General features: G+C 36.8%; 2 protein-coding genes and 3 pseudogenes across 2 annotated transcripts; 2 read left to right on the forward strand and 3 right to left on the reverse strand.

Moving 5' to 3' along the window:
* Window positions 1–8,690: 8,690 nt before the first annotated feature.
* LOC131683356 (ubiquilin-1) lies at window positions 8,691–11,550 on the reverse strand. Its single transcript, XM_058965269.1, has 5 exons — window positions 11,418–11,550; window positions 10,410–11,079; window positions 10,112–10,350; window positions 9,611–10,052; window positions 8,691–9,555 (listed from the first exon to the last, which is right to left on the reverse strand). The coding sequence occupies exons 1-5, from the start codon at window positions 11,514–11,516 to the stop codon at window positions 9,479–9,481; spliced, it is 1,527 nt and encodes a 508-aa protein (XP_058821252.1). The 5' UTR covers window positions 11,517–11,550; the 3' UTR covers window positions 8,691–9,478.
* Window positions 11,551–13,423: 1,873 nt separating this feature from the next.
* On the forward strand, window positions 13,424–14,831 carry LOC131683358 (peroxisomal multifunctional enzyme type 2-like; annotated as a pseudogene).
* LOC131683357 (FACT complex subunit Ssrp1-like) lies at window positions 14,832–17,010 on the reverse strand (annotated as a pseudogene).
* A 7,580-nt stretch (window positions 17,011–24,590) lies between these two features.
* On the forward strand, window positions 24,591–35,418 carry LOC131683359 (uncharacterized). Its single transcript, XM_058965270.1, has 3 exons — window positions 24,591–24,640; window positions 29,663–29,910; window positions 30,036–35,418. The coding sequence occupies exons 2-3, from the start codon at window positions 29,875–29,877 to the stop codon at window positions 30,405–30,407; spliced, it is 408 nt and encodes a 135-aa protein (XP_058821253.1). The 5' UTR covers window positions 24,591–24,640; window positions 29,663–29,874; the 3' UTR covers window positions 30,408–35,418.
* Window positions 27,143–29,131, reverse strand: LOC131680482 (uncharacterized; annotated as a pseudogene).
* Window positions 35,419–72,089: the final 36,671 nt, after the last annotated feature.

Consider the following 72,089-nt stretch of genomic DNA (forward strand, 5'->3'; position numbering starts at 1 on the left):
CATAAGACGGAGGTAGTTATCGTCAACAATCGCAAGTCGGCACAACATGCAGTTATCCATGTGGGAGAAGTCGCGATCACTTCACAGCGAAGTCTGAAGTCTCTCGGAGTCATTATAGACGACAAGCTGACCTTCGGCAGCCACGTCGACTATACATGCAAGAGAGCGTCGACTGCTGTTGCGGCACTATCGAGAATGATGTCCAACAGCTCAAAGGTGTGCGCCAGTAGACGTAGGTTACTGGCAGGCGTTGCCGTATCTATCCTCAGGTACGGCGGCCCGTCATGGTCAATAGCACTGAGGGTAACCAGTTACCTACAGAAACTGGAGAGCACCTACCGCGTGATGTGCCTCAGAGTGATATCTGCCTACCGCACGGTATCACACGATGCATCCTGCGTGATAGCGAGCATGATGCCAGTCTGGCTGGTCATTCGGGAAGATGAGGAGTGCTTCGAGCTACGTGGAAATAGGGGAGCCCGCGAGCGCACCAGGGTGACCTCGGTCGCCAGATGGCAGCGTGAGTGGGACAACTCCTCGAAAGGTAGGTGGACCCACCGGCTGATACCTAGCATATCGAGCTGGGTGGGAAGACCCCATGGGGAAGTTCACTTCCACCTGACACAATTCCTGTCAGGCCACGGCTGTTTCCGACAGTACCTCCACAGGTTCGGGCACGCGGAGGTCCCAGCCTGCCCGTACTGCCCAGGTGTAGACGAAACTGCCGAACACATACTGTTCGTATGTCATCGGTTCGACGTCGAAAGAAGAGCAATGCTTGACGTCTGTGGCTGGGACACAACCCCTGATACCCTTACTCAGCGGATGTGTCAATCGTTGGAGAAGTGGAACGCAGTCCCGGCTGCTACCATCCAGATTGCCAGTAGGCTACAGGTAATCTGGCGAACCGAGCAACAGACGACGGGCACGCCTAACTAGTGATTGGTTAGCTGGAGCGAAAAAGGCCAAGCGTAAAAAAGGGAGTGAATGGTCTGTTCATGCCGAGGCAGGTTTGGCGTAGCGACTGGCAACCGCGTAAGGGGTAAACCCAGCCACCCCGAAGCAAGACAGAAGAGTGAGTGTATAGGCGTATAAGTGGACTGCCTCATGCCAAGACGGGAGGGTCGTAGCGTAGTATGTTGAGACTTAGCTATCGATACTTCATGGCGTGGCAGAGGAGTGAAAGGGTGAGCATCCAAGTCAGTCTCACACGGCATGTTAAGGGTGAGCACAAAAGTCAGCCTCACATGGTATGGTAGAGGCTAGCGCAAGTCAGCCTAGGAAGGAATGAAAAAGGAGAGCACACAAGTCAGCCTCGCATGGTATGTCAGAAGTGGGGCCTAAGAAAAATGTCCCACACGGGATACCAGGGGGAGTGACAGAGGCACAATAGAGTGGCACGATCGAGAGTGAATCAGGTGATAGGGTGAGCACCCAAGTGAGCCTCACATGGTATGGGTGGGGTGAACACAAAAGTAAGCCTAGCAAGGAATGAGTAAGGTGAGCACACAAGTCAGCCTCGCAAGGAACGAAAAAGGTGAGCACAAAAGTCAGCGTCATGTGGGAGTGTTTGAGAGTGAATCAAAGTGCGATTGGGAGAGCACCCAAGTAAGCCTCATACAGGACGTATGAGCGCGTGAGTGAGAGTGAATGAGTACATCTAGTACAGCCCTCCCCCCAGAAGTAATACCGAGAGGTAGTTCCTGGGAGGAATGATGGCGGAGCCCAATGGAGTTTAGTCGGTATTAATGGCAGCGTCACCATTCGAGCCCGACACGCCCCCAGTGCACCCCGTGTGGTAGATTGGACCCTACCAATAGCACGTGTACTGGGCTAGGACGTAAAGGTCTTCTCCGTTGTAAAAAAAAAGAGGCCGGCATCCGGCCAAGAATTGAGTCACTAGGATCCTGCTTCCATGTCGTAGGAGGTGACTGAATGCATGAACCCCTAAGTCAAGGTGTAATTTCCTGCCGAGGACTTGATGGCTGGAGGGTCTAAAATATGCCAGTCGCCCGGAGCATTTTGGGTTTTGCCATTACTGTGTTATGCGAATCTCTGACATAGTGGACCATAATTTTCTTCACAAATCGTGGGAATCAAATGACGCTACATGCGTTAAAATCCCAACTTGCTCAGTGGCCTCTAGTTCTTGTGCAATATATGTTGAAAATTAAATGTACAGTTTTCTAATCAACAAAGGTTAGAATAGCACGAATCAATCTCCAGCATAAACGTAGAGAAACTATGAATTTATCTCAACTCATGCAGGAAGGTAAAGCTTCCATAGCATTGGATCAAGAACCATACTTCCATAAAGGATACTTCTGTATTGGAAAGTTACTTAACACTGCCTTCATTGCTTACAGGCTTACAGATAGGCATAACTAACCCACAGACAAAAATTTATATATTTTATGAGTCCACGCTGCTCTGAAAATCTAGCGAAAACGACTTAGCGCACCAGCGACTGCTCGATCACTGATCGGCTATTTGCGCGACTTTCGGAGGGATATATATATTGTTCAGCGTATGCTGACCGCATAACGGGTCATCTCCTTCTGATGATTTCAAAAGCGTTGTATCATATTGTACCAGAAATGGCTTCCACTCATTACGCTCATTGAACCGTCTCTATCTGATTATAAATATATGCTGCCTAAGCTCGATCCCCATCAACAGAAGGAATTATCTAATAAAAATAATTGCTATTTCTACTAAATTCCTGTTTTCAATGGGGAAAAGTTAAACACTGCTCCAACGTATAATAAATGGCTAAAATAATAACCCCAAATGTTGATCTAAATTCAAATAGTACTCTGGCATACATATATATCAACAAGAAAAAATGAACATCAGACTTTAGGAAAATAGACAAACTGTTAACGTAGTTGGTATTGCCTGGTACTTGGGTTCAACTCTCATTCCAGATTCATAAGATAGCAATCCGTCTAATCAAAACTAATTGTTTTAAATTAGCAATCGCTCACAATCACAGATCACAACCTAGATTAGAGCGGTTCTTTATTCACAATTGATGAAAAACAGGACATTATTATACGGTTCTAGATAAACTGTTTTCGGTCTCACAAAAAAAATCTAGTCTGTCGTTCACCATAACAGACCAGACGGTGTTTTCCCTTATAGTTTCCTTATAGTACATTTTTGATGTAGATCCGGTCTGATCGGCATTTCTGCCCTAAGCAAAAAATGCGTGCCCCTTCAACCCAAATTTTAAACTAGGACGAATTAGCGCATGGGCGCCATTTATACACCTTTTTCAATATTAAGAATGTCATTTGGTATTATTTGGTATCATTATTATTATCATTGGATGTTGCATTCTTACCTTTCCGTTTCCATAATTTACCTTTTCGCTAATATTTACCGCCTATTTTTATCATCATTCCTTGTTCTTTTGAGAGTATGGATGCTATTTTAGATTTTAGATTTCACCTTCTTTCTCTGTAAGGTACGAGTGGATTAGCACACTTGATATTACCGGTTATGTCGGCGTTCTCTGCCTGTCATGGGTCAGTTGGTACTTTCCCTTTGTCCTTTCTTCTTTCATAGTCCTTTTTCCGTTTTGTTAGTAAGCTCATTGTGTCCACGATTTCATGGGTTATTTTTTCTTATCCTTTGTATTCTATCCTTTTTTGTTTGTTTCAGTGCGTTCAGGAGTCTCCGGCGTTAGTGCACTTGTATATTTCCTTTCCTTTGTTTTGCTTATATTCATATGTGCATATATGTATTAGGGTGGGGCAAAATGATCGTTTTTTCAGCACAGCATATTTTTGCTTCCATTTGGGGTCCCAAACAACTATGCAAAATTTTGGGTCGATTGGATTTGACCCGGCGTAGCGCATTGCGTTTGAAATTTATATGGAAATTAGTATAAGAAAACCTACTTTTTTCATTTTCAATTTTACAGACTACAATTCTTCCTGCAGTATACCAGCAATTAGATAGAAGTGTAGTCCAGGATATGCTGAACAACTTTGCCGAAGAATGCATGGTGCAAGAATGTTTCTGCAACAAGTTATAGGGTGATGAGCCCATTATCGCTATGTTTCTATTATCACGTTACCCATTTGAAGCCGTTGGTAAGAGCAGTGTCTGCCATCTTTGTTTAACTCATTGAGTCAAATGGTAGCGCAACAATAGGAGCACTCGATTCGTGTTTTCACTGTTTTCAGTGCATGTATGTTATTATCTTGGTACTTAACAACGAAGCAAAGCTGTTGATGCTAATTTGTACGCATTCCATTGTTTGTAGGCCGAGTAGCTAATGAAGGTGCCCTCCTTAGTATGGTGAAAATTGGCACTTCACCTAGCTATTCAAAGTTCGATAGATCGAATTAATTGCCAATTTTTTTTTGCCAACGCTGCGGGTGTACCAATGATATTTTATATAGCATAAAAAAATAACATCATATACTTTAGATTTACCACATTGGTATGTTTGGATGAATTATTCAAGAGCCTTAGCTAAATTTCATGGGCATTAGTAGTTTAGCAATAGGGTGTAGTGGGGGGAGAGGGGGGGGAAGACTTTTAAATATGGAAATTTGAACTGAAATAACTGAAATCTTATCGAGTTGGAATGTTCAGATGAATTATTTTACAACATTTACACAACCCACAAGAGCCCCAGTTCAACAGCAATTTTTACTTCAGGTGATCGAACAACATCGAAAAGAGCATCCTATCAAATCAAAGTGCGTATTAAACTGAAATATAATCAATGCATTCCTCTGACGTATCAGTCGATTCAGTCTGCAACTTTACTTCCATTGATATAAAGTCAATACAGAGGGATACTGTATGTTTCGTTTCATCATTACTATTATGCATAGGACATTGTGCAAATGTTTTAAAATAATTCATCTGAACATTTCAATTCGACAAGATTTCAGTTAGAATTTCTATATGTTGAAGCTTCCCCCCTCCCTCTACCCAGACTACGCCCTATTGCGAAACTACCTACGCCCATGAAATTGAGCTAAGGCTTTTGAATAATTCATCCAAACCACAGAGAACAGACATATAAGCTAGAACAAACTCTCCCGAAAAACCTGTGTTAACATTTAAATGAAAATACGTTGAAAATCACCATCGCATACAGATTTGCATGCGTGAGTCACCATTGCATCGAAGTTTGCATACAAGTCCCGTATAGCGATTTCTGGCCGATTGAAGCGCCGACCAGTGGCAAGTTGCTACTTGCTGTTGTCATTTCAAAGCGACAGTTTAATTTCTTACACAAGTTGAAAACTTTACTTGTATGTCAGTTCTCAGTGTCCAAACATACCAATGCGGTAAATCTAAAGTATATGATGTTATTTTGGTATGCTATACGAAATATCATTGGTACACCCGCAGTGTTGGCAAAAAAATGATTTTTGGCAATTAATTCGATCTATCGAACTTTGAACAGCTATAACTTATTTTAGAAACATTCTAGCACCATGCATCCTTGTGATCCTGGACTACACTTCTATCTAATTGTTGGTATACTGCAGGAAGAATTGTAGTCTGTAAAATTGAAAATGCAAAAAAGTAGGTTTTCCCATACTAATTTCCATACAAATTCCAAACGCAATGCGCTACGCCGGGTCAAATCCAATTGACCCCAAATTTTGCACATTTGTTTGGGACCCCAAATGGAACCAAAAAAGTGCTGTGCTCGGTTGATTAGGTTATAATTACGTTTTTCCATATAACAATGCCCACCCTAATATGTATGTGTTTCTTAGTTTTATTCATTGTTTCCGAATCTCCCAGGATAAAAGAGATATCAGCAGATCTTTCTTACTTAGCCTTCCGGTGGGTGCGTTGAATTGTGTGACATTAACAAGCAGTAAATATTAGATATATTGAGAACTTATTTCTCAACATTGTAGAATCGAGAAATCGAATGTTGCTTGAGGTGCCAGTATTATGTGTGCATATGGTTGTAGATTCTCGATCAGCGATATACTGAGAGCTATCATCTTTTTGTTGTCCGCTTCTCCAGAGAAGAAAAAAATAACTAAAACGATACAGAAAGGAAAAAGGTAAGTGTTATGAATAAATAAATTTATGTTGACCACTATTCAACGGACATGAAACAGGGACATGGTTAGTCATATTTTGTGATACATACACTTCGTTTAACTATATTATATTATAGATTAGTGACCCAAAGCGGTTGGCGAATTATAACTATGTAAACTAAACCGATTTTAATGACGTACATGTTTCTATTTCTAAGTCTTCGATTGGTCCCTGACAGTAATTGCAATCGGCTCAGGCTCTTTTGTGCGTCATGCATTCACTGACTCACAATCGCATTGTGCCTCGACCAACCTGACACAACGCGCCCATTCCCCTTACTGAGGCATAACAGACCAGACGGTGTTTTTCCTACGAAATAACAGATCTCAATCAGATTTAGATTTCTCAAGCAGCAAAACATCGCACCCAATTCAATGGCACCCCGTGTTCATTCACTCTACCAAACAGAATTTGGTCTGGGTGAGTTCAAATTATCGTCGAAGATATCATCTGGGGTGTCAGGATAACGACCACATTAGTAACATCAAAGCAAAAAACCTGTTTTAATCCACCTAGCGGTGCAATATTGTGCCTTTCTCAATCATGAACACGAGAATGTTTGCGTCGTTTACACTCATTAAAAGCTTTCAAATGCATATATTACATTTTATTATTATACATGAAATGAGAAATATACAAGAAAAGAAATCATTATTCGAGTTCTAAAATTTTGTAAAAGAAAAAAACAGCCACGGCAATATTGAACTGAAAAAAGGTGCGAAATCGGCAGTCCCAAAAAATCTATTTTTATAAAAAAAATTTTTTTTCGTGGTTACATAAAATCTCGACGTTTCATGCATTTTAAAGATGTTTGGCATCAAAAATACGAATTCGATTTCTGAAATTTCATGGGGTCCCCCCTTTGAAAAAAATTTGAGTTCCGGCTTATATGGGAATTTCATATGTGACCGGACGGTTCAGTCTATATTTCCGGAACCATATAAGCGATCCGTGCGAAATTTTATAGACATCTGTGGGGATAATATAGCTTACATTTGGGACTAAGTTTGTGAAAATCGTCCTAACCATTTCCATGAAACTGATATGAGTTTGCTAGTTTTGAAAGATGGCCGCTTTTCCCGGGCACTTCCTGAACCGTCTATGGTGGTCAATGTAGTCAACGAAAGTTTGTTTGGCCGTCGGTGACCTAGAATTGCAAATTTAAGTTGTTTGACACATTTTAGCGAAATTTTTACCTTTTTTGCTTTCATCGGAGTATCGGTTTGAATCACAATTTGCTATGTGATCGCACGCCACAACCCGTATCTCCGGAACCGGAAGTCGGTTCGGGATAAAATTTAATAGCCATTTACGGGGACGCAACATCTTTCATTTGAGACTAAGTTTGGTTGATTCGGTCTAGCCATCTCCGAGAAACCGTTGTGACTGTTATTCTGAATTTGGATACTTCCGCCGGGGCTTCCGGAACCGATGATGGTGGCCAATGTAACCAAAGAGACTTTGAATGGCTGTTAGTGATCTAATACTACAAATCGAAGCAGTTGTGGTCACATTTTTGAAAATGTCTGCAATGAATGTATCATTATACAATCATTGCAGAATTTATTAAAATCGACATGACGTGACGACGTGATCGTACTCATCACCCTGTAATTCCGGAACCGGAAGTCGGATCCATTAGAAATTCAATAGCAGCCTATGGGAACGTTGCACCTTTCATTTGGGACTAAGTTTGTGAAAATCGGTTCAGCCGTCTCTGAGACCAGTGAGATTGTGTTCGCGTACACACACGCACACACCCACACACACACATACATACATACACACAGACATTTGCCGAACTCGACGAACTGAATCGAATGGTATATGTCGCTCGGCCTTCCGGGACTCCGTTAAAAGTCGGTTTTCAGAGCAATTGCAATACCTTTCTGTTGAGAAAGGCAAAAGGGCTGATTCGGTGTTGAATGATACCTTTTAATGTGTAGTTATTGCATATCAACCTAGTGTACATGGAGCTGCGAATGAAATAAGATTTAAATATACGTAAGAATGCATAAAAATCTATTTTCGAGTTTCTGTGTCCAATGAAACAGTACCTACGAATCCTGTCATCCGAAAAATAACTTCATGGTAGAGTAGATTAGTCATAACATTATTATTAAGCTTATTCTGCATTACAACGGATCACTTTTCGAACGAATGTGATTTGCATTCTCAGTATAACGACACGAGTCGGCATCGATCGAACCGCATTCGTTTGAAAAATCAAACCGTCGTAATACACAATAAGCTTGTTTAACTTTATACTTTTTAAAAACTCATGCCGCCTTTTGATAAGTTGTTGAGCTTCGAAAAGCGTTGTCAGTTAATAAAGCTTGACACTCTCAGCAACCGGAGGAACTACTCTCGAGCACTATTCGTCTCGGAACGTTGTTTTACTCTAAGTTATTCAAGCGTGTATATTCTTAAAAGTAACCAGATTCATTCGAAAAAGCGATCCGTGATAATGCAGTCTAAGGCTGTCTGACTCACACATTTTAAACGGACTGGCCGCATTCGACGTTAAGTTTTTTCGTACTCGCACATCCCGTCCCAGATTCAAGATAACCAATGTTCTATTCGATTGTAAAGAAACATTTCTCTTAACACCAGCTTTTACCGGATTTTATTACATACTTTTGTTTGAATGAATAAATCTGTTAGCACAAAATGGCGAAACAGTAATTTTTTTCTCATTTTTATTCGACCTCATGAATAAATTTGCCTTTCGCTATACCACCGTCTAATCTACAAGATATCAAGGAGTGTCTTTGTATGTTGTTATTGAATGACTAAAATAGTACATTTTATTGGATTTTGCCTTTGATTTCTACACTGCTGTTTCTACAATTTTAGTTGAACGGCAATTTGATTGGTTTATTCTGATACACACACATATAGAATTGGAAATGTCGGATTATTGGATACAGATAGAATCCCATCCAGTGCATCTACTTATTTACGAGACCTTATAGTATGTTTGAGGACCTCTTCATATGATTTACATTTCCTCGAAAATGGCCTAGCAATTTTTTTTTAATGCATTTGCTAAATATAGCATAATACAAAACAAAGTTAAACCTCTCAAATCAATTGTCTTCCGCTTAATTCCACCATGACACTATTATAGTGAAATTAAACGGAAAACATACGTCTTAAGAGGGTTAACATTTCACTAAGCCACTTAAAAATCTCGTTTTTAAATTTGTAAACCTAAGTTGCCTTTTTCTTCCTTCCGGCAACTAGCGAACGAATGGAATCAAGATACAATTTATAGCTGACTTTTGTTATTAGATGCAACTAATCGTCCTATAGCATGTTCGAGTGTGTTTGCTGTCTATCGTCAAATTATTACGGGGATATTCTTATTCAACCATCAAACACGTTAACTCAGGGATAGCTGGCCCAGGGCCAAAAGCCTTTCAACTGCCCCGTTTATATCTCCAAACGAAGCAATAAGAGCTGTAATAAAAATATAGTGTCAAAGATGTCAATATGCAGAAAATACTGAAAGCACCTTGAAGATTGGCTTCGCGATTTACAAACCCCATCGAAGCAAGTTGCTCAAGTTGCGAGCGGTAGCGTTCTTCAGGAGGGACATTCGGGTTAGAGCTGGTACCCATGCCGTTGATCATACGCGACATGAAATCTGAAAACAGCGCTTGATTCGGCTGAGTGGTCGTATTGCTGCTAGTTGTAGTGCTTCCAGTGCCAGAAGTTGTGTTCGATCCACCCGGAGGAGGAGGAGGAATACCCATTGTGTTAACTAACCCGGGTGCAACCGAACGTAATTGCTCCATTCCTTGCTGAATCTGTAATATAGCATCAAGGGCTTGCGGATTTGACATCATCTGCTGCACTTCTGGGTTTTGGAGCTGCTGTAAAAACTGTGGCATCATCGTGCGCATTTGCTCTTGAAGTGCTGGATTATTAGCCAATATTGGATTTTGACTCATCAACTAAAATTAGAAACACAGAAAGCTAAGAGAAGTACACTAAAAATGTGGTGTTGTGTTACATTCGCAGCCATATTGGGATCAGCTGATAATGCTTCGAGCATGTTCCGAGTGTAAGGCGCGTTCATCATGTTTGACATTAATGACGGATTTTCTCCCATTTGCTGCAACAAACTCTGCATAGTCGGTGTGTTCAGTATGTTTGGTGGTGGATTATCTGCCGATTGATTGTTTCCACTTTGGGCTCCGCCCCAGGGATTTGGTAGTGGGTTTCGGTTTTCCGTTCCTTGTTGCGGATTTTCTACAATAAACGCAAAAAAAACATACAGCATGTTACGTCAAACATCTATGTTTACTTACCGGAACTACCAGAGTCCGCAGTTCCCGAGAAGGGGTTCCGTGATGTTGCGTTCAACATCGGTTCTTGAATGTCTCGATAAATTCGCTGCAAAGCGCTATACCCTCCTGGTACACTTTCTAAATTAGACATGGCACGATCATGAGACCTCATCAATTCTTGCAACATAGAAGGATTGCGAGCTAACTCCATGGTCTGACGTAACAGTTCTGGATTATTTAGCATGTGTGAAATTTCAGGATTACGCTGCATCAAATCCTGCATCTGCGGATTAGATGTAATGAGCTGGCGCATTGTGTCCGGATTATTCATCATTTGCTGAACTAACGGATTGTCCAAAACGGTTCGCATCAACTCTGGGTTACCCAGCAACTCGTGTTGCATTCTTGATTGCAAATCCATAAAATTTGTCTGATTGCCACCGAGAGCTCCAAGTGCACTTAATCCACCAAGCTGGTTCAGCCCAAACGGTGTCTGGCTAACATCAGCAGGTGGACGACGGGGTCCTTCAGGCTCGCTTCTAGGTGCAGCCTTAATTACCAGATGTACGGTAAGGCCGTCTTTAATGTTGTGAGTCTTCATTGTATCCGTGTCTTTCATGATCTTCCCGGCAAAAATCAGACATACTAGATCCGGGTCGGATTCAAATTTCTCAGCAACAGTAGCACGAAGCTTAACGAAAAAACAGAAAGTTTATTTTTAATTACGTTAAATGATTATGGCATATTCCCCCAAAAAAAGCAAAAAAAATAAACGAATTTGCCTTGAATTTCTAGTAAAATTTTCCAGAGCCACCGTCAGCAGCTTCATTCATGCAAGCGGTAACGTATTACGTGTATTTTACTAGGACCACACACACCTACCCAAGGTGCGATGGTATGAGTCATTTTCAATTTGATGTTCCATGTTTTTATTCGATTTCCGAAAGTCATGTTTGTTGCCGACGTTCGATTAAAAAATTTCGTTACAAATCGCTATTCCGGTAAACGATAAACATTTGTCCTGCTTACCTCTTTGATCTCAGCATTTTCTCCTATTTCAATGGTCTTTTTATCCTTAGGAGTTTTCACGGTAATCGTGATTTTTTTACTGCCACTGTCCTCCGCCATTTCGCACACAGCTTTTCACGTTCGTTAATGCGACCAGAGATGCCAGGTACTTTTTTCAAATGTCTGCAATAATAATTTTAAAAGTCTGGGAAGAACAAAAAATGTCAGGAAAGCTAGTGTAACCAAAAGCCTTTATATTCAAAAATCTGCAAATATCTGCAACAAAACTAAAAAATCTGCAAATATCTGCAACCAAACTAGAAAATCTGCAAATATCTGCGTCATCGAAAATATCTGCAGCTTAAATTAAAAGTCTGCGAATTTGCAGACTTGTCTGCAAATCTGGCATCCCTGAATGCGACAGCAAAAGCACACAGCTCACTGTACAACCACAGTTGATACCAAAATTACATTACACTGAAAAGAAATACATGGTAGTGATAACCATATGGTCATGGTAGAAAAAAACTATTTTCAATAAATCTCGACAAACATATGATTACGGCCTAAAAGCCAACTATTACAATCCACTTTGAATGAAAATTCCGGACAAACCGTTACACGCCAATCACATATGTTGGTAGTAAACGAAAGAGAAAAGTTTTCTCTTTCATAAACTGTTGTGAAATGTGTTCGACCAGTAACGGTTTGTCTGGAATTTCCATTCAAAGTGGATTTTGACAGTTGGCTTTTAAGCCGTAATCATATGTTTGTCGAGAAATGGTAGAATTTACCAGACATAATCATCAAACTACCAGAAAATGCTTAAAACTACGATTTGGTTTTAAGAAATACTCATGGTAGTTTTTACTGCTTTGCATATTTGATATAATCACGATTCCTATAACTACTAAAACTGTAGATTTTGCTATGCATTTGGTCTCGATTTTTCTGTAGTTATTTAAACTTTTATTTATTACTATGAACATGGTAATAATGGTAAGTTTTACACTGTTTTAACTGAACACGATGTATTTTATAAATTACAATAAACATGGTTATTAATTGGGGACTGCTAGTGCTTGTACATTATAGCTGTCAACCAAACTGTTAAAAATCATTTTCCTCATACATGCATTTGCATGCTTTTAGGCTTTTTTGTTGTGTTTCCCAAAGTGCAAATTATTCGAATGCAAGCAAATCATGTGAAATCAGTGATGATCCGCTATGCATCATCGGCAAGTACTAATATACTGATGATTCGCATTAAAAAAGAATTAAAACAAATTTCTCATTGATTTATTTTACAGCCCGACGAAAATATATTGAGATATAGAGAGTACAGGAAAGAAGATTTATATAATCATAAAAACTATCAGGTGAATTGTTAAAGCCTACTTTAATAAACATCGCAAGAAAAAACTTGTAGCTATTATTTCAACTAAAAGAAATGAAATACTCTCAGTATGAACTATATTACTATTACTAGTACTATACCCTGGTAAACAACAAAAGTAATTTCAACCAGATATCGATTTTCAAAATAACCATGCATATGGTAATTCAAACAATTGGATGTAATTAGAGGCTTAGTAAAAATTACCATTATACTACCATAAAAGAGTAAGAAATACCATGCCTCTATGTCGAAATGTACATACAACAAATGACGGGAATTATATTCAAGTCAACCATGATACATTGTCTACCAAAATTCACTGGTAAAACCTTTTTAATTTAAACCTCTAATATAGTAGTTTATAATAAAGAGACTAGAATAACAAAGAGACGCCATGTTTCGTTTGGAATTTCAATTTAACTGTCAATGTCATTCCAAACGAACAAGAGAGTTGTCAATCGTAAAAGTTTTGCATTATGTGGCATTGTTTTTAAGGAAGTATTGTTATAAAATAAAAAAAATTAGATAAAAGTTATGTTTAGAAACGCTAAAGAGAAAATGGTATGGTTTGATGGGAGGACCAAATTCAGCATGAGGGTGACGAATACCAAATCAACGACACGACTAGACACTTGCATTCCGAAACTGTATCTCAAATCTGACTACCCCTCAGTGACTCAGGTAACTGGAAATGTCAAATTTGATGTTTGCTTAAAATATTCATGAAACTAGCAGCTCTGACGAATCTGTTGTTATATTTTTTTTCTAATAACAGTAACCCATGGTTACAATATTGTGACTATAAATAAACTGGTTGGAATCTTCAATTCTTTAAAATTAATTTTATGATTATTGGTGAACAAATAAGCTTCCCGGCGCCGAATTTGCTCATTCCAGAAGTCAATCAGCTTGGGTGCGGAGAGAAAATGGTATCAGCTAACGAGAATCAACTGCGCTACGATGGCCGAGTGGTGGTCGTTACCGGTGCCGGTGCTGGTCTAGGTCGCGAATATGCCTTGCTGTTCGGTTCCCGCGGTGCAAAGGTTGTGGTGAATGATTTGGGTGGCAATTTTCACGGTCAGGGCAAATCGAATGCAGCCGATAATGTGGTACAGGAAATCCGAGCGGCTGGCGGAACCGCGGTTCCAGATTACAACTCCGTAGTGGATGGGGATAAAATTATTCAGACTGCAGTGGAAGCATTTGGCCGTGTTGATGTTTTGATTAACAATGCTGGAATTTTGCGAGACAAGAGTCTTGCTCGCATTTCCGATGAGGACTGGAATCTTATTCATGATGTGCACTTGAAAGGTAGTTTCCTAACGACGCGAGCTGCCTGGGCGATCATGAAAAAACAACTATGGTCGAATAATTATGACATCCAGCAACTCCGGTGTCTATGGAAATTTCGACCAAGCCAATTATAGTGCCGCCAAACTAGGATTGGTCGGGTTAGCCAACACAGTCGCAATCGAGGGAGCTAAAAATAACATTCAATGCAATGTAATCGTTCCAACGGCTGCGTCAAGGATGACCGAGGGAATACTTCCAGAGGTTTTGTTCAATGAGCTTAGTGAGTTTCATTGAATTTAAAACTGGCGAAGTAAATTCATTTTTTCTTTGATTTTCAGAACCTAAATTAATTGCTCCGGTCGTTGCTTATCTGTGTCATCAATCCTGTCAGAATACGGGGGCAATAATTGAAAGTGCAGCTGGTTGGGCCACATAGGTCCATTTTGTTAGGGGAAAAGGATCAATTCTCCGTACATCAATCGATGATGATGTTACACCAGAGTATGTTAAGAGTGTTTGGAATAAAGTCACTGACATGTCGGATGCGAAACATCTTAATGTCATCAGTGAAGCCAGCATATCTTTAGTAGACGTACTGGAAAAGTTACGCGAGGGAAAGCATGCCGAAAATTCCGTTACAGAAACATTTAAGTTTAACTTTAAAGTTGTTATAGCGCATTGCGCACATAATAAGTGCGACTAAAAGTGCGGAAACGTAAATAAAACTGCGCTTTTACATTGAATTGTCTTGGTGTCTATTACGCACTTATGTATTATCCAACTGTGCAAACGTGAGAATATTTAGGTCAAAGAGAATCCATTTTTCGCTCCCGATAGTTTACTTTAGTCGCTGCTTGCTTCATCCGCTTCCTCCTCTTCCTCGGCGGATTCACTTGCCGACGCTTCTGATTCAGGTTCCGAGTCGGATTTTTCAGATTTCTGTTGAATAAAAATAATCAAATAAAACATTTCGAGCACAGTTACACTACACTGATGAAAAAAGGCTTAAGAATTTCTTAAGTCAGGACTTATGAACCTGCACAATATTGATTCCATTAGACGATTATGTATTTCATAAGTATGGCTAATGGAATTTGTTTGCGGGTTTTATGTTTATCTTATTGTCATCGTCACCGCTGCTACTGGAGTCATCGCCGGAGATGTACTCCTTACTCTTGAAGCCGCTTCCCTTCATTGCCGTAGCCGAAGCAGGTTTCTTGGGGGAACTTGCTTCCTTCTTGCGCTTCTTGGTCGCTTTTCCACCATCATCTTCGCTTGCTCCGCTGCCACCATCGCCTCCTGCTTCCTTGTAGGCTTTCAATGCTTCTGCATACTCCTCCTTTGCCTAGGCTGCTTTCTGTTCCCATTCATGCTTGTCCTTCAAATCCTTCCACATCTCACAACCCTTTTTGGCAATTTCGGTGACGGAGATTCCCGGATTGTCCTTCTTTATCTTCTCCCGACTTGCGTTCAACCACATCATAAAGGCCGTAGCCGGTCGCTACCAGCATCATCCGAGTCGTCATCGGAGGTAGATTCCACATTTGAATCAAACTCGTCCGCCACATCCGATTCTGCCTGGTTCGGGTTGAAGTCCTCATCGGTCGATTCTTCCGAATCATCATCGTCATCGTCATCATCTCGCTCCTTTGCTTCGGCCTTTACCCTCGCCAGATAGGCATCCGGTTCAGCCTCATTATCCGAATCGGCAAAGTCCTCCTTGTAGTTGCTTTTCCCATCTTTTCCAGTGTTCTTCACGTGCAATTTCTTGGACGAGATGAAATCGAACAGTTTCCCGTACTCTTCCTTCTCGATACTGCTGAACGTGTAGATGTTGCCTGCTTTTAGCTCGATTTCAAAATCAAAACTTCGAGTGGAGCCACCACTGCGAGCAAAGTTCACCGATGTGATTTCCTCGAAACGAATGTGAACCGGTGGCTTGTGGACGTAGATGAATCCTCGTTCCAGTGGGTAGAGATAACCTGCAGCTGCCTTGAAAGAACATCCAATTGCAGGAGTTCCCGAATGACTGAAAACGAGGCAAAATATATTTAAATTAAATTAGCCCGACTTAAGCCGTTAGGGATTGGGATTCAAATAAAGCCAAGCTCACCCGATAAAAGTTCCCGGTCCGGTCAACTTTCGGTTTATGATGACTTTCATAATCTTTCCGAGTACTTCGTACACCGGTCCAGCGAGCTCTTTAGTAAGTTTATCCTCATACTTTTCCTTCAATTCCTCCTCGGTGAAGGGTAATTCGATGTTTGTTTCCTCGTCCATCTGGAATAGCGTCACCAGAAAGTGGTAACGAGTTTGACCCTGCTTTGTCGGTGGATCCAACGAAATGACGAAAAACATTTGCCGGTTGTCCTTATGCGGCAGCAGGAACAACCGCAGCACCGACGACGTCGGAATCTTAAAATCATACGTCTTACCGTGCAGCTGGAAAAAGCTCTGGAATACTTTAATGTCGTAGCGACCGCGCGGTGTCAGGCAATGTATCTCTCGGAATATAGCAATTGCGTCACCGGCGTCACCAGACGCAGAAATTACGGAAGCCTGTCTCATCACCTGCTCCTGGAATGCTTCGACAGGGTCAATTTCAGCCGATTCCGCTGTTGGAATGTGGAACCGCATTTCCATCAAATTCACCGGAGCTTCATCGTTCCGGTGAAATTCGACTGTAACTTCGTTCTTTCCGGCATTACACTGGGAAACGATTCAGCGGGATTTCAAAGCTTGTCTTTCCTTCCACATCGAACGAAAGAACGCTACCTGTAAACATAAAATGGTTGCTATACAGCAACAGAAAATAAAATAAACAAAAAGTGTTGCTGAAAAAAATATTTTTTGGTCGTATCGAGGGGCGACTCAATGAACTGGTAACTGGCGGTAAATTACTCGCACACTTTCTCTTCAAAAGATTTCATGAAGTTTCAAGTCGTGTCGTTGACCAAATTATGCAAACATGTTTTGGATCCGCTTGCAATCGCAATTGTTCTTGGTCTAATGTGGGATTGCTGCTGCAAATTACCACTCCTGCGGATACAACTATACTATAGTTTATACTAAAGAGACTAGAATAACAAAGAGACGCCATCTTCATTCAGTGAAAACAATTCAACTAGCAACCATGCTTCGGGTCACAAGCAACACTGCAAATGTGCAAGGCTCACAAAACTTGTTTGGTATTATTCCGTTTGTTTCTTCTAGCCAAAATAAAAATCTGTTGCGACTTCTGGTCTGCTAAGTTTCTCGACTAGCTGAAACATAGTTATATTGTAAAATTCTATCCGGGTGCTGCCTAAGGAGCTGGTCAGTTCGAAGAAGGACGTGCAGGACATTATGAATACGATGGACCTCAATAAGCAGCACTACCAGTTCGGGAAGACCAAGATCTACTGGTTCCAGTCATCCTGCAGTGGAAAAAATACTGCCAGTGCCGCAGTGCGGCCTGAACGATTCAGTCGTACTGACGTGTAAGCCGGTAAAGTTTCCTGACGCAGCTGCGAACGGAAGCGGCCACCATCAAACAAAACGCTTTACGGGACAAACCGGTGGGAAGATGGTACAATAAAGCGAAAAGTGGTGTACAGGTGCGTATACGGGGTAATCAAGCACGGGAACGGTTTAATTTGAGCAAGGTAAGTTTGGGTTTCTGATCTAGAAAAACACCCAGCAGTATCTAATATGGTGCTTAACTTGTATACGTTTTGCAATTGCATTTGATAGTTCATTCTTCAACAATTAAAATTCTCCCTTCTCAGTAACTGCAACGTACCAAACTACGGTCGACGCACAGTCCGAACCGGTGATTATCCAGTTCAGGGTGGTCAGTGTCAGTAAAAGCAATCAGTGTCCACGGTCGGAATGGGCTTCGAGTCGGCCGTTGACATAATAAATAAGAATCAGGATCTGTTCAGCGATCATAGTCTAAGCAGGGCGGATTTCATCGAGGACGACGACGATAATGACGACATGGGTTTGGTAGATAAGCCAAGTTACGGAGCTTCGTCGGCGTTAAGATGTGAGTTGGTCGAAAAGAATATCAGCGGCGGTAGTGTGAATGTGAAAAATTCCACTACATCGGCAGGATGATTTCAAAGTGCCAGCACATGCCCCAATAGTTGAAGGAGTCGAAATTAAAACCCCAATAATAATAGATTTAGTTCCAGGAATGTTGAAATCTTGTAATACCGTTTTATATAGTCTCTCTTCTTCAGTGGCCACTTCCGGAATTACCAATAGTGGCATCGGAAGCAGTGGAAGTAAACATGGCCCTACTATTGCTTCCGATCAAACACAGAAACATCTCCAACGGAATCTCAACACGATAAGCCAAATGCAATAACAATCCAGTACACACTCAGTCGCAGGGAACCCCCTGTAGGTATCAAAATATATCGAGAAAAAAATCAAAATATATCGAGAAAAAAATTTAGATTTCCATCACTATAGGTGACGTTGTAAATGTCCAGGTACCGTCGAAAAACAGAAGATGATTTTGATAGATCTTAAAGAAATGTTTGCATCTCTAACCAATCTTACCGAAAGTGACAAAGAGCATAACATACTATATGTGGTTATGGGAGTTCGAACTCAAGTGAGCTGCGTACAGTGTAATGGACTTACCAGTTGCGCTATTCCCACCCCATATGATATAATCTGATCTTCATAGTTGTAAGACGTTGTTTGGGGCTGAAGAGTGCCTCCGTCAATAATGAGGAATGATTTAGTAAGGAGAGTTAAACGTCAACTCTACAATTTCGACGATGCATACAATAATTGTCCTGACATTATGAAAACCTAAGAAAAATATTTAGCAATATGCCAATAAAATTCAACTTGTTGATTTACAAAAGTTACATTGATTCGTACAAAGTTGTTCTCATTTTCTTACTGTTCCTGATACGATGCAGTTGGAAAAAGTCAATTCCCAACTTTAAAAAAAGCCAAACTTTTTTCAATCATAATTCAACGGCACTTACAGATGATAATATTGAATATTACAGCCATTGAAATCAATCGATATTATGTCGAATCTAACTGCGTGATTCGAGGTTCATTCTTTTTAGATATTCGTATTTTTCGCTACAGGATTCTTTGTAATAGTGCCTCTTCATACACAAATTACCGGTAGATTTTTGTAATATATTTTAACAGAAGTTTTGTGCGTTCTTTTATAGTGAACGGTTCGGAGAGGCGAAGATAGCAAACAAATACTTATTTTCAAATTCAACGAAATAGTATCTCAAAGACGGCGCCGGTAGTTAAGTGGCAAGTCTAGGGTTTTGATGGTATAGTCTGCTGTCGGTGATAAGCACTCAATGCAGAAGGAGACAGAAAGAAAAAAATAACAATAATTAGCCTTTTCAACTTTCGAAATTACTCGAACCTATTAATATGAACAACACAATTCATTTCAACAATTCACTACCACAACTATTAGCAGTTCATTCATAATCAGCCACAAACAGAAATGCAATCATCTACCATCGAAGCTCATCAAATACGCAAAGCAAATGCTATATCACTTTTACTGCAAAATTATACAAAATGTAAACCCAAACATAAATGAATAAAAATTTAAGTTACAAAAAAATTCATTTCAACACCAGTAATGTAAAACATTCGAAATAGGAAACACATCGAATGCACGTGGCCGTGAGGCACAAATTCTCGACTACTGATTCCTGATTCTGACGGCCTAAAATATTTTTGATAAGGCGAAGTGTCGTACAAAAATAACATAATTGATTCTGTACCAGACTACGACGGCATAGTGGAAAATGCCTAATCTGGCCGCGAAAGTATCGTGAAATCTCAAGAAGTCCAGCAGGAGAATTAAACTGGATTCCTAGTTTTAAGATAGCTGCAAAAAAATCAAACAGACTATTGTAACCCACCGTTATATATAGCATTGAATTTCTAGTTTTAAGATAGCTATAAAAATTATCCTCTTCTATAAAAAAAATATTTTAACATTGTAACCTCCTAGTTTTAAGATATCCACGAGTTTGGCATCGCCAAGCTAACACATTTGCGCCTATCAAATAAACGAATTGAATAAAAAAAAGTCCAGGAGTCATTTTTAGAGGTTTTCATGAAGATTTGTCCATTCACAATCCCTGATGTGATGAAGAAATTAAAATTTTCCACATGCGCGGATTGCTTGCCAAATAAGGACTGTGTACCGAATTTCGACATCTTCTTCTTCCACTTTCTGTACAGCTTCCTTGTGAAAATTTTGCCACCTTGTTGCCGCTCCTGGTGCCTTTCGAACTTTATATACGTATTGTAGAAAACATTTCATTGAAGCGAGTAAAGGCGTTATAATCTAGGATCATTAGCCAGGGCAGGACTAAATACCTCTGTCCCATCCCATCGATTTACCAAATCCCATGAAATTAAAACGGTCGCTACGGTTGCCCACGTTTCTTCCTTATTCAAGGTTCAAAATGATTCGTTGATTGAATTCTTCATTAAATGAATAATTTGATTGCCGTATAATTTTGAATCATCTTCATTCTGTACGCTGTGCAGTTGGCCTGGCCGTTTTAATGATTGTGTCACATACCATATGTACCACAAACATTAATACTGACAAGAAAAATTGTACGTGAAAGTTTGCAATTTTCCAGGATTCCTACATGTATTGGCTGTGTATGTGTAGACTAGATTAAACTAGCATTGTAGGAAATAATTCATTGTTTTTACTCAAAATGATTTGAAACTTGAATCAAAATGTTGGATTGACGTTCGAATTGGTCCAATACCATCTTGATCATGTAGTGCCTCGTTCCCTATCGCTACCATCACTCCGGTTGATTGTCTGATACTCTCTAAAAATCACATGGGATAAGGTGCAATGTGTGAATCCGAGCAACTGATCCATTGTTACCCCGCACGTTAAAAAGTTATAAACAATTAAGTGCTAGTATTTTTTGGAACTATGATTCTATATTCATCCTAAGTTGGGCCCCTGGCCCAGTGTGCCTATGCGTAAAGACGGTACTGGCAGCAGCAGCAACCATACATCTACAATATCGACAACAACACAATGAAACACTTCCAGTTCCATCAGTATCAGCGGTAGTACAAACAGTCTGTAAAATTACGTTACCCAGCAGCAGCTACAACAATCGCAACAATAGCCATATATCCCACCTAGTGACGTTGCAGGATCGCAGAGCAATCAATAGCTCTCGCAGCGGGCATTAAGCAACTATCCCGATGATTTTGTTCAAAACTACTACAACACTAAGGCGTCGAAGGGTGAGTTCTATTTTTATTAGCTTATCTGTCTAAGAACTTTTTTGTTGTTGCATATAATTTTACCAAAATTCTCATTTTCTTCGCTAGGTAAAGCGGCAACCCTGCTCGGCACATAGGAAGATTCCAAATACGCAAGCAAGGATATCGACCTGATGCTATCGAGTGCAGCGATGACCTCCTCCGGGCCGATCACACCCAGTAAATCTGTCAGGTCAGACGCCACTGTATCAGTCCAGTACATATATCAACATTGGCGGGAACCAGGTCTGCAAGGTGCAGCCAATAAGGCGGAAAGGTGTACCAGCTGTCAGAAGAGCGATTCTATAACATCCCCACTGCAGTTTTAAAACGTTTGTAAAATCATCAAGGACACAAAAAATATATTGCATGAATTTTATAATTTTTTGCTTTTTTATTAATACTAGCTTTTTGACTTTCAATCAGCTAGAGATTACTGAGTAAGGAACGTTAAGAAAATTTAGTTCCATAGTACTCAAGGAAGAACAAGGATGTGAAATGTACAGATCGGAAAACTAGAAGTGGCAGGGTCATTAGAAACAGGCTTAAAATCTTACGAGCTAATCTATTGTCTTCTGCTGGAGTGGTACACGCAGAAAAAAGATTTGTAGGTTCAAAAAAAATATGGATTAAATTCAATAAAGAAAATTATTGGTCGGGAGACAATAAATTTATTTATTGAATTCAATAAAATTTATTTATTGTTTCAATAGAAAAAAGTTATTGTTCCATAACCCATAAGTATTATTAAAAATTTTATTGAAATTAAAACAAAATTACTGAAATTAAACACAGTTTTTATTGAAAGCAAAAATTTATTGTTGTTGCAATAAAAAAATATTGTCAGACCAATACGTTTGTTGTTTGAAGTAATAAACAATAAATGATAGTGTTCAATAACACATATTTTTGATATAAATATGCTTAATTTTTCTGCGTGTAGGAGACATGTTGGTAGAATTGGGTGATTCATAGTTATACTGCCTTAGCTCGACTCCTTCCAGCAGAAGACAAAAGATTAGCCCGTAAGATTAAAGCCTGTTTCCAATAACCCTGCCATTTCTAGTTTTCTGATCTGTATATTTCACATCCTTGTTCTCACTTGAGTACTATGGCACTAAATGTTTATAACTTTCCCTACTCTAGCTAGTTGAATGTCGTTAAAAAGTAATAAATGAAATTTATAAAAAAAATCATATAACTGACCAATCGAAATTCATACACACAGAAAAAAAATATTGGTAAAAGTAAGAGTGTTCCGCTCTTAGCAAAAAACAACTAACGCCTACTATCAGGTTGAAAGTAAAACTTTTAAATTAATCAAGAATAATAATCAAAATAAAAGTTTTCCTTTTAAGCTAATGAAGAATAGCATTCAAAATAAAAGTTTTATTTTCAAACTAAGAGTATGCGTTGGTTCTTTTTTGCTAAGAGTGAAAAACTCTTATTTTTACCACCATTTTTTTTCTGTGTGTAAAGATCACTGAAAATTTTCATAAGACAACCCAACAAACCAGTAAGCACTAAAGTAAGCAGCATGTTGACTATATAAGAGCTGTCCGATGTTTATAAGCTTTATATGGGCTTTACAAATGTTTATAAGCTGCATAGCAGCTTTACAAATGTTTATAAGTTTTATACAAGCTTTTCGAATGTTTATAAGCATTACAAGCATTAAGCATTAAAATAGACCGTATATGGGTATATGAAGCTATACAAACCCTGTAGTTGTAAGCCGTAAGCGGTAGTCAGCGATGCCTTTATAATGCCGTTTATGCTTGACATTTCTATTAAACTAAAGAAAAAGCTTGTCGGCTTCGAAAATTTGGCACAAACAAATTAAAGTTAACTAAATCATAAAATGATACGAAACTGCGATGAATTACTTTTAAGTTTAGTGTACACGCAGAATTTTATTTATGCATCGATAGCATACTTTTCTATCTGCCTCTCGTTTCTTCTGCTGTAAATTTTATGCATTGGACATATTCGGTCTATCCACTCATTGAATGCTTACTAGAAGTATATGCATGAAAATGCATAAAAATCACCGCAGAAGAAAAGAGACGGGAATAAAAAGTATGCTAACTATGCATATTTTTATTTCTCAGTGTAGGAAGGGAAGTAATTTCAAAAATAAAATATTCCCAAAACCATGCTTCTGTTCGTCGGTGAGTGAAATCAACTTCCAATCGAACCAAAAACCGTTCGATTTAAGAACGGCAAATATCATTTATATGACCAAATGCTCAAATGGATCAAACAGCAAGCGCACTGGAACAACTTATCCCCCACCCATATTCTTCATATGTATCAGTATACACTGCAAAAAAAGCATGGTAATTTTTATTATATCAAGGGTTAAATGAAAATTAATGCACCATATGAATGTGGTAGAACATACATATATATTAAAATGAAAATTATTTATGGTATGTTCTACATTTTCAAGGTTCTGGTACATTCAACAAAAATTTTCAAGTAGAATAGTCAAATGTACTATGTGCGTTTCTGCAAAAATATAGCATTTCTAACTATAAATAGTAAATAATGTAAACAAAAATTTACTACAGTATGGTTGTAATCACTATAGCTAGAACGTAATGAGATCTGGTACTTTTCACAATAAAAATATTTATTTTAAGAGGCATTTGTGGTTTGGTGTAACCCCTTGATTGTTCTATAGTTTATGGAATTTCTCAATTTATTTAAAAGAAATTTAGAATCTTCATATTACAGCTGATTTTTATTACGAAATTTAAAAATCCAATTCAAATACAGAAACCACCTAATTAAACCCATCCGAAATTTGATTCCGAATTCTGTCTGGTTTTTGCTACAATTCCGGCTCAAATGCAAAAACTGATTCTTATCGATTCGAATAAAATTTCGTTTGGTTTTACTGAACAAACGTGTCATACTCAAATCAAATAAACTACCGCTTGAGCATCTGAATTGGTTTTTGCATTTGTGCTAGAGTATCCTCAGAATCCCGAACCGGTTTGACCGGCTTGATTTATACTACAAACTTGAGTGTATATACATCAGCAACTTATTGAATTGCGCGTAGCGGGTAGCTTCTGCCAGAGCTCCCGCCCCGGTGCAAAGTTGATAATGCAAAAAGTGCATTTTTGTTTACGAACGACTATAATTTTTCTATGCATTAGGTATATTATGCAACTTCATTCCTCGTTCTTACAGGTGATTAACCTCTATTAGTTCGACGTATTTATTGTAGTGGAAACCTGAGATGGAAACAGTATGTTATGTTTGTTGTTTTTAGTTGTGACTCAGAACATAATGTATTTACAGGAAAGCGTATGTGTAATGTGTTTTACAAAAAGTATTTCTTTAATCTAATGTATTTTTGATCTTCTATTTTGTACAAGTGTATTGGTGGTCCATCACACTCATCAATTATTATTAATGAATAACTAGAAGTGGGTCCGACAACTTTAAAAGCCGCGAAATGCGAGCAATATTCAGATACTTGCCATACCTGGCATGCGGCGTATAATACATGGTGTTGTATAAGTATATCTTTAATCTCAAATAATTGCACGTCGCTTATATTGATATTTGATTTTGTTAGGAAATATCCACTTCTGTATTCGGTACCTTTATACGATACAATATTGGATGCATGGAAACTTGCAGTCAATAAAGTGCTATTCATTGCTATTAACGAGAAATATGGCATATTAACGAGTTGCACTTTGGCTGCAGTTTTGTACTTAAAATCTTGTTGAAAAAAGACAGAGTTATTTAGTTCCTGGGAAAAAATCAGGTTAGCTTTAATACAGAGCGTCAGGCATATATTACGCCTGGATGTAATGTTTCTGCAGTATTTTTTAAATGTTTGATGGAAAGCTTCAAAGCGAAAACTTGAAGTATAACGCGGTGGTCCTACTTTTTTTATGGTACTTGCATAATGCAGTAGTATATGATATTTCGGTTTCAGTTTTTCGTTGAATAGCTCTTTGTATAGTGTGTGATGATATGTTATTTGTTTTTCTAAAGTCTGTAATAGCTCATCATCATATCTTGGAAGTGATATCAAATCAGCTAGTTCGACCAGGGATAACACAAAATTCCAAATTTTATCCTTTTCAGGAATTATGTTCCCAAAAATTAAAGGAAAAAAATGTAAAAAATGCATCATTTCTCTTGCAGTCATTTTAAATGATGATGTTTTGATATGATCTCTAGTAATTGTCCTGAACAAATTCCTTCTTTCTGTGTCGCCGTATGGAAACATTTGTATTCGATAGTTAATAGTATGTAAAGATATTTTCATCGTTTCGATCATGTATTTTAAGACGAGTGCTAAATCGTAATGACAAATACCATGCGAATAGAGATCATGCATAGGATCGACTATTGTAGATTCGCCTACATGGAAATATTGAAGTCGATTAAATCCCGAATATTCCTTTATGCCCGATTCTGTAAAATGTTTTACTACATCTACATTGTAATTATGCTTGGATCTATTCAAACTTGGATCAAGTTCAACCTGAACTTGAGCGTCATATTTTCTTAGCCTGCAAAATCTGCAATAAAACATAGAACTGAATGACGATGCATAACCCATGATAGTGTTAATGCCTAAGTTATCTCCGAGCAACCCCAACAGTATAAAGTGTACATTTATCTTGTCTCCTTTAATTTCAAGTTGTATCCCGTTTTGTTCCAAATCAACTAAAATATCAATTAATTACCTCAATGCATTCGATGGACCGAGTTCGCCGATATCTTTGGCCTTAACAAAGCCAGCAACAAAAATATTGCATAATTTGGATAAGAATTGAGTAGGAATAATAGGAAAAGTATAATATAACCCACAGACTTTGTGAGTTCCAGAGTGGGCACCAATCGCATCGTTCAATTCTGCTTCATCCGAAAAAAGAAAATAAGGAATAACAATCTTATCTTTACACTCTTGTTTGATCGATTTCCACAGACTTCCGTTCACAACATTTTTAATACTATTATCACGTTCCAGTATGTGCATGTTGTGAATTGTTTCATGGTAGATGTTACCATTTTCGAAAAACTTCTTGATTTGATATTTAATTGGCGTGAGGCAGCCTTTTGAAACGACATTTTTGTTGCTATCCTCAAAGATTATTACTTGTGGTTCTTTACTCATGCCAAGGTGTTTTAATTTACTTTTGAACCTTTGCTCTGTTCCCACAAATTGAAACGGGTTGTATATATCCTGCAACAATTCTTCGTAAACATTGTCCTGCGGTACGTAACTTACTTTCTTCAGTGCATCACAAATGGGTCTTACAATTTGTTTAGATATACTTTCCTGCAGTTCGATCACATCTTTTCTAGCCAAATTCTTTTTACTATATAAAGTAAGTGTAAAATCGAAGAATGATTCTTTGAGTTTATTTCTTAAATTCATTATATCACTTTCGTTATGGCCATCAATTTTTTCTATGGCGTTTAGTTCCACCCTTGTGTCCTGTTGATCGTAGTGCTGGTAGTGTTCCTGTACTGGTATATGAGCATTTTTAGCGCATGAATCATTGGCGAGTTCGATCGTATCATCAGTTGCATCATTTGTGTTAAATAAATTGGAATGGGTTCCAATAATATGGCGTTTAAAACGGTGCTTATTTTGGAAAGTCATTTTTGGCGTGCAGCTCATGCATTCGTATTTGAAATTTGTAGGTGAGTCCATGGAATACAGTTAAATGATGCATATACACTGAAAAAAAGCTTATGGTTTCCTTACATAAAAAGCAGTTCATTTTTGGCGCGCTTTTAAAAGTGCCAACAGTTGCAGCAATTGACTATTTTTCGACTTTCGGGAATAGTCAATGTCGTAAAAATATCTGCATATGAAACACCAGAACAGTTCGCAACTCTCAGGAAACTCAAAGTTGAGTACAAATTTCAACTTGATAATGACGTCTATGCACCGTAGAAAAGTTGCTAACTTATACTCTAGTATTTGAGTTACCACGTAGAACGAATCCAGCTTCTGTGGATTTCCAATAGCATAAATGCGAGGAGTGAATTGGATATTAGCATTTTCGTGTTCTGTTCGAAGTGCAATCAAAGCCTCGCGATACTCTGTATACGTATCAACAACACAGCAAACATCAATTTGTGCTTGCAATATTGTAGGCAATTTTCTTGTAGCTGTTCTCGACGGTTTAATGATTGCGTGGAAAACTGTGCACAATACGTAATCACGAGTATCTGCAATTATGATTTTTAAAGTATTAGCTTAACAGGACAGTTAGGACAGTGAATAACAAATTTTACCTTGGGAGATGGAGTTATTCGATGGATCGGTTAACATATCCAATAGTTCGATGGAATACGCATCTCGTATATTGTTTGTTCGAGCATAATCGGTGAAGTCAGAAGTGAATTTTTCCCAATCGTCGAAGAATGTGTCTGTTTTGTCCTTTCTATACAGGTGATTGAAGTCCATGTCAATCTGAAATCATTATTCAGTATAATAATAGTCTGAATTACATGGTATATGCTTAATTCGAAAAGGTTACCAACAAATATCCGTTCTCATCTGTTATTCTTGGCCAATCATCCAAAACAGTGCGCTTATCTCTGTTTTCATCCTGTAGAATGTTGTTAAGACGTAGCGAAAATGATTCTAACCAGTGTTGGCGAACACTCTTCTGGTGCAGTGTTATTGCGTAACCAATTCTTAAAAGTTGTCAGTTTTTCAATCTCTGAAAAGAAATATATATTTAATACATTAGGAATTTGGTACTGATGTGTATAGCCAAAACTAGTATATTTGTTACCTGATTCGGGTAGCTCCAGTGATGCAGCCTTTGTAAGCTTAACAAAATTAGCTTTTTCTGGGGTGCGTTTCAGAAGCGACTTTTTGTTTCTGTTGTGAAACCGATCATACAGTAATCCTGACGGGTGTTTTTTGTTTGCAGTGATGTCTCTCGGATTATAATAAGCTTCCTTAAATAGAAAATGGGCTTTATAAATCTGAATTATAAGTATTGTTAGGTAATTGTGATATATATTACAGAAATTTCTGGGGGAAACATCGAAGAAATAAGGTTCGCAAATTTTGCCATATCCGGGAGCGTGAAATGTAACTGATTGGCTATGTAATAGTCAACCACAGTGTGAGCTAATGCCTTCCTGTTCTCATTATTCAAACACCGGTGTGCGTGATAGTATTTGCAAACAATTTTTCCTTTCTCGTTTCTTGAAAGAATGTCCTCCAGTAAGCTTCTTGTCACGGTAGTAGATAACATTATTTTTTGGATCGCAGATGAAGCCACGTAGCTACTCGGCCCAGCCTCATCGTCCCGGATTGAGGATCCGGCGAATAAAACACTGTTTTTCCATATTATTAGCTTTTGGCGAAGAGCGTGCTTATGTCCTGTCCATTTCGCCACGGAGAAAATGTCACTTAGAGCCTTTTCATCCAGTATTTGGAGGTATTCAAGTGTGATACCATGACCTGAAAATTTTTATTTTTGACATTGGTATGTTCCTTAATAAATAGACCAAAGCACAATGACCAAGAACTCACCGATTAGGATAGCGTATATTGCCGGATCCAGTTTCCACGACTCAATAAGATCGCGGAGTTCAGGAATTTCGTCGGAACCTTTAAAATTTTACCCCTTCGTTTTTATGGCATTTCGGAAATTGTTTTTCGTAATACATTCTTACCTTGGATTAGGCCGTCATCGGCAAGAATATCGTCCACGATTAATTCGACTTTTTCACCGTCCATGGCAAGAGGAAAAATCCGCGGAAAAAACGATTATTCGCAAAAAAATCTTATGCTTTTAATAACAACGAACTACCGAGCTTGAACGTGAACGCGCGTCTAATTTTTTTTCACAAAATGGCGGCACTTAATATCTTTAAATTTATACTACACGGAAATTAAAGCTCTAGTAATTCCTACCGCCACGTTACATTTACAAATACTATATTTGTGATTATTTTGAAAAGCTTGTCTAATTAGTTGAAAATTATAGCCATGGTGATTTTATTTTTACCATATTTGTGTTTGAAATTAGAATTATTGTGATAAGGCATAGTAATGTTTACAAGAAGGGTAGTATTATTTTAACTATAAGTTTTTCTTAGCTTGATCATAAGCTATAGTTAAACGTACCATGTACATCTGAAGATATTCATAGTATTTTTAAATATTTTCTTGCTTTGTTGACAATTTTCTGTAACACATATACTATGTTAGCAAATAGTGATTTTAAGAGCAGGCATGTTAACAGACCTACTGCAACATTATTTTCAGTGTACTGACGGAACGGTGACGTACCGTTGACGGAAGCTGATGTATCGTCTGAATCGGGCTTAACTAGTTCAAACTGCCACAGGTCTGTCTAAACAAAACAACATACATTGAATTTTATGCGCTGATGTGTGATTCAAGAAAACACTGCAATCTTTTATGTTATGTCCATAAATTGATAATCTCTTAGGTTAGTGATTGAATAACTAAAAACAATGATTTCCGACGCGTTAGGTGATTTGGAGAAATGTGTAAGTACTTTTTATATCTTTTCCTCTTGACCTGATGTATAGTTTCAAACTGGCAGGCTATAGTCTGATACAACCAAGATTTTTTTTTGTTTTTGGGGGAAACTACTATTCTGCTGCATTTCCAGGTTGACACGGCCGGGACACAATTAGATTCACTGGCTCACAAAATTACCGATGTCGAGAAAAATCTGGACGAGAATGATATGGAAGGTCTAGAAAGCGGTATGATGGAATTGCTGGAATCAGTGACGGAGGTAAAAAATGAATATCAAAATCTTTGCAAGGATCTCCAAGAAGTACAACAATTGCAAAAAGAAATGACCTGTTCATTAAGGTATCAACTACGCACAATGACACAAACATTTCACATTTTGAAAAAGAAAATCGAAGCAAATAATCTGCCTATAACATCACTTCCACCTCCATCTTCCACCAAACAAAATACTCCGGAAGGTGGTAACAGTGCAATGAAAACGTTAAGACGCGACAAAAATTAAAATCAGCGCATTCATGTATATTGTTTGCAAAATCATGCAAGCATTATGGCTTTTCTCCAAATATTTTGTGCTGTAATTTTTCTCTCGGAGTAAATTTGCTGGTCATTAGTTTTAATTATGCCTGGCATTGGATGGTTTTCTATTCATTTTCATTAAACTACCAACTATGTATATCTCCACATAAAGCTGCCACAAGCGACATGGTCAGGCCAAACATTATGCTTCAATTATCACCATGTTGGCCATTTCATCTCATACGCGCTCTGCGTGTACTCATAAAAAGTTATTTTTACTTGTAGCAATAGAATGGTACTGCCAAGAACCGGTAAAATGTGACTAAAAAGGAATGCAAATTTATGACAAAACAAAGGTTCCGATCGGTTTATGATAGCTTTTTCCTGATTTTTTTTAACCTGAATTAGATTGCTCGTATGTTAGTTTTTTCCGCATAGCAAGTTAATCTGTGTTTTAAGTTGCATAAAGGGTTTTGAACTGCAGAACGCATTGCATGTTTTATTACGAAGGATTATGATGGAAAGATATTATCATTTCTACCAAGCACTCTATCCTATAGCGTATTGAAACCAATTTACAAAGGTAGCAGAATTGTCAGAATTAACAAATCGTGTAATTTAAATATGTACCAGTTGTAATATCTTTCTCTCCGTTATGAACTTCAAACTTAATCATTATTTGGCGTATTAGCTAATGCGTTCTAGGACTCGATGTTTTCGTGAATGTTACAATCGTAAATCGTCGCTGTTGTGCTATCTTATGACAAACGCCATTTTTGGGTAATCTGAATAAGATATGCCGCATTACTTGTTTGAAAAACCTCTACAAAGTGGCGTTTTCAGAATTTTTAAATTCTACTTAGTTACTTAGATATAGCGAGAAGCATGATGAGAAATTGTGTTTTTTGCTTCAAATCACTGTATCTAGGGATTTGCTTAAGTTATATTGAAGTTTTAGATGTTTTTATGTGTGAAAATGTCTGAGGAACACAATGGCATAAACATTTTCAAAAGAAAATTACACGAGTTGTGAGAAAAACACAGTTTTAGTTTTAAACTGGAAATAAAGAATATTTGGCAACACTGTAATCAAAAATAACAATTTTTCTAGATTCCCTGACTCATTTTCTTCAAAATGCATTTTACAGATTGTTTATAGACCATATGAACGCAATGATATGAATAAAAGTTAAAAATCGATGATTCTTTCTATGAACAATTTTTTATGAGCGATTATGACGCGTCATACTAATTTTAGTATCAATACACGCCTATGACACGCGTGAGTGCGACTTTTGTTTACATTCATAGTAAAAACTCGCAACATAGTCAACCGATCTTCGTAATATTTGAGAGAATAATGTAGAATAGATAGAAGCATCAATTGTCTTCTTTTTATTGTTTATACCATTTATAAGTTTCAAGATATTCAATCTCAAACTTTAAAAATCGTTTTTCTCGAAATGTGCTAAATGGCGCTTGTCATAAGATAGCACAACAGCGACGAAGTAAGTAAATTTTCTATGGCGCTCATAGTGTGACCTAATTTAGACTGTCATCCCAACATTATAAAAAACGACATTGTCATTTCGAGTCTGTTTTAAGGTGGCGATTCCTGAAAAATCAGGGAATTCTATTTGTCCTGCAAACCCTGGAGTTTTCAGGGAATTTGGGAATATTCGCGTACGATGGCTACCTCTGCTCCTTGTCTGCAGATGAAGTCGACTGTCTGCTCCGGTCACTGGCTAAGCATAAAACTGGCACAATTATTAAGGAACCAAATAAAGTTTTGGATCTCGATTATTTCTTTGAGGCAATTCCAAAAGTTTTGACATCCATATTGCTAGGTTTCTCTGAAATTTACAAATAGTATTCCACTGCTGGGACACACCTCCGGGAATCCGGGTTTTCCGATAAGAATACGATAGCATACGATTCCTTATGGCAGGATTAAAAAAAAAGATGACTTCCTAATTCCAAAACATCCATAAATATTTGAATCAGTTTAAAATTACCGTAGTAATAAGCATTACCCTATCAGTCTGTTATGCGTTTTGGCGATGATTTTGGCGGATTGCACACTGGTCACTAACTCTTCATCATGTTTGACTGCTGATTATCTAATAAGAGGAAATGGCCAGTAGAAACCATACCAATCCGACCGATATTTTAACCTCAACGGCATGATAGCCATCATTACTGGTCGCCCCATCTCCATTGTTCACGGGGTACGATAAATGATAAGGTAGACGGGAAGTGTTGATACTCCACCTGTTTAGCGGAAGGACGACGATTTATCAAACTCTTCCATAGTTGTCGCGGAGTTGAAGGTTTAGAAGGGTATAAGGATTCGCTCCAAGCAAGCGATGCGACCTGTAAAGCATAGTTTATTAGTTAGTTGTTTAGTTAGTCTTCGGGTACGCGAAAAGAAAAGATCTTGTTTAGTTTTTGGTTCTTTTTAAACTCTGGGTAGCCGAGAGTATCCTATGTTTTGTAAACAAAAGCAATTAGCAATTTCAACTCCATACAGCCGACCGTGGGAGTATTGCCTAGATAAGCTCATCTTATCTGCGTAATGGGACGGATCACTATTTATTTGTACTTGTATGTTTATTTGTGACGATAGCCTCTTTATTGCAACAGTATTTAGACAGATTTCGTTATTTCTTCTCTACGATATATTTTAGTGTGTTCTCAACTAGATCTGTTCGCACCCTCTCATTCTGTTACTATCGCAGAAAGCTGATAGCACCCAGTCGTCGACGGTCTAAGGACCAAATGTCATCAGTAGACTTAGACTCGCGTGGAGGTATGAGATAGGAGGCTTGTGAGAACTATGTTATCTCACCGTTTGACGACCCATTATCCTGCCAGTCTGTTATGGGGTAAAAACAACGAAGACGTTCCCCCTAGGGCCAATTACTACATCTTCAATTTTATACCACTAAAATTTATGCTTAATGATTTACTATGATGTCACCCAGTTACACGTTCTATTTATGGAAAACACATTGTAATTTTGATTGAAATCTGCAGAGTTACTCGTGTACAATTTTGTTCCCTAACGTTTAAGCACTCAACTCCGCTTAAAAAATCAACCTTATCAATATTGGATTTCTTATATAATGGAACTGTATGATGACTTCCGAAAGCTCCAGTTTCAGTATCACCTTCCGCTAGCAAAAGGGCGGATACGACAATATTTAAAATCAACAGTTAGCGTATTTAACCAAAGTTTGCTTTCCTTTTGCTTTGTTTCACTTATCTCCACAAATAAACAAACGATCATCGAAAAAATAAAATCAATAGTGTATTATCACTCACGTTAGATCGTGGCGACTGTTATTTGTCGATTGCTTAACTTTCTTATAACACTAGCTTGAGCAGAGGTAAAATGTTTACTGGTGCGTATTTTTATTTGCTGCTATTGCCAGACTGCATTCAAAATCGATTTATTGGTATTTATTTATTTGTTTGTATTTATTATATTCCAACTTACCTTTTTAGAGGGTAGGTACTTAATCTCTGGAATGACGAATTGATGGGGAAAAATTATTACCACGCAAATGGGAGGCTAAAATACTGTTTGTCTCAAATCATGAAAAAACTTACCAAAAACCGGTTTATATAATTTGTTAGCAGACTTCAATAATTTTGCCGTGATTATTCGACAATATTTTGAATTATGACCTTATTCTACAGTTTTGAAGAAAGTGCTGCATTATTTTGTATTAGCAACACAATCATTATTAAAAATTATGTAAAGTGGGCAACACGTTCCAAGAAAAAACCTTTGTATGACTTTTTCCACCAAAATGGGAATATTTATTTTATTTTTGGCTAAATGAAACTCGTCCAAACGAGAATCAGGAATGTGTAATGTAGGAATGTGTTCCACAATTTTTCTCATTTTTCTTGCTTTATAACCTGCAGTTGGTATTTCGACTGCTCGCTCATCACGTGAGCCAAATTCTACAATAAAGGACATAGCTCGGACAGTTCGGCGAATTTGAGTCTTTCGTTGCAATATAGACATTATTTGCTTCATAACAAGCAAAACATCTCTGACGTGGTGAAAGGAAACTAAATCTAGCCAGAACAGAAAAAGTGCATTATTACTGCACAGAAGTAGCTTAAAACATTTCTCTAAGCAATTTTCCTATTAAATATTCTGGGATACCTTCCTGTTTGTACGAAGTTATCACTGCTTCATCCACTGTTGCAGAAGACCTGCTTGATGGATTATTTCTTACAATCAAAAAATGTAAACGTTATGCCTATTGATTTTTTTGTTTTTGCTGGCACATAAACCTAATGTGGTTATTTACTAGAAATATTAATCTTACATTTCCATTTCATAACTATAAGGTCCATAAAACCCGATTCTATAACAATATGCAAATATAACTTATGTGTGTGCATACATAGTTTATACAGTTGACACATAGAAGGTATGTGTGCGCGTGATAATATTCTGGTTGCAGTTGAAAATCGAAATAGTGAACTTGCGCTTTACGATTTTTCTCCTATTTTCAGCGTGCGGAACTAAAGCGCAACTGGTGTAGATGATGCGCAAGTTGATTCTCCAACATGTACACAAGATGCGCTTTAGTTGCTCACTCTGCAAATAGGGAAAAAAACGAAAGGCGCAAGTCAATTCTTCGATTTTCAACTGCAACTAGAATATTAGCATTTCTTCTTCATATGGATTTTAAGGGGATTGAAGCAAATAGAACTAACGTTTGGATTTTTATCAGTGTACAAAACTTAGACTTCGTTCAGAATTTCGTTGCATACACGCAAAAGAATCAGGCCTTTTTGAAACAACAAAACGTTTAGTTGAATTTCAAACTTGACGAATGACTGTTTCAAACTGAAATGGGCGTTTCTCGAAACCAAATATTTGGTTTAGTTCAACAAATACTTCTGTTTGCATTTTAAATAGAAACATTGTTGAAACAAAATAAAATTTATTAGATCTAACTGTTCTCTTTGTTAAAAACCAACAGAATCTTTGTTTGATTTCAACTAAATTTGAGTTGTTCTCTCCTTCGGTTAATACTAAAGATCTAAAGGTTTCTTTGAACCTGTTTGTTAGAATAAACTTATCATGATTTTGTTGTTTCAAACGATATATTTGTTGAAACTATTGAAAGGCCAACAAATGAACTTGTTGGTAATTTCAAGCAATAGCATTGATTGAACCAAACCTGAAACATGTTGTTACTATATCAACCGGGAAAATTATTTAAAACCAAAATTTGTTTATTTTTACTGATTTTGTTCTGCGTATAGCAGTCTTCTTTTGTAGATACTGTAAATTCTGGAAAATTTGGTAGATTATCCACGGTACAATTTTCGAAGTAGTGTTTAGCTTTCATGTGCCCATCACTATGATTTGGAACAGTCAATACGTTCAATAACATCATTCCTTCATAATGCTTTGCACTTTGCACAAACAGATTTGACATTTTTATTTTCCTAGCAAGTGCGAACAGAATGTTTGTCTCACTATCGAATTAATTTGGTCGTTTCTTAAGATTGTTTTGTGCATTTATTTTATTTGTAGCTGATGTAAATCGAGTATTAGGCGATTTGGAAACACTGCGAACAGAACTTGCCGATCAGCCAAGCTTTTCAGAACTATTCCTGATTTTCGTTTGGACCACAGACCGCACATAATATTATTTCTAGTACGCCCTTCTTTCGACGCCATTTTTGAAAGCGCATTTTTATGTGTCCGACGCGGTACCCTGGTACCTTTTTAGGTTTCAATGAAATTCGGATGTTATATCCATAGCTGCAAATTGAAACTTTGCGACATCTTAGAACTTCACTAAGTCAAGCTTTTGGGCTAATAATATTGTTCATGTAGTAAGTGGGGTAGTGAATCGGGTTACTTCATTCGGTTCCCGAGAATCCGGATTTCTGGAAGCAGGTTCCAGTGCTGGAATACTATTTATGAATTTCAATGGAATACTAGCAATATGGATATAAAAATTCTTGAAATTGCATCAGTAGGCTATATCTCGTGGTTTTGGAACCATTTGGTGATTTGACCCCGGAACGGACATTCCGGAGCAGGTTCCTGTGGGGCCGTGAGTGGCCATTCCATTCCAACCCCTTTTTAAATTGCCATAGGGTCCCGTAACAATAAATACCAGACTTCCGAGACAATTTGAAGAGTTTTGATACTCATATTGCTAGGACATTATTAAAATTTACAAACCATGCCCTATTACTGGACCATTACTCCGGAAAATCCGGATTACCAGGAACCAGATCCATTCATCTGTTTCAATTTTACAGAATCAAAAAGCGGACGAGTTCCTGAATCCAAAACATCTAAAAGTGTCCAAATCGGTTAAAGGAAGCCATAGTTATGAGCATTTCAATTTGTGGGTACCCTCGTTGGCCTGGTAAAGGTGAATTATGTGTTTTTAGATCGAACAGGCGGTCGTCCATTTCTGTGAAAAATATTTCATGTTTGGTTGAGTATTTCAAGAGATCTATGTGTTTTAGATGTCCAGATTTCGTCGCGAACAAGCCTTACATTGCAAATTGACATAAGAATGTGATGCGATCATCTTCATGGCACAGAGAACAGTCGTCCAACTCTAGTTTTAAGTTGTGTAAAAATCGAAGACGTTTTCAAATGTAGTTGGGATATCATTAACAGGTGCCAGTCCCGGAATGGGTTTGACGGGTAGTTGGGATAAGGTGGAGTGATGGCGCTATTGTTTTACCATATATTAATTAAATATATAAATGTTTTTCACAAGTTTTATTAATATATTTGTGCGATTATGAATGTGTTCTAGGATATTTGCAATAAGATAGAGTATGTTAAAGATACACTAATGAAAATGTAAACGTTATTTTTTGAAATTTGCGGTTGCATATAGACACTATTTGCTGACTCATGAACCTAATGTGTGCATTTACAAGAAATATTAATCTTACATTCACATTTCATAGCTACAAGGGACGTAAAACCCGATTCTATAACAATACGCGCATATAACTTATGTGTGCGCGTACATCTATCTATCTATCTATATATATATAAAAGTCAATGTTTGTATGTATATGATTTATAGACTCCCAAACGGCTTAGCCGATTACTGTAAAAATTTGTGCATAGTAGGCGTTTGTTATGGAGCGTGTTTATGTGCTATTGGTTGGGGATTATATGCCCGACAGATGGCGCTTCTGAACAAATTGTGTTTTCCTCATATTTCGACGAAAGTCGCAGCAACGCGCGATGGGTATTAGCTAGTAGTTTATACAGTTGAACATAGAAGGTATGTGTGCGCTGTATAACATTAGCATTTCTTCCTCATATGGATTTTAAGTGGTTTGAAGCAAATAGAATCAACGTTCGAATTTTTTTGAGTGTACTTAATGGAAGACCCCGACTCAACAACATTTCCGCGCAGACTGTATGTTAGTCTAACACTATGAGGAAATTCATCCCAATTAGAGGTGTATCCCCAGCTTATTTGTGCATATGTCAGTGGCGGCATTATATGCGCAAGTCGCAACTTAAAAATTATATTTGCCTTGATCAATTGGGCAAATGTTAACTAATTTTGAGGTATTTATTACTTGTAAGCATAACCCAAAAACTGTCGAAAATGACACAGCAAACCCGAAATTTGATAGTGTATTTCAGGCAGAACTGGGTCATTAAGCTATATACAGTTTTCCTTCCATTTGATAAATTTTAGGTTCAATATACATAATACAACATTATTTCAAAAAAAATTCGTTATAATACGCAAAAACGATTTTTTTTGTTTTTTTTAAAATAAATCTTATATAACATTGGCAACCATACATAGGAAAACTGCGGTTGTTTACATCTGGCCCATCAAGACGACACCCAAAATGAAAAAAAAACTATATTCATTGTTAGTTATCCTCTAGGGACAGATATGCGAAGACGCCATCTTGAGCCAGCTTACTGTCAACATTTTGAGCCAGTCGATCATTATTTGACTGCATTGGTGCAATATTTTTGGATAGTAATGTTATTTTTTTTATTTTTGTTGATAAACATTAGACAACAAATTATAAATAGGCGCTATTGTAAGTTGAACTTTCCTGACAAGAATAATGCTGTTCAATTCGGGTAACCTAGTTATCCTTATTCTTAAAATAAACGTTATGATAATAAAGTCACGCAAAACTTGGTTCGCAATAAGTGATGCTAGTTTTTTATCGCGATATTTACCGTTGCTAGTTTGCCTTTTTTTCCTCCGCATATCTCTCCCTAGAGGATAACTATTCATTGTATGGTGTTTATGTCAAATAAAAATAACCCTGTGGGAAAACATATGTTCATTTTTTCTGACAGGGCATCATTTGTCGTGAAATTCGAAATGTCAAATCCTTCCGATAGTGTCAAATCCAGACTGTCAACATATTTCTTTATTTTAAATTTTATTTTCACGTTTCCTGAGTTGGAAAAATACATTGTTGCAATCACGAAAATCAGCTTTATCGATGTATGTAATAAAAAAAGTTTTTTCTCATTTAATGACCCAATTGTCGATATGATGCATCTAAGCAATCTAATCGATTCGAGTGATGACATCATCACAGTTCCTCGATAGCGGAGTGGTTAACGCACCCAACTAGAGACTGGTAGATCTCAGGTTCGATTCCTGCTTGAGGATATATTTTCTCAGTATGTCCAATAAAAGGTGAATTGTCACCGTTTCGGTCATTCTTTTTTTGTCTATTTTCCATTGGACACATTCCTAAAAACCTTGAAAAAGAGGGAAAGAAACATGACTCATGTATGCTAATCGAATATTGGGAAGTTATATAAGTCCCGCATGTACATTTGTGCTAAGTGCTACAATTAATCGTTCGCTAGTCGAATGAGAAGCATGTGGATACACGATCAGACGATGCGGTAAGAAGAAAACAATCAAACAATTATTGTTGTTAATCAGCCTTTTTCTGCATCTAGGCTGATCGATGTTTAGAACGAATGTTAACTTTCTCAACGACGACAACTCAATCAAACGGGCGCAGATTCGTTCCAAAACACATTCGATAATGCAACAATTCTAACGTTTTATCAAAAATATTTTGGGATGCAATATTTCAAAATAAATCTGAAGGCAAGGAATATTTTTAGATAAGACATGATTTGTTCAGTCTATTGATCACCCTTATTCTTGTTTACGACGAATGCGAGACTCGTTCGAAAACGGTTTGTATTCCCGTTTACGACAACAAAATCAAATGGGCTAACTATTCGTTCGAAAGGCTTTCAAACTAATCGCGCATTCGTCGTATACAAGAATAAGGGTGAATATAAGATTCGGGTGGGCAATACATGAGAAGTTTCCTATAATTTTCAAAGAAAATCCATTGAAATTTTTTGCAAAATTTATTTGGTTTTTCAACCGGGTAAATTCTCGCGCGGATTTGGCGCGTTGTTATGTTATCGTTTTCTGTGCCGCAACTTGAAGTTAGCGCTTCGACTAATTTTAAGGCTTGGTCTTGGAATGTTGAGATGGTCCATATTGCTCCCACTACAACCTATTCATTTACCCCCTAAGACTTTTTATTTTGAAACAGTCATGTCAATTGAGCCATTTGATCATGATATCTACTTATTGCGGTGAAATATCTGCAATAGATTCAATTTCGCCCCAAAAATCCTTATATTCTACATGCCGAACACAATATCAGCCACGGATATGAATGCTGATTCTGGTTTTTATTATATTTATTGCATATTCGATAGTTTTTATCGCAGTCATAACTCCGAATTCATGCCAATGCCACAAATATCGATAAAAATTAGTGTTCTAGGACTAGATTCATGAAGTAGCCAGTTTTGCGGATTTTTCGGAAGATTTCCATGTAGCATCCAGGTCAATATTTGAGTGAAAGTATCAACTTCATTTTAGATGGGATTTTCTATAAACAACCAAGCATATTACAAAATGTTGAGATTAGTTTCATTAATAGACCACATTGTCGCTTATTCAATGTTATGAGTATTGTACCGCTGGGATCGGCATCTGAATTGTAATCCTTATTACCCAAGCGCGGTCATACCATGTACAAAATTAATATATACATTCTCATTTTTGTTTCTATTATTAGTATTCTGTCAATAAAGTTGATATGCCAAACATGAATCCATTCGGCACCGATTCCCACTGGTCAACCTGTTTAAATTCTATAATATGTACCAAAAACTGAAACTAAAAGCAATTTGGGTAAAAGTACAACTGAAATTCGTTGTCGCTGAAATAGTTGTCTTAAAACTATGTTTGAAATCCGGGCCAATTTGAACGGTACCACCTTTTTCGTAACTTTTTTTGTACAGCCTTTCAGGAATGTCCGAAAATTTTTGAGTTCTTTTGAGAATCGATGCTCTTTATGAAAGAGAAAAGCCCAGAAAATCCAAACTTCTAGATGCAAAACTTAAATAAGTATTTTGAAAATTCATTTTGGGTCATTTTGAACCCAGCACCTAACTAATGTTGAGATTGATTTCCACCACCTCAAGCGAAACTTAACTTAAATCGTTGTCTTTATTTTATTTGTTTAATAGAGTTCTACCAGAGAATCCCTCATATATTATGAAATTAGCCCCAGAAAATTGAATCGAGACGGTTCAGTAAGTTGACCCAGAGAAACTCAAAAGTTGCTATCCTATAAACAAAATTTAAGGGGACGTCTGGTGTAAAGTGCTCAAACCGAAAGTTATTTTGTTTTACGATTTTGAAGGCAAGGCAACAATGGATCTGTTGTGTAATGTTAAGATCTATTTATACATTCATTGTGAACGTCAAACAAATATTTGTAATCACGCAGAGCCACACATACACTGCTGGCCAATAAAATAGGTGTGAGAAAAAATACATGACATTTTAAGTTTTCTCTAAAAATATTTCTTTATTCTAATATTTTATAGTTAGGCATAGTCGTAAATATGGAAAAAATACTGTTTTTTGTAAATTAAATGCTATGCTTTGCCGTAACCCTCTCTTCTTCATGAAATCCATAAAAGTATCTGGTCAATGAAATGGGTGTATTGTAATTTACTGCATTAAATTTTTCACATCCAATGATTTTCAGATTTTAATACTTTTAACAATTAGTAGCATGTGTAACCTCCCTTATTCAACCAAATTTTATCCATTAGTCTTGGCACTGAGTCATTCAAACGCTGATAAGTTTCCGTTGGCATAATGAACCATTACTTTTAAGCTGCTTCCCACAAACGACCCTTATTTTTGAAATTTTGAACGGATAACTTCTTTTTAAGTACATTTCGTAGATTTTCTATGGGATTGATGACAGGAGATTAGCAGGGTTCGAAATTATAGTCACTTTATTATCCCGAAATCATTCCTTTCCATACTTCGATGTGTGTTTTCGACCAATATCTTGCTGAAACTGCCATATAAAGGCACGTTATCTTTGGCATAGGACTGCATGACATCCTTTAGGATGTCCGTCTTTTAGCCTAGCATTCGAATCTTGCCATTATAGCGTAGCCTTCGCAGTAAATTGCATATTTCTTCGAAAGCTTTTGCTTCGCGATAGTGGAACCTTTTTAGCAATTCTTTCTGGTAGATTGGAATTTTACAGCCTACGGCGAACTGTTCTCGGACTTACCACATTTCCAATTTGTGCTGTAATAGTCCTGGATGACGTGAATGGATCAGATTTCGTTAATAATGCAATACGATGGTCAGCTGCTGTAGATGTTTTCTTGGATTTTTGCGTGTTTCCTTTTTTCAAAGGTTTTAAGGCATTTGTAACGAAGTTTTCGGAATGCCGAGGTGCATTCGCGATTTATTTGTACGTCTTATCTTCTTTAACAAAATTTATTAGCAAAACTCGTTCCACTTGAGTACAGTGAGATGCTAGACCCATTCTATAACAAATATTTGACTTATTCAATATTTAAATACATTTATTAACACGCAGAATACGAACTTTACCAAATAAAACGTATAATGGAATTATGTTAAATAATAACCCGTTAATATATTTCACACACCTTTTATATTGACCAGACAAAAAAGCCTGCGGCAGTCTTGTTTTGCACCTTGACAAAGATTGCAAATATAATCAGCAACAACAACCCACTAGTAACTTGACAGATACCAAAGCTTGTGTGTGCGGTAGGTGTGATTGAGACTGCTATAACTTGATATGTGTAATTGAGAGATAAACAAAATAATCTATCGCACACCTATTTTATTGGCCACCAGTGTACGAGCGTTCCAAGAGTAAACGCCCAACAATTTCCACGCCGAGGCGCGCCGCGGCGAGCACGATAATTCTTGACAAAATTATCCAACACAGGAAATTCAATGAGATTTGTAAAGCTTAGACTTGTAGTTACTCGAAAGTAGAAAAAAGTTCGAGGCTCGGAAAATGACTTAATAAAAACCGAAAAATCTCATATTTTACTCTAAAATTCGCTCAGTTTTCTTCAAAATAATAGGGTGATTTTTTATCTAGTTTTCAGTGGTTTATCGCCAGGCTACACATATTGTGCATTCTCAATTTAAAAAATGCGGTTTCGAGAAAAACGCTATTAAAGAGTTTCCCCCATCAAATTGCATCAGGCAAAATCGCAGTAGAAAAAAAAACTATTTAGTTTTTTGCCTTTCTCAATAGGGCCGAGTGATATATACCATTCGATTCAGTTCGTCGAGTTCGGCAAATGTCTGTGCGTGTGTATGTATGTATGTGTGTGTATGTGCGTCTGTGTGTGGATGTGACCAAAAATGAAGCCGGCGCTAATCTATTCGACAATAAGTTAGTGTTGGTTTCTGATGAGGCGAAGCCGAAACGCAACTAAGTATGAAATAAGGATTTGTGCCCTCCTGTACAAAGACTGGTTCTACCAACAAATTTCACCCTAGTGAGAAATTTTGGTTTTTACCAAATTTTCCTGCTTAGGGTGAAATATAGCATAGTGCTTTCGCATAGGCCTGCTAAGCCAAGACAAGTTTCGGCTTCACTGTGTCTCATCGGCATAAACAGAACTTCTGCTCGAACGGGACATCTCGTTTGATCAGTTGTTCGATTGAAACACAAAGTGTGTTTTAATTTTAAGGGATTTGCGTCAAGCCGGCGCTAATCTATTCCGACAATAAGTTAGTGTCGGTTTCTGATGAGGCGAAGCCGAAACGCAACTAAGTATGAAATAAGGATTTGTGCCCTCCTGTACAAAGACTGGTTCTACCAACAAATTTCACCCTAGTGAGAAATTTTGGTTTTTACCAAATTATCCTCCTTAGGGTGAAATATAGCATAGAACTTAAATTTGCTGTTCTAGGTCACCGACGGCCAACCAAACTTTCGTTGACTACATTGACCACCATAGACGGTTCCGGAAGTGCCCGGGAAAAGCGGCCATCTTTCAAAATTGACGAACTCACATCAGTTTCCCGGAAATGGTTGGACCGAAAGTCCCAAATGATAGCTATAATATTCCCACAGATGTCTACAAAATTTCACACGGATCGCTTATATGGTTCTGGAAATATACATTCCCATATAAGCCGGAACTCAAAATTTTTTTCAAAGGGGGAACCCCATGAAATTTCAGAAATCGAATTCGTATTTTTGATGCCAAACATCTTTAAAATGTATGAAACGTCGAGATTTTATGCTATCACGAAAAAATTTTTTTTTATAAAAATCGACTTTTTTGGACTTTGCCGATTTCGCATCTTTTTTCAGTTCAATATTACCACGGCTGTTTTTTCTCGAATAATGATTTCTTTTCCTGTATATTTGTCATGTCAAGTATAATAATAAAATGTAATATATGCATTTGAAAGCTTTTAATGAATATAAACAACGCAAACATTCTCGTGTTCATGATTGAGAAAGGCACAATTGCACCACTAGGTGGATTAAAACAGGTTTTCTCTTTAAAATTTGAATAGAATTAGTTTAGAGTGTATTGTTTACACTGTATTTTTATCGCTGTCGGTTTTTCGAAAATTGTTGCCAATAGATTGAAATTTGCGTGTGTTATAGCTAACACGCGCGAGGAATGCATAACTGTTTAAAACAAAAGAAGTTCAGCGTGGCCGCCCTTTTAACAACTAACAATTTTCATCTGATTTAAACTAATAAGTGCTCATTTTCATTGGTTATTAGCAGTCTTTAAGTTCCACTAAATAAAATAATATAATATTTGAAATAGCCATTCTTATCCAAATTCCTGACCAGACGCTCACTTTTCATTAAAAAATGAGGAAAAATTTAGAGAAAATTCAACAAACTCGTAAATAACATCCAAACCATTAGTCACACTAAAACGAAATGTTCAGACGACAGAAAGTACATTCATTTACCTTTAATTTAACATAATAATACTTTATATCGATGTGCTTCAAACGAAGATATTTGGTTTTACTAAACGTACTTTTCATTTTAAAGGGGAAATTTTTTTAACCGTTATTTTTTTTTTTGGTTTTCATTTTCGGATGCAGTACTCAATTTTACAATGAAAATACCAGCCTTTTGAGTTCAGAAATGTAGCAAACTGGTGTAACCAATGAAAATAAGCACATATTAGTTTAAATCGGATGAAAGCTATGAAAGTTATTCAATTTTTTGGTAGAATAGGAATGTTGGAATTTAACTTATTGAACCGTCTCAATCCCAATTGCTAGGGATTCTCTGTAAGAACTCGCACTTTGAAATTATGCTAGACATCGAACAATACTTATTTCCGATTTAAAACCTCAAAGTCTGAACTTCACAATGATTTGAGGAACGTAGAATATTTTGTAATTACATTAAGAAATTTTACCCAATGTATTTTAGTATATTGAAGTTCTGTGGGCCAGTATCAAAGTCCTCTAAACAAGGTTCTAGTGTGGTTCAATACTGTTAGTCGTAGTGAACAGAGACAGCCTATAAAACGTGGCATTGATTTCGTAGACGCTACCATTCGCCGTAGAAACTGTCACACATACGAGGCAGTTTTCGTTTTGACGCATGCTAGGACTTTCCTATGCAAATTCAGCAAAATCGGTACGCCGTAGAAGCCTATGTAAATCCAATATATTTTTAAGTTAAAACTTTTGTACATTTAAATATCGTAAAATAAATTGTTAGTAAAACAAAATTTGACAAAATAGGGGGATGTCATCATTCGTGAATGCTCTTAACATATTGCGCCGTCGTAAGTTTACGACATGTATATCGGGACGTTGTGCAGTGTACACTGTACAGTTTACAGCCAAGTTTTACATATACAATGCTGTGTGACACATGCAAATGGTACGCGTATTATTTAATACCAATTTTTGGTGACATCAGTTTACTGAGTCTGATAGTATTATTATCAGAAGTCTTGAGTCATTTGGCTAAACAAGGTCGAATATTACCCCAGATCAAAATCTTTCATTTCATTTGTTTAACAAAGTTCTAACAGAGAATCTCTCATATATTATAAGCCCTAGAAAAATTGGAATCGTGACGTTATCAACTTTTTACCTCTTCTGGGCAGCTTTCAATCACTTTTCGCCTATTCTGGGCGGTTTTTTGTTCACCCGCGGGCACTTTTTCTTCAGGATCCGGTTCGAAGGACCAAATTACTCTGCGTAATAAAATTCGATGTGTACCGAGGGGCAGTTTTCTGTAAAAATTCTTATTATTAAGTATACATAAGTGTACTAGAAACACAAAATCACGAAACGGGTTATTGAGGCTAAATCATTAGGGAATGTAGATCTTGGAAATAAAAATGCGCAATTGTTCGTAATGGTTCATGACCTCGTTGTCAAAATTGCTTCGGGAAAGAGGCTAAGTTCCTGAGTGAATTTACATCTGCTTCTTCGAAATGTCAGACTCTATTTTCTCAAATTTAGTTTGAAATGAAAGCTACAGCATCCATATTGATTGCTGTTAAATTTCATTGGAAATTGGAGTTCTGGTTCCCGTGTTACGGGTTAAAGTATGCGGTCGCATTCGAAATTCCCATACAAACCCATATAATCATTATATCTAAATGATGCAAAACTAATTGAAATTAGTTTTAAATTGCTTGAAATAGTTGGTCCAGATCACTAGATCAGTAGTCGCTTTGATCACATTGGCCACCTAGGGCGGCCTTGACCCCCGGAGAGCTTGCCAATGTTCATAGTTAATTTTACACCTATTCCCCATAAAATTCTTGACCGATGCCAACCATCTTCCAAATTTGAAATGATTGATGCAATGTTTCAATTGGCTGCTGTCCAATTTCATCCCGATACGACTATAGTTGGTTAGTGTGGTCCCATAAGAATTTCTCATATAACTTCCATCATAATACTTAAACGGTTAAAAACAACAAAATGTGATTATTGCAACCACGGGAAATAAATTAATTTCGAACTAAGTTATTAGCGAATACGCGATTGTATCTCGATTACAAAGTATGTTAGCTGTGCTGCTATAATACGGAGATGAATCCTGATGCATTCATAAATAATATCATTCATGATATCATTCATAAATAATTGCACAACTAGCTGTAGGCTCTTTAGACATGTCGGATTGAAAATGATCTGAGATTATCTTCAGAATCCGTAGTTTCAGTCCCAGCATACTCTAAACTTCTTCACAAGATGCAATGACCGACAAATTTGCACTCATTGAATACATCTGATCAGATTTGATACATACGAGACATTCAATTTAGTAACACCTAACTATGTGGAAGAAAAGAAGAAACAATTTTGAACAATTTCTGTCTTGAGAACATCGATAAGAATACATTTCGATTTTTGGCCTATTTTGTTCGTTGCTGTTTACGTATGATTTAAATGTGGTGTTGTTTTGGGGTGTGCGTGAAAACTACTTGATGTATATGGTTTACTTTACTCGCTCCGCTCTCGGTAGCACGGAGCAATTTTTATGATTTCAAATTGACCTATTTGCCTTTCTCATATAGAAAAGTTATGTAATCGCCCAAACATCCACTTTTTAACCGAGGCCCGGTGAGTTGACTCAGTTCGACAAGATTGGAAAATGTTTGTGTGTGTATGTGTCTATGTGGCAAATAATATTGCCTCTGATTCTGAGAGATGGCTGGACCGATTTGCACAAATTTACTCTATAAATAAAAAAGTACAACCTTCCCATCGGCTGTTATCGATTTCGATTCGATCGGGATTACGGTTCCGGAGTTACGGGTTGAAAAGTGCGGCCACTACCACTATCACCACTATCAAAATGATGCAAAATTTATCAAAATGGGTGCAAATTAAATATTATATTTTTTTGTTTCACCGTCGACACGTAGCTCATCAAGTTCGTGGCTGGCGAGCCATTGTGTATAAGTGCAAAGTGTAATAATAATGCAATAGACATTTCCACAATTATATTGAACATGAAGAAATGAGAAAGGCACTATTCCACTACCAGCTGATTTAAAACCGGTTTTTATTTAAGAGGTTTACGGTGATCACGCTAGAAGTCCAGCAGATCAACTAAAATCTCAAAACTCGAAAAAATCCATTAGTATAGGAGTACCTTAACGATTAGTTGAATAAATAATATTCTTTTCCTGCACACGGGAACATTTTTCCCAAAAAAATCAACGTTTTAAGCACTAAAAATTTGATTTATAGAAATTTACCTGGATATGGCATCGATACGGTACGATAAAAATGAATTACGAGCTTCTAAATAAAACTGAAGAAGATTGGTTAAATATTTTTTCAGCAATCGTGATCACGGAATATTCATTTTTTGAAAAAAAAAATCATTTCGAGATAATCGAGTGTAGAGCTTCCAGTTATTACTGCTCGTGGTAGACGAGGTGCGCTTCGAAGCGCTGTAACATTCGATCTGTTGGTCGGATCCAGAACTTAAAAAATGTATATCCCTGCGTGAACTTGAAAGAAAACGAAATTCAATTCATGCCCGCTGCGATGAATGAAATGTTTGGGTCGTTTCCTTCGTCATTCGTTCTCCCAACACAGCGCATTCAGGTTCGGACATGTTCAGTTTCAGAGGCAAGCTGAATTTTTGTTACTATTCTACATACGAGAGGGATTTTTCAACAAAAGTGCACCAGATATAGATTACGCAGTTCGCTTTTGCTCGAAAATGTAAAAGATGCCAACATCTGCCTTCAAACTGTCCACATAGGGTAAACAGGTCTAATACGCCCCCCTTAAGCAAAAATAGCTATATTTCACCATTTGACACTATGATCTCCGCAACACCTATTCTAATTTATTGTTATATTAGTTAGAAATCAGTACCCGTTTCATTTTTATTAAAAACATCCTGATACAAGTATTATTAAACATTTTTCAAAGATGCCTTATTTTTAGTTTTTTCTTTCACCCAGGGCAAAATGCCCCCGGTTAAAGTGTAATATGCCCCACAACAATAGGACGGTATGCCCCACAGCAATCGGTGAGTATGCCCCACAACAATGGGTGGGGCATTTTGGCCGGTGATGAGCTATTGTGAATACATGAATAATTCTACACACACACATAGTTATAAGCCAAGCTAAAAACTAAGATAGTAACTTTAATATTCTAGTAAGCTACTTGAAATAGTTCTATCGAATCCGACTGTTTCTAATTGGTTGTAATGCTATTGGAAAAAGTGGAAGCTTACATAAAAGTAGCTCTTTTGAAACTTTTGTGTATATTGTTGTTTTGCAACATATTAAAGATACCAAACTAACTTAGTACGTTGATTTCATGAAACGATACTGTTATCAGTCATTTTTACTTTTTAGATAATTCAGGAATCCCGGGAATCGAAGAGGGGCGTTTAGTCCCGGTGGGGCGTATTATACCCTTTTACCCCACGCATAGTTTTAAGCCAAGCTAAAAACTAAGATAGTAACTGTCGGTTGTCACGGTAAAGATGGGCACGTCTATCAATACCAGGACACATGCTAGTGAACTCGGGTGATTCGTAGTTATGCTGCCTAAGCTCGACCCTCACTAGTAGAAGACAAAGATTAAGCCCGTACGATATTATGCCTGTTCTAATGACCCTGCCACTTCTAGATTACTTCATATCCTTGCTCTCACTTGAGTACTATGGCTCTAATTTTCATAACTTTCCCTACCCAGTAATCTCTAACTAATTGAATGTCGTTAAAATGTAAAAAAGAAAATGCTACTAACATAGTCGCAATAAAAAAGGGAAAAAATAGTAACTATAATATTCTAGTAAGCTACTTGAAATAGTTCTATCAACTCCGACTGTTTCTAATTGGTTGTAAAGCTATTGGAAAAGGTGGGAGCTTACATCAAAGTAGCCCTTTTGAAACTTTTAGGTATATTGTTGTTTTGCAACATATTAAAAATACCAAACTAACTTAGTATGTTGATTTCCTTAAACAATACTGTTATCAGTCATTTTTACTTTTTAGATAATTCCGGAATCCTGGGAATTGAAGAGAGACATTTTGCCCCGGTGGGGCGTATTATACCCTAATATCAAATAAATGCTTTGGTTGGTGAAGGAATTTTTATTCTCTCTGCTCTCAAGCATTCAATTCTGCATGAAATTTCAGTGAGTTGGAAAGAGAATGAGGGAGGCGTTGAATCTGAATGTAAGGATTTCAGCGTGAAAAAATAAACACTTTTTTGCGATCTTTTTAGAACTTTGCGTGAAGCGAATTCATCAAAACTTTTATACATTATAATGTATCATTTCAATAACATCCTGTAATTTTTCTATGCAAAAATATTGACAAGCGACTCGATGACGAAGCTTTTTGTAGAACGTCTAAACCGTTTTTCTCAGATAGACAAATACTTACTGCAGCAAAGTAGTGGAGAAACTCATTACAAACATTTTTCCTGAAGACTCAAACTCTCTAGCTTTTAATCTTTTTGAGATATAGAACATTATTTGTGAAAGGCCCCTTAAAAGCAGTTTTTTCATCATAAATTTTCTTCTAGATTTTTTGCATTCTATAAATGTTCTAGAACATTATTTAGACTGTTAAACTTCATTACTTTGCCGCAGACGGAAACTTGTGTTACTATGTTTTAATTGCCGCAAGGTTCTACTGTATCGATTTGGTTGGTTATTTTCGGCAAATTTGAGACTAAGAGAAACGAAAGCAATGAAATTGAAAGACGGATAGGTATTCTAGAGCGAATCAGTTATAAACTTAGAACGGAAAACTAAGACTAGGCAGGCTCATATGGACATGATCGAAAGGCAATGTGAAGAATGCTTTACTTTCTGCTAAGTAGGAGTTGGGCGTTGCACCCAAGTCTACCGCATGGTCAATGGTAGAACATAACTCATCATCATGTTTTACCGCCGACGCCGGCAAAAAATTCTTCACAAATCCTCGCCTAGAACGACCATGCGATCGTTCTTCTCCTTTTCTGCTAGCATCAAGCCGTGGCGTATGCTTTTAATCGTCACCAAGCTATCGGTGTCGCACCGATCCTATTGTGATTGAACTACCCAAGTAACCATAAACATTAGGCCATTGCACTATATTGGCTATATATTTGAACTAATGTTGCATTGAAACTCCGTTACAGCATTAACAATGCAATGAAGGTCTATGCTAGCTACAATAATGCATAACTGCACAGCCCACATATAGCATTATCGCTTGCTCTATATGCGTATATAAAGCTGATATAACGCGTACATGCTTCAAGGATCTTTAAAGCATGTAGGCTTTCCAAGTGCATTTAGTGCCATTAAAGAGCAAATAAAAATAATATAATGCTATTGTAATGCTGTGGATTTATTTGTTATGCAACTCTTCTTGAAGATTATATTCGGCATATTTCATTTCAATCGAATATGTGCATAATAGTCTAGGGCGCAAACGCAGCGCACTTACCGTGAAGGACGAGGCAAGGTACCTCAGTTCGAGACTGACTAAAGGTAATTTTCGTAAAACATTCACATTATGTGAGAACGAAACCCCATTAAGGATATTCATTACAATGCATTAGAGAGAGACAATTTTGGTTTTAAACAGAGCATCTTATTTTAATTTTTTTCCTTTTTGCTCATCATACCGAAAGGAAACATAAGAAATGGTTTCAAAACCATGGCGGACAATGACAGCCAACTGAAATTTTTTAATAGCATTAGTATTGCCAATATAATTTGCTAGCATAATATCAGCATTATATCAGTATTTAGGGCTTCACGGCTCTTTTAAACAGCTTTATATGTGGATCTAAAGCAGATATTTGGCTACGTTATAATGCTTATTGGTTACTTGGGTACTTATTGATTTTTTTCGTTCCGCGCACACGGATGGCTGATAGCAATTAATGACACAGCTCAGCTAGCAGAAATCGATTTTTTTATCTATTTTTTACCGGCGTCGGCTGTAAAACATGATGATGAGTTATGTTCTACCATTGACCATGCGGTAGACTTGGGTGCAACGCCCAACTCCTACTTAGCAGATGGCAAAGGATTCTTTACATTTCATTTCGATCATGTTCATATGAGTCTGCCTAGTCCTAGTTTTCCGTTCTAAGTTTGTAACTGATTTGTCTTTCAATTCCATTGCTTTCGTTTGTCTTAGTCTAAAATTTGCCGAAAATAACCAGCAAAAACGATACAGTAGAACCTTGCGGCAATTAAAACATAGTAACATATGAACTAGTTGTTAAAAAGCAGATGAAAAATTCGATTTCTGCTAGCTGAGCTGTGTTATTAATTGCTATCAGCCATCCGTGTGTGCGGAACGAAAAAATTCAATAAGTAGTTCGATCACAATAGGATCGGTGCGACACCGATAACTTGGTGTCGATTGAATGCATACGTCACGGCTTGATGCTAGCAGAATGGGAGAAGAATGATCGCATGGTCGTTCTAGACGAGGTTTTGTGAAGAATTTCTTGCCGGCGTCGGCGGTAAAACATGTTCTACCATTGGCCATGCGATAGACTTGGGTGCAACGTCCAACTCCTACTTAGCAGTAGGAAAAGGATTCTTTACATTTCCATTCGAACATGTCCGTATGAGCCTGCCTAGTCCTAGTTTTCCGTTCTAAGTTTATAACTAATTCGCTATAGAATACCTATCCGTCTTTCAATTTCATTGCTTTCGTTTCTCTTAGTCTCAAATTTGCCTGAAAATAACCAACAAAATCGATACAGAAGACGTAAACTTGCTATCGCTAGTATGTGTGGAGATATTCATGTTTCTTGATAGAAAATGACCTTTTCCATTGCTGATACCTTTAAAACGGGCAAAAACGGGTAAACCACTCGGTAAACAGATTAAAGTGCAAGAAAAGCACAACAAATGCTGGAAAAATCAGATCTCCCCAATGCGGCCCACCCGAGATAAAATTTATCTCATTCCGTCGTCAAATGCATTTGATTACTAGCCATTTGGTTCCACTTGCGCCATTATTATGAAGTAGGTGCAACGGAATTGTCAGTTTGCATTGTATGTATTGAGTTGCTGAAGAATAATTATTGCGACTTTAACTTTTGATTTCAGAACTAATAGTAATATGTAGTGATGTATTTGATGAGTCTGCACTGGTCAGATTTTGAACACTGCCCCTTATTGTCTAAATCGTTCAAATCAATTGAATTTGCAGATAGAGAAGTTACCCGTTTTCGTTTATTTTTAATATAATGCACTGCACACGGCCTTTCTCAGAATTAAATATTTCGCTAGACATGAACAAAGATTAAGTCTTCAAAAAGGCTGATTGAGTAGAAAATGTAGATAGCCTTGAGGAAGACTGATTGTCGAAAAAAAATATAGGTAGTCTTCAGAAAGACTGATTGAGGAAAAAAATATTGGTAGACTACCAATATTGAGAAAGACCGTTGCAAGCTATCAAGTTTTGTGACCGGATCAAACGAAGGTTCAAGCCGGACTGATGTTTTCAATCCTTGCTGTTGTGTTCGCTGGAACATTGGCAATTTTGAAGTTGTTCACTACTTGTTATTATAACGATATCCAATATACTGGGGATTAAGAGAATAGTTTAGAGCCACATCACTCAAGGCTGTGAGTGGGAGGTTATAAAAGCCAAAGGCAAGACGTGACAATTGGCTTCTTATTTTTGGGAGTGCTGGTATCTTAATTTTTCCTTCGACATTCTTCTTTTCGTACATTTTCACCCTGCCGAAATCTTCCGACATGTGTTGCTATCTTTAATAATTAGAATGGATTCTTGTTAATTTATTTTATGCTTGCAATATTTTGTACCTTGAATCCACTATATTGATGAAGGGCACCATTTTTCTATGTCATGGGTGTTTAGTAAGGTTTGATGAAGCCATTTTCTGAAAAATTTTAGATTATGGTTTGGTTGTTGTCTTTTTTTTGGTAAAGGTAATCAACCTAGTATACGGCAAATGTGTGGTAGATACTTGTTCTACTTTACTGCACAATTTCTGTTCAAATTAATCATTGTTACTCTTTTAGCGATAATAATTTTATTTGTCAAAAGTAAAGACAATATTTCCCTATAAATATAGCAACACTGCCAAACATCATTTCGCTATCCCTGCCGTAACATTGCGTACGGTACAAAAAGTCAGAATCAACCGACCAGGAGCTGGAACATTCTAACGTGAAATTGGAACAAAAACGACCCCCTCCCCCTATTGTCATGTCTTGTCTTATATAAAAACCACATTAGTAGCTCTAACTGAAACTAATAACTTTCAAAGATGAGCTCAACACAAATTTAAATCTAAAAAAACATGACTTGTCTCAGATTCTAGAGATGGGTTCTCAAATCATATTTCTTTACATTTCAATTCGTGTTGAGCTCATCTTTGAAGGTTATTAGTTTCAGTTAGAGCTACTAATGTGATTTTATAACCATTTACATTTTAATAAATTTAGTCAATTCTATGAGATACTGCTACATCAATTCCAAGATCAATATATCCCAGCATGTTTACAAAGTCCTTATGGCGCCTTACAGAATACGTCAAGAGAATTCCCCTATAAATACAGAATATTTATAATAATAATCGAACATTTTAGTTGTGTAATCAGCATAAGTTCAATTACCTGCAAACCAGCCCCATTTCACCCTGGTACTCATGACTAAACTTCGTATTAAACTCTTTGCTTGTTTCTTCTGGTACTTATTGTTTTTTCGTGTTTTCATGAATACAAAATATATGTCTTAACTATATTCTAAATCATATAATTCATAAGTGAATAAATTAATTAGTTATGAAGTATATACAAGTTATACAACACATATTTCTAGCAAGTAATCAAAAATACATGTTGTGACCATGTTTACGTGCACGTTATAATGTTCCATTGCATGATTAGACGGATATAACTCGAAAATATATAAATGCCAATTTCAGAAACTCGTATTGTTTGAAATTGTCTAGTAGAAAAGTAACAGTTGCGTATGTTTGTTATGTGTCATCCGAGATAAAGCAGACACTAACACCACTACTATAGAGAATAATATAACTTAAGGGTTGCCATACAATAACGGTGAGAGCACTCAATTTTCTGAACACATAAAATAACTAATACATGTCTGAAACTATGTATGAAAAAATGGTGTATTTCATACGCCTTAAAACTCTGTAGCAAGTATCATTAGTATAAGAAATAACCCCGTTTTATACAATTTAAAACCTTTACCAAGTTGTTGTTATGTATATTTGTGCCAACAATATGCAAGCACTTAGGCAAAAATGAGCATAACGATATGTATCTGAACAGACTACAAATATGAATGATAAATAAGCCTCAGTGGTATTGTATAATTCACATTCCTTTTTATCTGCGTATTTTTGTAATATTTACACATTGTGAAACTATTTTAATGGTCGTACCTGATATTTTATTGATCTGAAAATGTAAGTCAACAATTAAAAACATGGCATCATTTCAAAAATACATATGAACTATGTAATGGAAATTATCTTTATGTTTTATCTAGTAGTAGTTTAAGGTTTTTGTGCATAATAGACGAGCTATGCCAGTATGTGCGCACATTAAAACTTCATTTGATATTCACTTAGTTCTTACAACTATAAACAATAAATTGTTCTTGTTTGTAAACATTGGTTTTTGTTACTGAAACATTCCGAAAACAATCTAGGCATGTGGGTGAATAGACAACAACGAATTTATTTTATGTATGCTGTGACGCCAACAATATTGAGTTCCGACCCAAGCAGCACTTGTAACAAGCAACGACAGCGATTAGTTGCATAAGCAGAGGCTTTTACACGTGAGCTTTTTGGGTTGCTAAACCAGCGCAATAATGGTTGCCATGTACCTTTATGTAACGAATTATGTTGCTGAAACTGCTAGTCAACAACTGGTGTTGCTCGGGGATTTTGTCTTACGGCCAATTTCTTCACTTGGATGAAAGACGGTTTTCGTTGAAAACCGGTTTTCGGCAAATTGCAGTATCATTTTCTTTGTTTTTTGAGGTAGAATACTTCTAACATTTCAATATGGAGTCCCGTTTCAAAAATTTCAGTTGAGACATTTTCCCAGTTTTGAAATGCGAATATCTTCCGTTCTACTGATCGAAATCGCAATACTTTTGCACTATCTGATCGGAAATTTGTGCACGTATCTCGCATTAAATTTCGGAATGAGTGCGACTACGATAAATAAAGCAAAAAAAAGGATTTCAAAAAAGAGCATGTGAGCGTTTTATTGCATACGGGAATGTTATTTATAGAGGTCATGCAAGCTTGTTTTGTATCAGTGCGTGCTTGCTTACCACACGAGCAACATGTTGACTATATTGTCCAGACGGTGCAACTCAGATCATTATAAAAAAGGCCCTTTTCAGGGCCACCAAAATCATTTCAAAGAATAAGTTTGCATTTTCGATTTCATGGGCTGTTTCTCCCTGGAGAGCAATTTAGGTTAAACCCAAATTTATGTCAACAGTTGTTACGACATTTAATTAGCAAGGGACTGGAAGGTGAAGCATATTTTTCAATATTAAGAGCCATAGTACTCAAGGGAGAGCAAGGAGTTGAAGGGAGAAAGTTTAGAAAAAGCGTGGAAGGATCATATATGCAAGTTTAGAGCTCACCGGCGACTTAACTTTTTGTCTGCTACCGTAGGAGTCAAGATCTTTTGGCATTAGAAATGCGAATCACCTGAGTCTACGGCATGTCCGGACAAGCGTAAAGTAACTTGTTACTTCATGCTGTCGGAACCGACTTTATTAAGTTAGTTCCGACAGCATGAAGTAACAAGTTACTTTACGCTTGTCCGGACATGCCGTAGACTCAGGCGATTCGCATTTCTAATGCTAAAAGATCTTGACTCCTACGGTAGCAGACAAAAAGTTAAGTCGCCGGTGAGCTCTAGGCTTGCATATATCATCCTTCCACGCTTTTTCTAAACTTTCTACCTTCAACTCCTTGCTCTCCCTTGAGTACTATGGCTCTTAATATTGAAAAATATACTTCACCTTCCAGTTCCTTGCTAATTAAATGCCGTAACAACTGTTGACAAATTGACTCAATAGGTACCAAAATTATGATTTACGCAAATTGCAAATATGGTCGCCTGAAACAAACTGAAGTGAAGTGGAACACATTTTTACTAGGCGCATTCAAACAAGGTATCAATTCTCAAACATTTTACCAAGGTGCCGTATTACATTACATTTAGAAACTAGAAATTTGGAAAATTCAGAAATTTAAAAACTTTAAAAATTTAGAAATTTTGGATATATAATAAATTCTATTTTTTACTACTTTACTACTAATCTCTTTACCCTGAGTGTTCGATAACCTCCGTATTGGAAACAGCAATATGCATTTCATTTGCGAGTTTCAGGGTTCGATTTATGCTTTTTTCGGTCTTTTTGGGTAGGAGTACTGATTGGATGTTCTGCATCACGCCACCTTGAGCAACGGTCACTCCGGAGAGCAGTTTGTTCAACTTTTCGTTGTTAAGAATCGCCAGCTGCTGAAGATGTGGGATAATTCGTCTTTTTGTTGTCACGGGCAGCATTTCCTTCCAATTTCAACACTTTAGCAGTAAGGTATTCCATTACAGCTACTATGTAAACAGCACTTCGGCGCGTTCTACGAAGAATACATATTGAGCTGAGTGCATAAAAGAAGAGTCACGACACTGTCAAAATTGGAACAATTATTATTTGTCAGTGTCATTCCAAACGAGTCAAATTCATGTATTTTGACAGGTCGTTTATTCGTTTGGAATATCACTGACGGATAATCATGACAGTTGTCTTCACTCTCCTTACATACACTCTGATATTGAGGACAACACAAAAAGGACTTACATTGTGCTGCTGTCAGGTATAAAAACTTAGCATGCTGCTGCTCAATAGGGGAAGATGGGGTAAAACGCCCCCCCCCCCCTAAGGAAATATGATCATAACTCAGCTATAGAACATCAATTGTGAGAATTTACTTAATGATATTGTTTAGCCAACATTTTCCTCTGTAATCACAATCTTAACGTTTTACAAAATATTCGAAAATATGAAAATAATTCAATTCTTCAAAATCATTAAAAATTGCCTTCTGAAAAATAAGCGGGGCAAAACGCACCTGTGCGGGGGTAAAATGCACCACAACAACGGGGAAGAATGTACCGCAACAACGGGGCATAATGCTCGGCGAACAAGCATGTAGTTTTGTTTTCTGACGAGATTTCACAAAAGTGTGCCATAAAATAGCTTTCGGTTCTGCAATTAGTAGGTTTTCAGAACGATTTTTCTTTTTTCGATTAAAAAACCAGCAAGAAGAGGGCATTTTGCCCCCGATGGGGCAGCGATATAAATTTAGCAAAAAGTGAACTATTTAGTAGATTTTTCATATATATAGTGCGACAGAATAATGAGCTACGGTATAAATAGAACTCGAATGCACTGATATAATAGTAAAACAGCATTCATAAGAGCTGAAAATTTTTGTTGCACGAGCCATAATAATTACATGAGAAGAGCACGTAATTGTTAATGTTTCAAAGATTTTCTTCCATTTAATTCCACTATGTTTATTTAGTTAGATGCACTTGCACTTCACTATTTAACAGATACCGGTATTTCGATTACTACTTGTAATCTTTTTCAGTGTTTGTATCAAACACTGAAGAAGATTACAAGTAGTAATCGAAATACCGGTATCTGTTAAATAGTGAAGTGCAAGTGTGCCTAACTAAATAAACATAGTGGAATTAAATGGAAGAAAATCTTTGAAACATTACGTACATTCCACTAAGACCTCCGTTCGCGTATATATTGACGTAATTGTTTTTTGTTTATTTCTCAAGCTGCTATTGATGCACGGTTATCAAACTTTGCCAGTGTATGTTAACTATGGCGGACTTCCGACTGGTGTTATCCTTTTCTCGAAATTTTCAGCTGTTTTCGATATAAGCAATGGGTGCATTTTGCCCCGGTGGTGCGTTTTACCCCATCTTCCCCTATCAGTTTGTTTGTATCGTCGTACCATATACGTCAATCTAAATGTTTCCGAACATTGTCAAAGGATACAAGAAGAAGCGGCCGTCCGTTTGCTGTCAGAAAGGTTCGCCAAGCACGCCGTCTCAGATGACACAAATACACCAGCTCCAAGTAAATTCCCAATACTGCCCAAACAAAAGGCCCTTTTCAGGGCCATCATTTATCCAAGGCTTGCCAAGAGCGTTGGATGGAAAGTGAACCACTAGTCGTAGAATGGCACAAAAAAAAGTTATCATTTGTTGACAGTTTCGTGTAATGATTCAATTTACAATAACATTCATTAAATGCTCTTTTTAGGATTTCCATATGAGGATAAATACGTTCGAATATTTTAGATTTCGATGCACGTGTATCGATATTCCGGTATTTCCATTAGAAATAACGAAATAACTACTTTTAATGTAACCTATCAGAAGATAGTCAAAATTGTAGCATTTGTATAACTAGTCTAAAGTGAATTCTACTTCACTCCAATTATGTCTCTGACTCTGACCCACCAATCTTTTTAATTGCGAAAACAGTTGTGTATGTGATGATAGTACGGAATTTATTGAAACAATGGTCAATGGACTTGGGCACTTTTTTACTTTTTTCACAAAAACTTCTAAAACTTTCAATTTTCAACCGATTTGAAAAAATCAAATGGTTGAATGCATAGTCTAATAACGGAACGAAATGAAATTTCGATATTTTTGAAAAAAGTGCAATTATTTGGAAGAGTGAAAATCGAAAAATCGGTATTGGAAAATACCACCAAAAGGAACAGAAATTGAAATAAAATAAGATATTTCCAATCAGTAATACCAGAGACTAATTGAGACGGCGGACTCACGAGTTTCCAATGGCTCAAGATGTACTGACTCATGTAGTGCTAGAGGTCCCTCGAAATGTCAAACAAAAAGTGCCTCTATAATCAAGCATGCTTTGCTTATCCGACGTTTTACTTATTGCGTGTTTATTTGTTGCCAATGATTTTTCCAAAAAGAAAATCTAATTATTATATCGCAGATCTAGAGCTGAGAAGTGTGTTTTCATGCTTTCGATCTTCGAATCTTAACAAGAACTTAATCTAAATACATCTTGCTACCGATAAGGACTATCTCCAAGAATTTCATTCCATCTATGACCGCAAATAGAGTTCACAAAAGGGACTTAACTGCTTGTGTTCAAATCATCATGGGTGACACATTCATTTCATTCAGATACTGAACCTTAATCTATTTTAACGAAAGGTGATCTAAAACATTCATGGGTGGGCCCTAGATTCATCTAACGGTGTGAGAGAAAAAATGATCCTACACTTTCCTGTCGCAGTTACTAATTAGATTTTTTTTTATGAAAATCAAGTCTTTTAGAGGAGGGAAAAGTAGTGCAGTACAACTAGACATCTATTTGTGGTAGAAACAATAGTGGCCATATTGACTAAATATTACTTATATTTCAATATTGCGAGCAGTTAATAAAATCAACACGCAGTTTCCTTAGACAAGTTCGATTAGCATGGTTCTCTAAAAACGACTATGCCATATGATTGCGAAATTTATTGTTGAGTTCTCTTACAATTACAAATTGATATACATGCCACCTGAAACTACTCTAGGCCGCATAGCAGATAACTGCAATGTAAACGATAAGAGAAATACGAAACTTGCAACTGAACCCTACAGGGAACTATAAGACAACCTTAAAACTGCAGCGAGACCAACGTAAAATTCTACGTGCATTATTGTAAACTTTCAATATTTAATGAGGTTAGACTACAATATTTTTAATGACGTAAATGCGTGGATCAGTTTTTTTTTCTAAATAAATGGCATTTGTTTTGCTTCCCATTAATTCATTTTTAATTCAGTTGCTAAGAAATTACGGTAGTACAGTACATAGCGCAACATATCACATTAAAAATCTCTTCAGTTGATCAATTTGGTTTTCTTGAATCCGCTAAGATTTTTATTGATTATAAATTTCAATATCGTGTAAATCATTTTAACTATTTTCACCTCTTTGTAAGGAATTCTTCTAGCCTGGCCATTCCTTTTGCCACCAGCTCAAAGGTTTTTGTTTATTTTTGCTTACATTTTAATCACTTGACCATTTATCATTGTATTGAGCAGACAGTCGACGAATTTATTCAAGTATGGATAACAAACCGTTGTAATCGACAAATAGTTGTCAAAATCGACGTCTTCACGTAACCTTGACTTCACACCCAAACGGCTTTCGCAAAGAAATCGAAAGAACTTTTCTTTGAATGCAGCATGCAACATCAGACCAATTTCCAAAGCCAGTTGATTTGGATATATGAATACATCCGTTTTGGAGTAATGTTTTAGTTGACAAAATAAGTAATTTGTATGACTCTTATGTTCACTATCGTGAGCCAAATTCAATAAATCACGGCATTTTCTGTGGATCATTTTAGATAATGCGAACCCTATCACGTAAGTCAAGGCGTTCATCTCAGATGCATCAGGTGTGTTAGCTGTCGCAAGATCCAATGGTTCAAAGGTGCGGATATGCAACCTTTCGCTGGCATCAAATGCTAGCGGATCATCTTGATCGCAATTAGATGTTTCTGTATGTTCATCGACAATGTTTTTATGGCACTAGCTTCACAGTTGGAATTGGATAATATGTCCAGGGTCTTCGATGTGCTACTGTATTTCAATGCAGCCACAAACTGATGTGCTGTAGTAGTATCGTTCGATCCGCATGTTCGCATAATGATTAAAAACTCATTTTCTAGTGGATCTTGGCAAATATAGTTCGTACACAATTCCGCTCTTCATGAAGAATTCCCCACAATATACGTAGCCCATTTATGTTGTTTCTAAAACCTGTTAAACAAGGAGGATACCGCTGCACAGTGATCACCTTCCATACAAAAGTCGGACAAAACCTCAAAAGTGGCCCGAATTTGATGAAAACTTCACATTAGGGTAATTTTGTGACGCTGAATTCATATTTGATGTTTATTTTTTGTTTTTTATTACCTCAAAATTTTGGCACTTAGGGAGGTTCGAAAATTCAACATTTACGAATATAAAGTGCACTATTTCCGAAAATTCATTTTCAAAAAATTAGGTGCGGTGATTTTTTTAGTAGAACACACATTTTTTCAATTGTTGATAATGATAAGACACATATATAAATTATATTGGAAACCCTAGGTAGTCAAAGGCTACCATGCGTCTCCTTCAGACGTATCATGAAAAATCACCTTTTTTCATACCTCGGGGCAGAAAGGGGCAAAACAAGATATTCATTTTCGGAAAGTACACTAATTTTCAAGTATCATGAACAACGATCTTTCCGAACCGTTTCAAGAAAAAGTACAGCCACTTTGAATATTATAACTTTAAACTATTGCTCGATTTTCTATTTGTTTTTCATGGCTGAGCGAGAAGGAAAGCTTGTATCGACTAAATCGAATGGCAGCTATAAGTCCAGCGAATAACATTTCCAATGAAATCAGTTTGGCCCCGATCGGAATCCTAACTAAAAAGATATATTCATTTGAATAACTTAGGTTTAAAAATAGTTTTCCTCAGAATCCATCATCTATTTCACCTTTGAAGTTCTGTAAAAAATCTCGTCCTCGGGACTTAATATTTTTAGAAGACTTTAGAGACTGAACCTGTTAAGAAACAGAGAAAAATGTTAAATCATGAAAAATCTAAAAAAAAAAATTTGAGGTTTTCTCCGGCTAGGCGACACTGTGCGCTGTGTCGACGTAAGTGTATTGCAATTGTAGTAAATAATAATACAAACATATTTTTTAAATTTGTTACTGTTACTTTCATTTTCATTTTGCAGCGTTTGGTGGGGCAATGAGAGCGCAAGTCAGTCCAAGGCCGATGATAGGAGGGGTAATGGCAGAATAGTCTATGCGGACCACCAAAATGCCATGGGAGAGGAACAGGGTGTGGGTTGGGGTAGGGTTAAGGACTTGGTGTATGCTCGACGAATTGATTGCGCTGCAGAATGTTATGAAAAAGTAGATCGAACAGTACTACTGTTGGCTGTTCATAAATAAAAGTTGTTTTTTCACTAGCTCTTTTTTAATCGTGTTATGAAATTAACTGTTAACGAAGGATTTCAAGTGAATTAATAATGTTCATATGGTTTCAGTTGGCTAGTGGTCAAACTAGTTTTTTTTTTGTTTTTGAGGTCGCTAGCCGTGCATTGAAGAATGCCTAAAACTCTGAACTAGGCCCCGTCGAGTCCAGTCCGTCATCTGTCTGTCTCGTCCTATCGTGTCTGAGGCTTCCAGGTTACATGCATTCACCAGACGAGCCTAGCTTATGTCAGCTTAATTGTGCTCTGGTTTCGTAGAATCGAGGCGATCATCGAAATGATAGATCCTACGAGTGAATGCACTTGGCCTAGTCACCTGTCGAGCATTTGCATATTTGCGTGTGTGAATGTTTACGTGTGTATGGGAAGTGTTGCGTGTTGAGACATGTGTGTTACCTGTAAATAATATGTTAATACAAATATGCATGATATTAAAATAAGACATGTGTAATATGCTACTTGCAGTTTGTTGTTCGTTCCTAATTATCTGATTCAATTGAGTATGAAAGTACAATTTTTCTAAAACCTGGCGACGTCTGATGGCAGCGAATAGTCATTGTTGACAGCAATGTTGCCCTTTTATGTTAAATTAACTCGGAGAAGTCATCAGAGGAATATGACGCATGAGACCGAAAATAAATAAAATAAAATGAAATAAAGAGTAGAGTTAGTACTGTTATTGAATATTAATTGAACAACACATGTACCATGCAATAAAACTACTTGGAATCGTCTAAATGCCAGAAAATGATATATATTTACCATTAACGACAATTAATTCCGTTAGAAGTTTCTCATGCTATGCTGGACGGGAATGGATGATTGACGTGCGTCGGTAAATTAATCGTACCTTCATTTATCGAATTCGAATGAATCGAATCGAATGCACGAATTGACCACCAGTAAAAAGTGACCAACGAATCCCAAGAAGGATCACCCACTATTCCATCATATAAGCCAGTTCTGCATCCATTCTCTGGTCCATATGTCACAAACACTCAGACGCCCACATACACAGATAGATACACGGCTAGCACACAATTGTACACTAGTACCAAAAACTACAATTATTACAACACAACACAACTAATAGGGTTCTACTGTTATTTTTTTTAATGCGCCTGTGCACGTTGACGAGGTCGACCGATTAATCGACACACAATGACTTCCACTGCGAGCCGTGCTCACAAAGACTGCCGTTAAGCTGTTGAACAATGATGGGTGGGTAATGTCAGAGACATAACCGGAGTGAAGTAGAATACACTTTAGACCGGTAAATTCTGCTCTGGAATAAGCAATTTCTATGCGATTTTGTTGTCTTTTGCACATTCATAGTTTATTTGGAGTATTTTTGGAATTATCAAGTTGACAATTTGCAACATTCTTTGAAAATATTGTTAAACTTTTATGAATGAAGAAACGAAAACGAGCGTTTGACCGTCGTCCTACTACCAGCATCAGAGAAGTAGCAGATCAGCATTTTTCGCTACATGGACGGGTTGCCACATTAAAATCTGTAATTTTTCGTGAAAAAATCTGGAAATCTGCATCGCGGAAAAAAAATTCTGTATCGAAAATCTGTATTCATGAATTAATTAGAAGCTTCCCAAAAAATAATATTTTGACAATGAAAAATTAATTAATCTTTGTCTGGAGAACAAATGATATCAAAATTTGGCACTTTTGTTCCACTGTTTAGTGGTTTCTTATGATCTGAGCTGTACCGGGTGCCTTTTTAGTGTTATTCGAAATTCTAATAGGCTGGGTACTACATATGACATATCTACACTGAAAATCTGTAAAATCTGTATTTTAGTCAAAAATCTGTAATCTGTATATACAGAATCTTGGTCGTAAATTATCAAGAAAAATCTGTAAAATGCAGAATAATCTGTATATGTGGTAACCCTATACATGGCCCGTACCAAACAGACAGCTCGTAAGTCCACCGGAGGAAATGCTCCCCGCAAGCAGTTGGCAATAGGGCATTGCAAAAAAAATTTTTTGAATTCTCGAAGCCCCCCCCCCCCCTCTTATATTGTGACAAATGTCAAAGTAAGCTCAGATGCCAAATTTCACATCATTTGGACAATTTTAGACCCCCGCCCACTTCGCTTGAAATTTTTTGAAATTGATACTATGGGAAAATATGGAGGAAAAATACATTAAATGCTATAACTTTTGAAGTAGCAATCAGAAAATTACAATTTATACCTCTTTTGAAAGAAAATAATCTTAGTATTTGAATGGATATATTTTTGTTTCTAGGAAAATACGGCAAAGTGGGGTACTGGGTCATTTTGGCCCCAAAATTCCATATTTTTAATGATTTTTTTGCTCCGTGATGCAAATCATATACACTGAGCAAAAAGCATCTGAGAATTTCATAAGTCTCGGCATATGAACCAACCTTCTGACGATGTCATTGAACACTTTAGAATGTCATAGGCAGGCTTATGAATTCATTGATCTTTATTCATGCACTCCATAGACGCACAAATAATGTATTTCATAAAACAGTCTTTTGACTTCGCTCCAATATATGCCTTTAAGAATTTCATAAGTTTTTCCTCATGAAACCCATATGAGATCTATTATTGATGCTATAAAATTGTATTTTGTTTTTCATAAACGTCACTTTTGTGAAAAGTTCATAATTGTTTCTTATGAATTCAGTACTGGCCTGGACGGCCAACCAGGAGTTAATAGTTTCAGCACTTTTTGATTAACGCTGTTTGAAACAAAAGAAGTGAGATTTTTAGTCAAATTGCAACAATTTTAAATTGTTTTTATGTTATTGATTAAATTACTGTGAGCATCAAATCTGTTTACATGGTTATGATTTTTACAGAAGATATCCGATTATCTGAAATGAAATAAGTTGTGCATATAATTAGTGTCGGACGCGTATTTTATAATTATCAAAATCATTTGAGAAGTAACAATCATTATCATTCAGTTGTCAAGTCCAGTTTCCCAGTTGTCTAAGCCCAGTTTCCCAAGAAATATTGACGAAGCGTTGCTCATTATGTACAAATTTTAATATTTAATGAGTTTTCTCTTCAATCTTCTGAACGGATCTATACTTGGCGGTTAATTTGTCCCGAATTGAGTTCTACAAGATGACCACACGAATGAACTCATGAGGAATGACGTTCATGTTTGACAATTCTCAGTGATTTGTTTACTTTGTCAGTTGCGTGAGTTGGAGTGCAACGGGTGCCCATCTGTTACATACAAACTCACATAACTCCCATGTAAACAAACCACCGAGAATTGTTAAACGAAGTTCATCCGGCTCATTTTGTGGGGTTATGTCGGTTGGTGTAAAACCTAATATCCTCTCAAGGTTGATTTTTACTTTTGTTTTTTTGTCTACTAAAAATGCTCGAGAAATGTCAGCCATGTTCTTTTTTTATATAAATGCACAATAATATCCATAAATAAAAAACTTATGGCATTCATTCGAACATTGTAATGAATTTCATAAGACTGTTCTATGGAAATCGTTATTTCTACTATGTTTTCTACTTATAAATGTCAGCAATTTTCATAAATGGGCACCGATGGCGTTCATTCGGACATTTTCATAAATTTCATAAGACTGTCTTATGAAAATAATAAGAGATGGATTTGGAAAATTTCCCCTCCAAATCATAAGACAGATTTATAAAATCCATTTAAAATCCTTATGTCTGAAAGTCATAAGACGTTTTTATGGAAATTTAATGTAAATTTTGCTCGGTGTACATATTTTGTAGTTTTTCTAATGTGAAAAAATCTCAAAAATCGATCGGAGCCTTGACCTTTGTCCGAATACGAGAAGTTGGGGTTAGATGGCCTTTTGTCATTTATATTAAACTTCATCATTTTCTCGTGAATATATCTCTATTATTCTTCACTCAATTTTCATAAACTATATAATTATAACAAAAATAGATTCGTTACCGGTAAAATTCAGGAACATCAAATTATCTGACATATAGTGTCGATTTCACATTTTTATCATAAAATCGCACATATTAACTTCATTTAACAACAATATTCTTATTTAATTTACTACTTTTAGTGTAAAATATGCTTAGGGATCACATGAGAAAAGTTTCATTCCTGGAAAAATAGGGGAAGTTGAGGTATTAGGACAAATAATGAAAAAAATGAGATTTGTAGAGTAAATATCAAAAAGTTTGATGTTTCTGAATTTTACCTTTAACGTTTTTATTTTTGTTTTATTCCTCAGAATTTTACACGTTCAACAAGTTAAATTTTATGTAATAAAGTGCCCCAGTCACGGTTGGCGTTAAGAAGCCTCATCGCTACCGAACAGAAACGCCCTGCGAAAAATTCACAGCTATCAGAAATCGAGCGGGGTGATCCAAAATAAACCACAAACAAACAAGTTCTTTTCAGGACCAGCCAATTATATTCCAGTAAAATGTAAATGAAATTTTCCATTGCCTTACAACCTCCTTGCCCCTTTCCTTCCGGCTTGAATTACTATCAATCTTGATGATACTGTGCGGCCGGGGCACTAGTTTTTATTATAGTGGAAAATTTAGGTTTGCGTGTTTTTCTTAAAAGTTTTTTAGCTGTGCTGTTTTCAAGGAAGTTGTAGTCGAATTCAAAATAAAACAGTTTATTTCTATTGTCAGAGATGGACCTTCCAACGAAAACTTGTCTGGCTCGCTTGGAATCGAATTGTACGGACCAACCACTGCTTTCACAAAATCTATTATTTTCAGTAATTGTACATTCTACACAACTAGTCACAACTATTTCCAATCAGCGCAAAAATCGAAGGTTTTCATTCAGTACAAAAGCAGATTTTCACTTTTAGAAAAACAGGCAACATTCTGGCCGAAAATTTTGAAACGGAGCACCTATATCGAAACGTTAGAAAACGTTCGATTTTTGTAAATTGAATCATTACACTAACCTGTCTACAAATCACACAAATAACTTTTTTATTTTGTGCCATTCTACTTGAAAGCGACGATATTGTTCACAAGTGGCTCACTTACCATCCAACGCTCTTGGCAAGCCACTTTCTGATACTTGTAATAACAAAACTTCAATTCGATTCTCTGTCGATAAATTGATGGCCCTGAAAAGGGACTTTTGTTTGGGCAGTGTTCGGAATTTACTTGGAGCTGGTGTATATGGTAACAGTTTTGGTGCCATCTCGTCGCTGTTGTGCTATCTTATGACAAGCGCCATTTAGCACATTTCGAGAAAAACGATGTTTAAAGTTTGAGATTGAATATCTTGAAACTTATAAATTGTATAAACAATCCAAAGAAGACAATTGATGCTTCTATCTATTCTGCATTAATCTCTCAAATATTACGAAGATCGGTTGACTATGTTGCCAGTTTTTACTATGAATCTAAACAAAAGTCGCACTCACACGTGTCATAGGCGTGTATTGATGACAAAATTTATATGACGTGTCATAATCGTGCATGGAAAATTTTCCATAGAAAAAAATCATCAATTTTTAACTTTTATTCATATCTTTGCGTTCATATGGTCTATAAACAATCGGTGAAATGCATTTTGAAGGAAATGAGTCAGGGAATCTAGAAAAAATTGTTATTTTTGATTACAGTGTTGCCAAATATGCCTTATTTCCAGTTTAAAACTAAAACCGTGTTTTTCTCACAACTCGTGTAATTTTCTTTCGAAAATGTGTATGCCATTGCGTTCCTCAGACATTTTCACACATAAAAACATCTAAAACTTCAATATAACTTGAGCAAATCTCTAGATACAGTGGTTTGAAGCAAAAAACTCACAATTTCTCATCATGTTTCTCGCTATATCTAAGTAACCAAGTAGAATTTCAAAATTCTGAAAACGCCACTTTGTAGAGTTTTTTCAAACAAGTAATGTGGCATATCTAACTCAGTTTACCCCAAAATGGCGTTTGTCATAAGATAGCACAACAGCGACGATCTGAGACAGAGTGCTTGGCCAACTCTTCTGACAGCAGCAAACGAACGGCGGTTTGAATTTCGCGGGAGATGTTGCAAACGAACTGCTGCATGCTGATGCTGCAAACGAACTGATCGTGAACAACAGCATGCTGAGTTTTTATACCTGACTACAGCACAATGTAAGCTCGTCCTTTTTTGTGTTGTCCTCAATATGTGTTCTTCGTAGCTCCACCCCTTCGTTGGTCGATAACATATTTTTGATAAAGAACAAAATTGAAATTGTGTTTCCAATACGGAGGTTGTCGAACAGTCAGGGTAAAAAGAGTAATGTAATACGGCACCTTGGTAAAATATTTGAGAATTGAAACCTTTTTTGAATGCGCCTAGTAAAATCGAAACTGTAAACAAACACATAAGTGATAACTTTTTATTTTGTGTCATTCTACGTGAAATCGACGATATTGTTCACAAGTAGCTCACTTACCATCGAACGCTCTTGGCAAGCCACTTTCGGATGCTTGTAATAACAAAATTTCAATTCGATTCTTTGTTGATAAATTGATGGCCCTGAAAAGGGCCTTTTGTTTGGGCAGTATTCGAAATTTACTTGGAGCTGGGGTGTTTGTGCCATCTGAGATGGAGAGCTTGGCGAACTTTTCTGACTGCTGCAAACTGACGGCCGCTTCTTCTTGCATCCTTTGACAATGTTCGGAAACATTTACATCGACGTATATGGTACGACGATACAAACAAACTAATACTGAGCAGCAACATGCTAACTTTTTATATCTGACAGCAGCACAATGTAAGCTCGTCCTTTTTTGTGTTGTCCTTAATATGTGTTCTTCGTAGCTCCACCCCTTCGTTGGTCGACCACATATTTTTGATAAAGAACAAAATTGAAATTGTGTTTCCAATACGGAGGTTATCGAATACTCAGGGTAAAGAGAGTAATGTAATACGGCACTTTGGTAAAATGTTTGAGAATTGAAACCTTTTTTGAATGCGCCTAGTAAAAATGCAATTTGCGTACTGAAATAAATCATAATTTAGGGTTTAACCCAATTTGCTCTCCAGGGAGAAACAGTCCATGAAACAGAAAATGCAAACTTATTCTTTGAAATGATTTTTGGTGGCCCTAAAAAGGGCCTTTTTTATAATGATACAAGTGAGTTCTACCTTTTCAACTTCCAAATCCTTACAAAGTGCGTCCCTGCCGCTTCAGAGTATAGACGACATTCATTGCGGTTTTGCGCTTGGCGTGTTCAGTGTAGGTCACGGCATCTCGGATGACATTTTCCTGCACACCATCAGCATTCGTAGATTAAATCGGAAATTCATTTTACACCATCACGACGAGCCAGACGCCGAATGGCGGATTTGGTGATTCCCTGGATTTTATCACGAAGAACCTTGCGATGACGCTTGGTATGGGAACGCAAACATGATACCGCTCATTGTACCGTCCGGACGAGCATGTTACTCGTGTGGTAAGCGAGCATATATATATATATATATATATATATATATATATATATATATATATATATATATATATATATATATATATATATATATATATATATATATATATATATATATATATATATATATATATATATATATATATATATATATATATATATATATATATATATATATATATATATATATATATATATATATATATATATATATATATATATATATATATATATATATATATATATATATATATATATATATATATATATATATATATATATATATATATATATATATATATATATATATATATATATATATATATATATATATATATATATATATATATATATATATATATATATATATATATATATAACATTCCCGTATGTAATGAAACGCTTACATGCTCCTTTTTGACGGCTCTGCGTGAGATATGCTTGCAAATTGAGCATTTTCCTCGCTGTTTTCGAAGGATATTCTAAAAATCCTTGTTTTGATTTATTTATAGTAGTCGCAATAATTCCGAAATTCAATACGAAATACGTGCACGAATTTCCGATCAGATAGTGCAAAAATATTGCGATTTCGATCAGTAGAACGGAAGATATTCGCATTTCAAACCTGGGAAAATTTCTCAACTGAAATTTTTGAAACGGGACCCCATATTGAAACGTTAGAAATATTCTACTTCAAAAGTCAATCCACGGCGACCCGCCAATCGGCCACGCCAGTGTGCACAGGCTCTTAGTTGACTGTTAGTTTGGGCTGATGCGGAGTATGAAAAAACACAAAACATAAAAAAGGCCCATAAGCGCTCTCGGTCTCCTCGATGCACCACTATCGAGGCGTAATGCAATCACCATCTTAAAGCAGTTGTCTGCCAGAGCTTCTTTAAAACTGACTCTGAAATATGCTTGAAGATGTTTGCAATACCATCAAACCCGTCAACCTAGGGGAGGGAAATTTGTTACTGTTACTACATCGAAACATGTCTTCGGCACAAATGTAAGATTTTCCGAAATAGTCTTCATTTGATCAAGAAATTCCCAATGAACACTGCCTTCAAATATTGCTGCTCGAGTTAGCTGGATATAAATGGATATATTGTATAATAATATTAAATTGTTGTACCGAACAATACCTTGATATAATCTGTCTCGAAATGTGAGTTGAACACGTCAAAACGGATATCAATCTGCTTAATGAACAAGTATGTTGCCATTGCCTTCTCGGATAAAATGTTTAGCTTAACATATGCTTCGATGGCTTTAGCTGTTCTTCTGCTGAGAGTAATAGTTGCCAGTTTCACATTCATTTTTGAGAAGGCTGGTAAGTCAATTCCTTTTCTAACTTGGGCACTAATCGTGGTACATTTTTAATATCAATAGTGAACAAATCTCGGATGTATCGAAATGAAACAATCTGTCCATCAAATAATAAATTTTTCACAAATAAATTGTTTCTCACGGATTTAAAAAGATGGGGATTATCGTAGAATACAACCATGCGATGAGTATTTACTATGAAAACAGGGCTCTCTGCGGTTACTCCTAACTCTTTTGCAGGTTTTATATTCGTAGGATGTTGATCCATTAGTAGAACAACCGGACAAAATTTAGCTTCCACAACCCGTCGAACTGCTTCACTTATAATCTCCGCCTGGCGTTGATAATACAGCACACCATTTGCAAGAAAATATCCGATTGCCTAG

The sequence above is a fragment of the Topomyia yanbarensis genome, chromosome 2, assembly GCF_030247195.1.
Source record: "Topomyia yanbarensis strain Yona2022 chromosome 2, ASM3024719v1, whole genome shotgun sequence".
Taxonomy (NCBI): domain Eukaryota; kingdom Metazoa; phylum Arthropoda; class Insecta; order Diptera; family Culicidae; genus Topomyia; species Topomyia yanbarensis.

Coding starts and splice junctions, on each gene's coding strand:
- LOC131683356 (XM_058965269.1), bottom strand. CDS start 11,516: ATGGCGGAGGACAGTGGCAGTAAAAAAATCACGATTACCGTGAAAACT. Junction 10,351..10,409: donor TGCGGACTCTGGTAGTTCCG/GTAAGTAAACAT, acceptor CGTTTATTGTAG/AAAATCCGCAACAAGGAACG. Junction 9,556..9,610: donor TCGCGAAGCCAATCTTCAAG/GTGCTTTCAGTA, acceptor TTTTTATTACAG/CTCTTATTGCTTCGTTTGGA.
- LOC131683359 (XM_058965270.1), top strand. CDS start 29,875: ATGATTTCCGACGCGTTAGGTGATTTGGAGAAATGT. Junction 29,911..30,035: donor TAGGTGATTTGGAGAAATGT/GTAAGTACTTTT, acceptor CTGCATTTCCAG/GTTGACACGGCCGGGACACA.